Source organism: Antechinus flavipes, chromosome 6, assembly GCF_016432865.1.
Source record: "Antechinus flavipes isolate AdamAnt ecotype Samford, QLD, Australia chromosome 6, AdamAnt_v2, whole genome shotgun sequence".
Classification (NCBI taxonomy): domain Eukaryota; kingdom Metazoa; phylum Chordata; class Mammalia; order Dasyuromorphia; family Dasyuridae; genus Antechinus; species Antechinus flavipes.
This window is the reverse complement of record NC_067403.1, coordinates 192830366-192902454: the sequence shown is the minus strand read 5'-3', so window position 1 is coordinate 192902454 and position 72089 is coordinate 192830366. Positions and strand designations below refer to the sequence as shown.

Sequence of the window (72089 nt, the reverse complement as noted above, 5' to 3'; positions counted from 1 at the left end):
TTTCATTTCCTTATTTACAAATGGGGCATGGGAGACAGGAAGAATTGTGTTATATTCTCTAATTCCTTCTAGCACTAAGAGTCCAGGATTATTTGTGAATGATTCTACCAGTTAAGGCACAATTACCCATCTTTTCTGGTTAAAAAAAACATCTCTCAGAATGATAGTTTTCACTTATCTTACCTATACAAAGAAGTTAAGAAACTTTGAGAGATGGAAAATAGATAGTATCAAAAAGAAGGAAAGATGAAGAGGAATCAGAAGCCAGATCATCTCCAAGATAGATCCCACCTCCTGATTAAATGGGAACTAGCTATTAAGAGGATTGATACTCACAAAAGTGAATTTATTCTGTAATGAGATAATATTTTTAAAGTGCTTTGAACAGTGCCTGGTACATAAAATAAGCATTAATAAATGCTCCTCCCTCTCTCCCTTCCCCCTTCTTTCCTCTCTCCCTCCCTCCTTCCTTCCTTCCTTCTTTCCTCCTTCCCTCCCTCCCTCCTTTCCTTCCTTCCTTCCTTCCTTCCTTCCTTCCTTCCTTCCTTCCTTCCTTCCTTCCTTCCTTCCTTCCTTCCTTCCTTCCTTCCTTGGTATCTAGACCTCTCATATCTCTTCTCACTAAGATTCTATGATTTCACTAGAAGAAAAATAATGATTTCTTCAAGAATTAAGGCTTTCATTCTAACATTCTCATCCCATAGAAATAGGACTTTATCATGTCCTCTTTAACAACAGTGCTACTGGATTCCTGAAAGCCAAGCACATACATGGCTGGTAGGTGTTTTCAGGGGTAGCGCTGAAGGAGGCAAGGAAGGTATTAGGAGCCCTAAGTCTCAGAATGAGCTGGGGCTATATACAAATGCTAAGGATGCTGCCAAAAAAAAGCTTTAGAAATCACACTGGAAAAAGGAAGATTTAGATCCGAGAGAGTTCGAAAAAATCTTCTAATTCTCTCTCTCTCTCTCTCTCTCTCTCTCCTTTCTCTTTCTCCTTTCTCTCTCTCTTTACATTTTCATTTTACAGATGAAGGTACTAAATCCCTGAAGTGACTTGTTTTAGGTCATCTAAACACAACCCAGGATCTCTGAAACAAAATCCATTGTTCATTCCATTACACTGTTATATTTGCCTACTTTCACAGATTTATGGTTTTCTTGATGATTGATAATTTTCCTCCCAATATTTTATTTTGAGTAGTGGAGCAGTAGTTACTGAGGAGGAAGCTAGTTAATTCCTATGAATTAAACTTTTGAGAAACATTTACTTTAACTCAAAATCTCAGCAATAGATTTCCTGGAATTTATTCCACATACAGATAAACTGTTAGCACAGCAGGAAAGGCAATGCAGCTGAACCATAGGAGTGGATGAGGAACAGGTGTAGCCACAATTCAGGAGAAAGTCAGCATTTCTACCCACATAAGGGCTGTCATTAAATTCTGTATTTTTCTAGGGAAAAGAACAAAATAATTGGTGGTATTTTTAGATAGCAAAAACTCCTGGATTTGAAATCAGAGGTTTTAGGTTTGAAGCCTCCTGTCACTTATTATCTGAGTGTCCCTTCGACAAACTACTTAATTTTTGAGTCTCACCTGTAAAAGAGAGGTAGGGTGGGTCAGATTAGGGTTTTTCAACGTGGGATCAGTGAACTTGTATTTTAATAAATGGATGTCAATATATCTGTTTTCCTTTTAAATCCTATGTATTTTATTGTATGCATTTAATAGCATTATTCTGGGAAAAGGGGGTCCCCGCATGCTTTACCAGACTGCCCAAATGGTCCATGATGAAAATCAATATTAAGAGCCCCTGGAGAAGTTGATCTAAACTCCCTGCTCTAAGTCTTGGATCCTATGATCCTAATGATTATGTTGACACAGAAGAAATAACTGACTGTTGTTCTATATAAGGAACCTGAGTAGATCTTCCTTGCAAAGAATCAGTATGCAAGGCTCCTTCTTTTTTTTTTTTTCTGGGGCTTTATCATATGATCATATCATTCATCCTAAGAAGTTAGCGAGGAAGGTACGGTCAAAGCTTTAGGAACATCCCAAAATCACAAATTATTTGAACTAGAAGGAACATGAGAAATCTTCTAGTTCAGGACTTTGTCAACTTTTCCCACTTGTGATCCCTTTTTGCCTAATAAATTTTTACATAACTCTGATTATATGGACATATTAAATATATATACAAAAAATATATAATTTTGTGACCACCATATTCAGTTGTGAGATCCCTTGTGGAGGCATGAACCACAGTTTAAGAAACTTTGCTCAAGTTTAAGAAACTTTGCTCTAGTTCAATTGATTAATTTTACAAAAAAATTGGGGCTTAATAAGGGGAAAGTCCCATAGCTAATGTCAGATCAGAAATTTAAATTCTCCTCTTTTCCCTTCAAGTTCAGTGTTCTAGGAGCCATTGTACCCACTACTTCCTATTTTTGTGACATTGTGACAAAGGCCCCAACATCATTGATTGTATTGAGTCACTAGAATAGGAAGTAGTCTATGATGATTTTTCTCCCTCAGTCAGCAAATGCTGCCTATCTGAAGCTTTCTCAAAATTCCCTTTTTTCTTGGGAGAAATGTTCTGTAAAAGTCTTATCAAGCATTGTGTGGATAGATATACATCTTATCTTGCTGAAGTCTTATATGCACAAGCTATTTTCGTGCAATAATTATATAGTAAACTTTTTAGGGGCAGCTAAATGGTGCACTGAATAGAACACCAGGCCCAGTTAGAAAGATCTGAGTTTCAAATCTGGCCTCAGACACATAATGACTGTGTTACTTAACCCCTATTTACCTCAGTTCTCATCTGTAAAATGGGGCTACAAATAACATTTACCTTGCAAGGTTGTTGTAAGCATTAAATGATACTGATATAGTGTTTAGCACAGTTGCCTGGCACATAGGAAGAATCGTATACAAGTTAGCTCTTAGCTATTATTACCATTAAAGATAATCTTATAAAGGGCTTTGAAAAATTACACGTGTTAATTGTACCAGGAGTGATCTAGGGTCTGAGTAATTGAAAGTTTTTGGTACAATATATTAAAAAATTGCTATGACTTCTCCATATTTATGGATTTTATGGGATCTTATATGAGAGGCTGTTATAAGATTAAGCCTGCTGGTTTTGAGACTACTATGACAGTTTTCCCTGAAGGGAGGCTATAGTTTATAGAATCTATGCATGGAAACTGTTGTTATAAGATTAGGCCTGATGGTTTTGAGAGTACCATGACAGTTTTCCCTTAAGGGAGGCAGTAATTTATAGAATATACTAATGGAAAAAGTACTGACAATGATATTTTTCAAAGGTTGGTACAGCTGTGTTCCTCAAATAATGTTTTTCTACCACCAGAAAAACAATGTCTCACTGATATGTGGCCCCCCAAATAATATTTTGTTTTTCTCCTTGATAACCACCCCCAACAATACTTTATATTACCACCTGCTTATTATTATTATTTTTTTTGATAACATCCTCCCTCCCCCTCCCCTAGTAATATTTTGCTCTGACCCCGATGCACAATTTGGCCAGCTCCAGGAAGCCCTTCTAAAATCTTAGTATAAGAAACTCAGTCTCAGAGGAGCACTGAAGCATTCCTTTCCCTCTCTAGAGTTTTTACCTTCCTGCTGGAGTACCCCCAAAGCATTTCTCTTTGTTCTTCAATACAGCACAGCCCTCACATTAGTGTATGTGCCAAAATTGTATGTTAGAGTCCCCTTTCTTCTTTGTTTGCAATAATTTTTGTATTGAAGTAATTCCCATTGTTTTACATGTTATTCTTAGCAAGAACTCATTAGGGAATTGTTCTCTCCCCCTCCCACCCCCCCCCCCCCCCAAGTAGATGGCTGGCCATGGGCCTTAGCTAAATTGAGTATATGGGCAAGAATTTAAGTTATTGACAATTTGACCTACACTGGGAGAGTAGGGCACTGTGAACTCAGTTGTAGAAAGCAAGGATCAATAGGGAAATCCCAGGAGGGTCTCCCTTATGCCAGAGGACTATCTCAGAACAGTCACAGTATCTAGAGAGCTGGTTTTTGAGCCAGGAAATCTTAAGTTTTGGGGTCCTTCCTTTGAAACAGAGGACTCCGTGACCCTGGGCAATTCCCCTAAACAGGGTGCTGAAGCAAAGTGCAAAGAGAGTCGAGGTAGAGGGAGTTTTCTCCAGTAAGGGTTCTTTCCATCAATGAAATCACAGATCCATTCCCTGGCTTTTCCCCTATTCTAGAAATGATAACAGATCATCTTTGATATAAAGGGAGGGAAGGAACCCCCATCCATTATTCTTGCCCCAAAGCTCCTGATCTTCCAAGATTGGCTATATCTTGTCAAAGGCACCATCTGCCATCTTTCTTAGTCTTTTGGTTTTGAAATTTTGGTGAAATCTTTAAGTCCTCACTCCCCCTCATGGCACATATCTAATCTGGCCGTTTCCACCTCCTCAACATCTGTTAGTCTCTCAGACTTAAGACTTTCCCCAGTCCAGCCTACTCTCTACACTGCTACTCAAATGATTTTCCTTAAATGCAGATCTGATCATGTCATTTCCCACCCAATCAGCTCCATCAGTTCCCTATTGTCTCATTGTAAACTGCTCTGTAAAAGCTCTCAGCCAACTGGCCTGCACTTGTCCTAAACCTCATTGAACATTACTCCCTCTCCCATATCCTATGATCAAGCCCACCTGCCATTCCCTAGGTGCAAGAAATTTAGGCAAATTGGCTTGAAAATGGTCTCCCAGTGAATTGTAGGTTCAGTAGTTCTCAATTAGCTCTGAGAATAAGAGAACAAAGGGTCTAAGAGTGAGAGGGAGGCTGTGCTCTAGTCCGTGCTCTGAAGCCCTGGACAGGTCAATTCAATTCTTTGGTCCTTGTTCTTTTTGTTTGAGAAGCTCTAATCTTCTATATCACAGGTTCTAAGGTCCTTTCTACCTTTGGCTTTGATGTTTCCTCACTAAGCTGAATGATCTTGGAAAAGTAGCCTTACACAACTGGGTTTTAACATCCTAATCTCTAACTTGCGAGAGCTGTGCCCTTTTGCTTCTAAGTGCTATAATTCTATATTTTGTGCTCTATCTAGGTTGGTGTGTCACATGTTTATCTTTGCCTACTATGTTTTTTCCACTGAGGCTAAAATATTTATTTATTAAATAATTCAACTTGCATATAGGAAGTAACTGAAATACCCAGCAATGATAAAGATTTTTGAATCTGGTGATGATAGAAATTTGACCAAACTCATTTAGATACAAGAAGAGTAGCATCAGATTATTTTTTTTTCAAACTGGCTAATGGATCTGCAGCCAGAGTGATTGATGCAATTCCTAAAGCTATGACTTACCGACTTCCCTCACTTGAACATAATAGAACCAAGATTCTTTGGCCAACATTGCTGATCCAGACCCAATTTTAGATTGGTAATTTACTGGATGGAAATACTTCCTGTGAATATTTATTATTTCAACTCTATTTTATTTTAAAGAAAAAAAGAATCTTTTATAAATAAAACTGTATTGTGTGGATACATATCTCAGAATGTTTTTTATAAATGCATGAAATAAAATACAGAGGGAGTACAAAAAAGCTAAACCTATGTTTAGCAATAAAGATGTAATTTCCCCCTTCCTTCCCTTCCTTTTTCTTCTCCCCCCCCCAATATTTAAGTTCATGGTTCTCCTGAACTTTATACATAGGTCTCCATGGATCCTAGGTTAAGAAACCCTGGTCTACCATAACTTTCATTTTCTCTTGAATCCCACAAAAGAGAGATTTATTCAGGTTCACATTGGTAGCAACAGAGTGACTTTGAATCCAGCATTCAAATGTATATCCATGGACTTTGAAAACCAGTGTTCTTTCTACTCTGTCCTACTTTTCTGCTAAAAGTGAAGATGTGAGGGAATGCTCTTGGTTCAAATTCAGCAGCACTGGAGGGAGTGTGTTAGTGCAGAGAATACTGGAATGGGAATCTGGACTCTTGAATCTGTAGCCCAGCTGTCTGGCTGTTAGGTACTGTGGACAGCTCCGAGTCTGTTTTCCCAAATATAAAATGAGAATACTATTACTATGCCCCATTGCTAGTGTGAAGATCAGGGGGAGGGTTTTGGCTAATTGAGCATTTTCTTCCTTGTAGACATTGTTAATTATCCCAGATGGTCAAAGGACATCTCACAGAACCAGTTTGACTTCAGGAATTCTAAGTGAATAAGTCAATTTAAAGGGAACAAGAAACTTTCAAGCTACTCTTCTGAAAATGTATTTTGAGTCACTAAATTTACTTAGCTGGATTTTCCATGATGAACTTCTAAGGAAACATAAACAAGAATTATATAGGATGGGAATGAATAAATTGGTGAACATGCATTCACTAAGATACTGTGATGGGATAAGAATATACATGTGAGATGATTCTTACTCTCAAGGAACTTCTATTCTATCGGGGAGATACATGTTCGTGGAGAATTAATAACTTATTAATGCCAAAATAGAAAAATGTCTTTTATTCCAACCAACGGGGAGCCCAGAAACAGTCAGACCTATACTTTAGGAATATCAATTTGGCAGCTGTGTATAAATATTGGCAAGGGAAGAGACTGGCTATCGGGAGACCAATTAGGAGCCTATTTCAGAGGCTTGGGTAATGAGGGCCTGAACTAGGGTGGCTGTGGTCTGAATGGAAATAAGGGGATTGACACGAGAAATGTCAGGGAGGAAACAAGGCTTGGTAACTGATTGGGTAGTGGGATGAATGTGAAGAATTAAGGAAGATTTTGAGCAACTGGGAGAATGTGCTACTTCCCTCAGAAAGAATTTGGCTTAGTGGGAAATGACCGCTTTCTGCTTCAGAAGGAGGACCATCAGGAAGAAATTCTGCAGCCATTAAAATGTCAGCCCAGTTACTGAGTACCTATTCTGTGTCTAGCCCTGTCCTTGACAACAGAAAACAGTATGGATGATAGAGATCAGCAGTGAAACATTTGTCAAATCGGACATATCTTGTGGCTATTAATACATTTTTATTGCATCAGGGGCAGATTTGTTTTTAAACTGAATGCCATGTTTCATGCTTGATGATACTCAAAGAATTATTATTTTTTTCCTTCTGAAAAACAACAATTTGTGATTGCTCTGCTTGGTGAATATCTTGATCATAATATACACCGGTTTGTGAGAGGGTTTGTTTGGAGTCTCCTAGGGATGTGGCTGAGGGCTGAGATGCAATGCCTGAAGTCAAGATGTACCTATACATTATATGCCTGAATGTCCAGAATATTCCTGACTTTAAGCCTGAAGCAATTTTTGATTTTACAGTTTTTGCACTTTTGTTTTATGCATTTATTCATGCAGAAGACTGATATGTTGGGGGAAGAACTGAAATTAAAACTGCTATTAGGCAATATTTTTAATAAAGTAAGTACAGACCTCAGTTGTGCTCTGGGGGAGGCCGTGTATTTGGAAAAGCAACCTAGATTAGAATTTTGTCAAAGCTGTACTCAGGAGAGGCAGCCTAGGTCACGGAAAATAACTCAATTTGGAGACCAGAGAACCAGGAATCAGACGACCTAGTTTACCCCATAACTTTGAGTGTATGAGCCCCCTGGGACTCAGTTTCCTTGCCTAACAGATGATTATTACCCTTTTCCTGCCTCCTTCATAGTTGTTGAAGATCAAACGAGATCATGAAAACAAAGCACTATATAGACATAATTAAGTGTAAAGGTCTCTTCGGATCTGGATGGGCTAGAAAGAGCAAATTCCACTGAGCAGTTCGGAAGGTAGCTAATTCAAAGGCTTGAGAGCTACTTTTCAACTCGACTGCAGAGAGCCCAGCACCATTGAGCTGGCCACATTGTTCCAATGCCAAATCTACGCTTGCCAAAAAAGGACTATTTTATGGAGAATTCCCACAGGGCAAGCACTCACAACGTGGTCAGACAAAACAAGAACACTCTCAAGCTATCTTTTAGGAACTTTAGAGGGAGACCCTGGGACAGGACTGCCCTTATCAGAGAAGGTGTCGGGCTCTATGGGCAAAGCAGAATTGGATTAGCTCAGAAGAAATGTGAGCTGGGAAAAGTGAGAGAGCTCATCCCAAATGTTTGTAGGGACACTAGTGTCCGGTCTGTGGCAGTGTCCTGCGCTCGTATGGGTCTGACCAGCCATAGTTGGACACACTGAAACTCGACTTGTGATGTCATTTGGGTCCTCTTGGAGAACGAAGGTCAACAACTGGGTTTTGTAAAGCAAACGTTATTTGATCCTTATAACAATCCTGGGAGGTGGGTGCCATTATGACCCCCATTTTCCATATGAGGACACTGAGGGAGACAGAGGTTGTGACTTGACCAGGGTCACACACTTGCTAACTGTCCGAGACTAGATTTGAACTCATTACTTCCTTCTCTGGGACTAGAGCTCAACTATTTGCCTTTAATATTTTTAGGTCTTAGATATCTGGCCCTACCCAGTGCTCAGGCCAGAAGAAGAGAGGGATCTCTTTGCATCTCTCCCAATACTCTTCCCTTGTGTTTATTAATCCTGTCTTTACTTGAGCTGTCTCATGAATGCAAAAATAATGACTTGTGCTTTTATTAAGTGATGTGGTAGAGAGAGTCCTGGCCTGGAGTCAGGAAAATTTGAATCTAAATTATGACTTAGACAGTTATCAGCTGTGTGACTACACTGTCTGCCTCAAGTTTACTGTAAAATGGGGATCATAATAGCACCTATCTCCCAGAATTGTTTTGAGAATCAATCAAAAGAATATTTGAAAAGTGCTTAACATACAGTAGGTGTTTAGTAAATACTTAATTCCTTTCCCTACTCCTTGTAGTAATTTTGTACTGCAAAATTAGTACAAAAAGCATTGGATTTAGAGTAACAGGAGCTGGGTTAGAGCCATGTGATTGAAAGTAAGTTGCTTTATTTCTTTGAATCTTGGTAAAATAACATGGAAAGGCAAGATGGTTTCTGCATCCCCTACTAACGCTACATCTCATAATTCAATGAATCCTGATTTCAGATTCTATCAACTTAAGACTCATGAGAAGGGGAGACTCTTTTAGGCTCAGAGGAAGGGGAGACTTTTAGGCTCAGAGGAAAGGGAGACTCTTTTAGGCCCAGAGGAAGGGGAGACTCTTTTAGGCTCAGAGGAAGGGGAGACTCTTTTAGGCTCAGAGGAAGGGGAGACTCTTTTAGGGTCAGAGGAAGGGGAGACTCTTTTAGGGTCAGAGGAAGGGGAGACTCTTAGACTCAAAGGAAGGGGAGACTCTCTTTTAGGCTCAGAAGTTAGGCAGATAACAGAAATTAAGAGTTGTGCTAAAGAATTTGAAGATGGTATGTTATAATAGAAGTAGCACTGAACCAAAGATCTGAAGGCCTGTGTTCAAGCTGCTCTTTGACTATTCTCAGTTTCCTCAGCTGTAAAATCAGGAGTTTTATTAGCTAGCCATTAAGGTTTTTTTCCTCCCCAGCTCTAGCAGTTTCTGATTCCATTTATTTTAAGGCTTGCCTACTATGCACTGAAGATAAGGGACTTCAGCAGGATCCCTGCTATTTTGTGCTGTGCTCATTCTACTTGCTGAACAAATACAACTTAAGCTATCAGTTCTCTGTGGCCTGCAATGACTTAAACTTAAACATCTTGGGTTTAATTTTAAAGTAGAAAAATTCTGTTCTCCTACAAAAGTTTCCCGAGTCAGCTAGAGATGAGTTAAAAAATGTCCTGCCTTCCCAAATGATGAGTTTTAGGGAAGGTAAAGAAATAACATGGCATTCTAACAAAGTCACAGAATCTATTCTTTGAACAGAAACATGGCAGAGAAATTCTCCCTTTCCCTCTGCTACTCTCCCTCATAAACCAGGGTGAAATCAAGTTAAATCTCACACCTCAGAGAATATCTAGTCCAACTAGCATTTAAGAAAGAATCCCTCAAGAGCATCCAAAGTGACCATATGTGTAGCTATCTATCAGAAGACCCCCACATCCAGGGACAATGGAGGCTGTCCAATCCATTTCCCAAGTGGAGAATTCTTTCCTTATAATGAAACTTTCTCACTCTTCTAGTCCTGTCTTCTGGGGCCAAGTGAACCAAGGATAAGTTGCTTTCTACATGGCAGGCCTTCAGAAACTTGAAATTGGCTATTGTTTTCCTCTCGAGTCTTTTCTCCTTCAGGATGAGCATCCCAACATACTTCATTTGAAGGGCTCTGTGTAATATACATATATGTATATTTAGATATTACTTTATATATGTATATATACATACATACACAGATATATATGCACCCCCCATATATACATATAATGCCCTTACTATTTCCTTATCCTTCCTAAAACTCATCATTTGGGAAAGTTAGGATGTTTTTTCACCCATCTCTAGCTGACTCAAGAAACTTTTGTAGGAGATCCATATATACATATACACATGTATAAATATATACATGTATACATATAGGTAATGTGTATACACACATGCATACATTTATATTTATACATTTATTTTCCTTCTATCTGTCTGAGTTTTTCCTACTTGCAACAAATAAGTTTAATCCTTGCATTGGAAGGTATATCAAAATTGAGAAAAGATGAGGAAATGAATGATCATTATCTACTAACATAATGGTAGAGAAAGAACTACACAATCTTTCCCTTTCTCTTCTGAGTTATATGTTTTAAGATTTGAGTGACACATTGAATACAGTGCTCAGTCTGGACTCGGGAAGACTCCTTTTCACAAATTCAAATCCAGCTTTGGACATGTACTAGTGGTATAATCCTGGGCAAGTGACTTCACTGTTTGCCTCAGTTTTTTCATCTGTAAAATGAACTAGAGAAGGAAATGGCAAAGCACACAGTGTCTTTGTCAAAAAGACCTCAAATGGGCTCATGAAGAATTGGATATTTGTCCAGATCTATGAATGAACAGTTGTGGAAAACTTCTGGAACTAAATTAGATTAGTTCTAGAAGTTTTCCACAACTGTCAATTCATACATTAGATTAGATGATCTCTGAAATTCCTTCTTGCTCTGGATTTTCTAGGCCAATGGTATCAAATTTAAATAGAAAGGGAGGCCTCTAATCCCTAATAGTGATCCCTGAAAGTAGCCTATTGACTAGTTTTAAAATATTTGTTTCATTGTATTTTTATTTTCTTAAATATTTCCCAGTTTACTAACTGGAAAAACATTTTATATATTTTATTTTTATTTTATATATTTTATTTTTAATTATTTATTTAATATATAATTTAATTATATATTTTATTAAAAAAAATTTATCTGGATTTATCTGCCCAGTCTGATTCTGAGTTCATTGCATAGATGATACTGACTAAATCTGCTTGGCCCTGAGTAAGAACAAGAGTTTGGTCCACTAGGGATGTGCTGGGGTTGATGGGAGCTGAGATCATTTAGTTAAATCTAACCTATACAGCAGAATGAATACTGCCTACAACTTGAGACTCTGGTCACTACTCTTTCTCCTGTCCTCTGGCAGCCCATTCTTTTGGAAGGTAAAATGAAGGGGACTGAGGCACTCACAAGCATGGAATTCTGTTTGCCTAATTATTTGAAGATTTTATTTTTGTCTTTAACTAAATTCTGCCCCCTTATTTTCTACTTTCCCTTCCCACAAGGGAACTGAACTTTCACCAGTTTTTTTCCCCCTCAACTAATGAAATTCTATAATGATCATGGAGAGTAAGGAGATTTTTATTTTTATTTCATTAAATAATCCCTCTACCCTCCCATCACCACCTGCCAAGGGACCGGAAATGGGCTTCTACCTAATCTCTTTCATCTCTTTGAGCTTCATTAGTTTCTAATTCATTTTCTTTCTATTTTAATTAAACAGTGAACTTTGGCTCATTAATGAAAATTAAAATGTTGATTGGGAAATTAACAATCAACAACTACTGTAATATAATTGTAGAGAAAAGGCTACCTGACTCTTTTTCCACTTTCTTTGAATGTCATCTTTGTTTCTTGTGAAAAAGGAACTTAAGGGCTCCTATGTATTTGGAAACAGCAGGTACCAGAATTAATAGGAAGTCATCATGTGCAAGGTCCCGAGTACAAGAACTTCCTTAGCAGAAAAAATAGTAGAGCAACAGATAAGCACTAGGAGAAAAGGAAGGAACACAAGAAGAATTAAACAGTTGGAAACCAGGGAGAATAAGATTTAATCCCTGATCAAATGAAGAGCCCTGGATTCCATGCCCTAACTAGTAAATTCATTATCCCATAAAGGGCAGTAGAAAAAGCACTGGGCATTGGATTGAGTTTAAGTCTCTTGAAAACTAGCTCTGTTTCGGCTCTAGAAAAGTGAGTTCCCCCTTTCCGGGCCTCAGTTTCCTCATCTATAAAATGTGAATATTTGTTTCTTACTTCAGACTTATTGTGAACAGAATATTTTGTCAGCTTTAAAACACTATATAAATAAGAACAATTATTAGTTTAGCTCTCTTGAAACCTGCACTGCAGTCAATTGCCTGTTGAATACCTTGAATGTTGGGTTAAATTTTTTTTATTTTTGTCATGAATTCTCTTCGCAATTTGAAGTCTTTTTAGAAATGAAGTTTTTAAATGTATAAAAGAAAATACTTATATGTTTATAAATGTGATTATATTTCAATATGATTAATTTGTTTTGTAGTTATGTAATTTTTTAAAAGTGCAGGGGCCCTCTCAGATTTATTTGTAGACATCAGGTTAACATAAATCAATTTTCATGAATCAGACTGGAAGAATATCAACTACTGAATCATACCTGTATAGTTACAACATAATGGCTCTATTTAAAAATCCATACTTTATAAGGGAAAGTGCTCTCTAGAACATCAGTCCAGTGATCAGTCCCTTAATCTATTCTCCCAGTCACTTCTGTATATTTTTGATAAACTTTTAAATAGAACATGAAGCAATATGAAGCCCAGCTGCCAATGTACACACGTCCTTCTTTTTGCTCAATAATGAGAAAAGATATGGAAAGAACGGATAAAGTTCTTGGTCAGGGAAATATTGATTCAATGGGCACAGTCTTTGGAGAGGACAAATCGGGTAAAAGAATAACCTGATTCGTTTCTATGGCTTTATAGTAGCTGAAATGGAAGAAATTGGTTCTCTGGATTTGTATGATTATGATATGGAATCTCCTTTTATATTGAGCTTTATTTTCAAGGCAGCCATTATGTACAGAAAGGGCACTCATTGTAGTCTCTTTAATTTCACTATCAGCCTGCCTTTGAGTCCATTCTCCTGAATATTCTTGTCAAAGACTTGGATGAAGATATATATTTATATATATATAATGGTTATCAAATTTACAGACTGATTTAGAAAAATAGTTGATAATATTCATTCCAGCTTTGACATTCCATGCTTATATATGATGGACATCAACTTCAAGGAAATCATGGATCCCAAATGATTTCCTAATCTCCATATATGTAGCTCCATTTTTTCCTTAATTAAATTAGTTACATACATATAAAATTTATGTATTTATAACTACAGACATATAGTTACATATATTAAATATGTTATATATTAATTATAGTTTTCTTTGCAGCCTCAGGTTTTGTGGCCCCATTCATCTTATGGGATGCTCTGTTTTCTCCCTGCTGCAGATGCTACTCTTGGTTCTGGTGTTGCTTAAATGCTTTTTCTCTACCTTCCCATCCTTTTAGGCATCTCGGTGCCTTTAAGGTGAGTGCCATCCACAGGTCTGGGCTTGAATTTTTTCTTCTCAGAAAGGCATGTAATTATAAAGATGTTGGAGTTGGAAGACCTGGGTTTGAACTCCTCCTGCACTCTGTAAGTACTCATGGGACCTCAGGAGAGTCCCTAATACTTTGGGGTTCAAGTTTCCTTATCTAACCAATGAGGGAGTTCTTTGCAGCTTCAAACCCCGTGATTCCAAGGTTTCCACTAACACCTCTAAGTGGATGACTCCCATACTTGTCTCTAGATTTCTCTTAACTCACAGATCCACATTTCCAACATCTAAAGGGTGGCTCCATACACACAGAATGGCATCCTCCCCAACAATAGCTTGTCTTTTTGCCTTCTGACTTCACTATTCTTATCTATAACACATTATCTCCAAAGCTTCTTAAACTGTGGTTTGAGACCCCATCAGGGGCCATGTAACTGAATATGGGGGTCACAAAATTATGATTATCAATGTTTGATTTGTCCATCTTTGCCAACTTTTGCTCTACTGTAACTCCAATACCACCATCCCAACATAGACCCTTATTTCAATGACATTTTTATTCTTAATCTTTACTTAGAATTGCTTTGAGAAAGTTAGGTGGTGCATATATATCCATTGCTGGATGCTGAGCCTAAAGTTGAGTTCAAATCTGGATTCAAGACATTTACTGGTTTGTGACTCAGGGCAAAACATCTCACTTTAGTCAACCCTGAGCTTCCTCAACTATAAAAAATAATACTTATTTTCCAGGCATTCTGGAGAAATCAAATAAAAAAATGTGTAAATTGGCATGTAATAGGTGTTTAATAGATGCTTGTTTCCTTCCTTTTTTATCTCTTTCCTGCAACCCATCTTCCATAATATTCCTAGAATTATCTTTCCTATCTATTGTAATAAAAAACCTCATTCCCATTATTTGTCAATTTCAAAGTTTGTTTGGCATTCAACGCTCCCAACAATTTGGTGCCTTCCAATATTCACAACCTTCTCACAATACTCAATGTACCATTCTGGCCAAAAGAAACTCTAGAACACCTGTCATGTCTTTATACCTTTGCTCAGTGTTTCTTATACTTGGAATATTCCTCCTTTAAAAGCCCATTTCTTCACAAAATCTTCTTGGATCATTATAATCTTCCTGTCTGTAACTAAAAGGAGACGCGTCTCTCTTGTAACTCTCAGATCTGGCTTCTGGTATCCTGTGCCTTTATTAAGATGTGATCCTAGATCTCACATAGGGATTTTCAGAAACTGGAGAACCTTCAGAGGATGATCAGGATATAAAGAGAACTTGAAACTGTGTGTGAAGATGGGTTGGGGAATCTGGACACCCTGAGCCTGGACAAGCAATGACTTGGGAAAGAATATCTTAGTTTCTAATGATCAGAGCTCTATCATATTGAAGAGATAAGACTTATTCTACTTGCCTCAACCAGCAGAACTAAGACAAGTGGATACAAATTTCTGGGAGACGGATTTAGCTCAATAGAAGGAAGTTCTAACTAGAGCACTGACCCCAAATGGAATGGACTGAGTTCTTTTTAAGTAGTGCTCCTCAAGGAAAGACTAATCAATAGGGATATCATAGAATGGCTCTTCCAAGTTGAAGACTGGTATAGATCAAAGCTTCTTAAACTGTGGATTGTGATCCCACATGGGGTCATATAACAATGTAGAGGTTACATAATTATGATTTATCATCAGCAATTTAATCTGTGTACTTATTTTATACCTCTATACTTGGGCGAAAAGATCTTGTGAGTGGAAAAAGTTTAAGAAGCCATAGGTGATCCTGGAGGGTTCTTTCCAGGTCTGGGATCCTATAATTCAAATATGTGATAGAGAAAATTGATGTGATAGTGAAGAAAAAAAAAATCCTAGATCTTTAATTTGGCTAAAATAGAGTGAATTTTAAATTTGATTTTAAAAGTCAAGTTGAAAATGCAATGAAAGAAGTTGGTCATCATCAATAGTGGTCATGAGGACCCTGTTGATAAAAGTTCTCTCGAATGCAAAGCTCAGTTATTTGGCCTTCTCCCACGCACAAGCTTTATGAGAATCCTTTTATTTGGTCTTGGATCATCTGCATTCTGAAATTATTGGCACTTGGATCAATGCTACTCAAAATAATGAGCACGCAGATCTTAAGTCTCAAGCCTTTTTCATAATCTGGGAGAGATATGGAATTGTTTTCACTTCCTTTTAACTAGAAGCTTAAGTCTGTGTGTTGTCAAGAGAATGTCTTCCAGGGAATTTTCTGAAAATCCTGGTAGATAAGTCCTCTCTTGACTAGGGAATTTTATATTTTTCTCTTTCCTATGCAGACAATGTGCTTTTGTTATGTCAGTCCCATAAATTATTTATGGCAGTGATGAAGAAAAACAGAAGTCAGAGTTTCTACTGAAAATACTTATAGTTACTTTGTGGAACACACTAGGTTTCCATTTCTGATCTCGACCAAGAGATGCTCTTGTGGCCTGTTAATGACAAGAGTCACCATGGTATATTGCAAAGAACATTGCCTTTGGAGCTGAAAGGAATCTGATTTTGAAGCCTAATTCTGACACTTGGATCAATTAATCAACATTAACAGCTTGTGCTACATACTGGGGATACAAAAAGAGGCAAATACCAGTTCCTGCCCTCAAGGAGCTTATGATCTAACGGTGGATCATAACAAGATCCTCAATATTTCTGAACCTATTTAAAATGGAGGAGATGGTAACTGTAGTCCTTGGAAAAAGTTCCTATGAAGCTCAAATAAGATCATGTATATGAAGTGCTTTTTAAAGCTTAAAGCAATATATTCACGTTTTCCTTGTCCACTGCATCTCTAATATCTCTCATCCGTTCTTTTTTTATTCCACAGCTTTATAAGTCCCACTTCAGAGGCCTATTGTGTTGTGAGATTAGGCTCTGCAAACAGCAATTATTCAATCAATGTTTGTATACATACTTATGTGGATGTATTTTAAAGCTTAAATACAGCAAGTTGAGTCATTGATACAGAAAGATAAAGTGATGGTTGAGGATTTCCTTCTCCCTATACAGATTCTATAAAGTTAGGTGATAGGAGGTGTGGGGGGCTGAAGGGGAATACAGAACTAGACAATGACGTGCAAGGAAGGGAGAGTTTCCAGAGAGAAAGACAAAGCATTCACATATTTTGTATTTTTCAGTTTAATTCATTACAGTGATAAGATGGATCACAGTATTTAATGCTGCAAATGATTGTTTTTTTTTAAAAAACAAAACAAAAGTCTGGTTTCATAATTAGGAATAATCTGAAAATTCAAATACTTCAGTAGTTTTTAATTGTTCCTAGTGATTTCTTTATAAAAAACTTCTATTGACGTATCATATACTGTGGATGGATGCAAACTGATCTCCAGTTGCATTTTTCTGTATATGCGATGTGAAAAGAACTGTCTTATAGGGAAAAAAAAAAATAGGACATCAATATGTGCTCGAAGGAAGACATCTTTGTCAATCAAAGCCCCAGACCTTGAGTACAGAATCAAGATCACTAATGAGCTATTTAAATGCCTGGTTCCCCTTAACATTTACATCTTTCAGCTGAATGATTAGATAAACGGCAACTGCAAATGACTCCCTCCATGAGGACACTTTGACCTGTCTTCAGAGGTACCATTATGGATGTTTTCTACATTAAAAAGCACAGCGTTTTAACGAATTCTTTTTAGGATGAAAACCTACAGGAATAAACGTACTGATGATGCTCAATGCAGACACAGCGAATGCTCTGCTGAAGACGTCCAGAATACCTTCAGAGTTCGTTGTGTTGAAGACCTCTTGAGATTCTAGTAGACAAGTCTTGTAAGTGCTTCTTTACCTGAAGATGGAAAATATTTTTTACCAGCTGGGCAGAGAATTATAAAATCAATGAACCAGTGCTAGATAGCCTGACAGAAACCAAAATGAAAACGTAGGAACTCTAGCACTGATCTTGATTTCCAATTACCCATTCAGCCTGGCTTGCTGTCAATATCATAAAAACAACTTAATAGGAACCAGGAAAAATACCTGTTGAATAATAAAAAGCAACAAAAAAGAAGCTGTGATGTGGAAAGGGAAGTGGTCCTAGATTCAGAAATGGGAATTCAAGTCCTTGACCTTGACTTAGAGTGGCAAGTGACTTTTCTGAGTCCCACTTTCCTATGGAAAAAGGGAAGTAATATTTACCCCTCCTTCCTCATAAGGTCATTATGAGGAGAAGCTTTTATATATTCCTGCCTTTATGGAAATGTGAGGTATTCTAATTTGGATCACAGGACACTGTTATTTTATAAGCCAGAGAATGGAATGGAAATGACCAAATGCTTTCCCTAAAGCCATCCTGTGGTAGTAACTCCTTTGCTTTTACAAAGAAGGAAAAAAGCCTTGGGAATTCGTGCCATGCCCCAGGCTTTCCATCTGAGGTTTAGGGGTACTTGGCTGGCTCTTTCCTGGGGCTCCAAAAAGGACTGGAAATAGTTCAGACATTTCTCCTTGCAGATGGACAATTTCTTTCATTTAAAAGAATTATCCCATTAAAATGGGTAGATTGTCTCTACAGTAGAGATATGATGAATATGTATGACTGAAATCTTCAGTCTCCATGCAGGCCCAGAAAAAAAAAAGTTACTTGACATAGCTGAAATGAAGTTTGGCTGCCTTACTGCTCCCTTTGTATTCTTCCACTAACATTCATTAACTTTCACCTTCACAACAGAACTGCCAAACCCAAGGGATAAATAACAATAATCTTGAGTCTCGTTATTAATAACAGTAAATCTCCTTACATAAAAACATTTTGTGGTAACTATTATGGATTCATCTTATTACAATCCTTCAAGGGTCCATGATTTAATCAATGTAGTTCCATTACCACAGCAACTCACCTTTCCTCCAAACTGTCTTAGTGAATTTCTGTGGCCAAAAATGTTATCATCTAATGGTTCAAGTCTCCACTCTTGGCTAAGGAGGTCCTTACTATCTATTGTCCACCTGCCCTCAAAGCCTTTATACTCAGGGGGAAGGTCCAGAGTGACCACACATGTTATTATTACATAAAGATACTTTATTTATCCAGGGATTCCCAAACTGATGGGCAATTTCTTAGTTTCCAATTCTTTACCACTACAAAAAATCAGCTATCTAAATATTTTTGTATGTAAGATTTATTATTTTTTTTATTTCTCTGCTCTTTCTGAGGCAGTTGGTGGCACAGTGGACTCTAAATTGGATTTGAACTTAGGTCTAATTAGTCTCAGACACTTACTGGCTGTGTGACTTGGGACAAGTCAATTAACCTTTTTGGGACTTGGCTTCCTCACTTATAAATGAGGATAATAGTAACTAACCTGAAGGCTACTGGGAGGATCAGATAAGATAACATTTGGAAGAAGTGCTTATCAATGTGTCTGACACACAATAGGCACCATATAAATGCTGGGTTATAAACCTAATAGTGATATCTCTGGGTCAAAGTAACACTGGGCTATAGTTCTGAATTGCTTTAAAGAATGCCCATGTCAAAAGATAAAGTTATATGTTGGAGGGGCTGTGGGAAAACTGGGACCCTAATGCATTGTTGGAGTTGTGAAATGATCCAACTATCGTTGAGAACAATCTGGAACTATACCCAAAGGGCTATCAAACAAGTGTGCATACCCTTTGATGCAGCAGTGCCATTATTGGGGCGATATCCCAAGGAAATCACAAAGGAGGGAAAAGGATAGATGTCCATCTATTAAGGAATGATTGAACATAATGGAATAGTGTTGTTCTATTAAAAAATGACAAACAAGCTGATTATAGAAAGGTCTGGAAAGATTTACATGAACTGATATTGAGTGAAGTGAACAGAACCATAAGAACATTGTACACAGTAAGAGTAAGAATGTGAGATGATCTACTACGAAAGACTTGGTTATTCCCAGTGATTCAGTGATCCAAAGCAATTCCAATAGACATTGGACAGAAAAGGCCTTTTGCATCCACAAAAATAATTATGGAGATTGAATGTAAATCAACACAAGCTACGTTCACTTCTTCAGTTTTTTCTCTCTTCCAACTATGATTCATAAGCAATGTGTATTAAAAGTGAATAATTTTTTTTTAAAAAATGCTCATGCTCACTAACAGTACCATGCTGCTGACTTCCCCATGGCCTTCCAACACTGCCTGTCTGATGGGTGGTGGTAGAGCCTCAGGGTTACTTTAAAGTGCATCTCATTACTAATGATTTGGAACATTGCTTTATTTAGCTATTGACTGCTTAGCATTTTCAAAGTACGGTTCAGGGCCTCTGAGACCCACAAGGAGAAAATCAATCTCATGATGATACTAGGATGTTTTAATTTTTGATAGAGAAAATGACAACCCATGTAAATAATTCTTTGGGGGGGGGATTCCTCAATTTTTAAGTATAAAGGCCAGAAAATTTGAGAACTCCTGGCATAGATCACTCCTCTAATAATGATGAATGCAGCAGTTTACATGGTGCTTTCCTCACAAAAGCTCTGTGAAGCTGATAGTTCAAGCAGGATTACCCCCAATTTACAGGTGAGTAGAGGGGGCTCCAGAAGGTTAGGTGAGTTGCCCATGTCTGGGCATTCAGCTCACTCTTCCATGGCTGCCTCTCAAGTATTTTGGGGCACAATGGGGAAAAGGGACCTGCATTAATTGTGGTCCAGATAGCTCTCTGTTGGACATTAGATAATGGGGCAATTCCTTCAGGACCAGGAAAGCTACTTATGATACAACAATAGACGGAATCCTTCTTACTAGGCTGTCATTTGTGAAGGGACTGATGCTCCAGTGTTTGCTGTTGTGAGAAGCCTTTATGGCTCAGCAGTCTTATAGTAGAACATTAGTGGAGAACATCGAGCTGAGGACAGTGGAAAAGTTATCCAGTTAAGGGCAGGTACTCAGTGGTGATTTAGTGAAAAGAAAACCATGTAGGGAGTGGTAAAACCTGATTTAAACACTTCCCTCTCTTCCCCCCTGCTTATCCCTACGTTTCCTAATCTATAAATAATACTCATAAGATCCTTACTCTCCACTTCACCAGAAGGTTTCAAGAAAAACATTATCAATTTTAAATTGAAATGTGATGTATTATTATTTAAGGCCATGTTATCTATTAAGCCTATTTTTGTTTTGCTCAAAATTTTTCCCAACATCTTAAAAAAATTCTACTACTACCAGATTCCTTAGATAAGGATTTATAGAGAACTCTCCCACAATGTCCATAGCATTCTGTGGCCAAATCATTTTGGGAAGTGCTGGACTAGATTATCTCAGATTCCTCTAAGCTTGAAGGTGGTTCTGTAATCATCTAATTAATCTACTCTAACCCCAAATAACCTAAATTACATGCTCTTGTTCCCTTAGGTTGAATTCTCCGTCTGATTGCTAATATTCTTATGTCCAGTTTAAAATGGTCTCCCCATGTAGGTGCACATGACAGTAATCCCATTTTCTGCCTTCAGTAGATCTGGCCACCCCTCCAACTTCATTTCATTCTGTTTCTCTATTTCTTTAGGTTAGTCTAGACATTTCCAGGATGAGCTCCCATCTCTCTCTCTCTCTCTTTTTATATATATATATATATATATATATGTATGCCTGCAACAATAGCTACAGCACAATATTATTACACAGTTCTTATATGAAGCGGCTTGTCTTCCCCTTGGAGAATACCTGGCCAAAGGCCCCTGTTTCTTGATGTTGAACCCAGATCTACTTACAGTAAACTCTAGGGAAATAGAATCTTGCTGGCTTCACTCACCACAGTCCTGGAAATAACTGAGGGTCAGGGAAGAAATTAAAATGCTAAAGTAGCTCCAAAGTCATTCGATTAGATTCTCATACACACATGCACATCAAATGCTTCTCTGAAGAATTAAGTCCATCACCAATTAAGCACCACTGCACAACACATTACTATAGTATGCTAATAACCCTTAATGGACATCAAGACATTAGGAGATAGACAATCACTGTCTTAGAACAGGAAAGTCAGGTCAGGGGCAATCCTAATAAAGAGATGACTTCTATGCTGCATTTACAAGTAAAATTACCAGCCCTACTCAAACTCTACTTGTGACTCGTGCCAAATGGTGATGGTAGGGGAGCCGGACTGGACACGTGGCTTTTGTACTTGGAAGCTGTGTGACCAAAGCTAAGTCACTTCCCCTTTTTTTCAAACTCCAGTTTCCTCCAGGAAGAGAACTACCATGACTCTGCATGGGGATTGTGCTTGCACAATCTACGCCACAGACCTGTCATGACAAAGTACAGTGACCATTATGAATGAGTTGCGGGGGAACCATCAGCTAAAGATTTGCTGCCTGAGGACTGACCCAGAGGCAGTGGGGGAGGCCAGCCACGGGAACAAAACCAGAAATCTCTAAAGAACTAAAAGATCTCCAAAGTGACCCCTTCCACTTCCATCTGTGATGTTATTAAATGATTAAAAACCTACAGCAAGTAGGCACATTAGCGATACAAACCTTGTAGCCCAATTCTTTAGTCTTTTCTTCGAGCATGGCATATTTCTCTTTATTCCGGCTCAGGTGCTCTTTATCGCCAGTTCCCTCTACATGCTTTAGTTTTTGATGAGAAATTTCCAACTGCTTCTGATAATGATGATGCTTTTCAATTTTGGCTTCAAAATGTTTAAGCTCCTCCTACAACATAGTTAATAGGAATAAATGACTTTCCTTATGTTCTTGATGCTAACTTGAGTCCCTGAAAAATGTTCAAAATAAACTTTTAAGAATTTTCATAAGTAATTATATGCAAAGGCTTTGCACATAAGAACTAGACACTTCGGGGGAAGGACTAACATTTTTGAATACTCAAGACACATCCCTCAAACAGCCAATGAATCTCTGCCACTATTATCTGTGTGACCTAAGCTTATCATTAATCTCTCTGGGTCTAAGAGTCCTTCCTTTTCTGTAAATGGAGAGAATTAGACTAGATAAGCTTTTAGTTCTAAATTCACATTACAATGGTAAAGAAAAACAAGCACTAATGCCAAAGCACATGGAAGGTACTCCCTCAAAAGTACATACATATGTCCAATACTTATGATATCATTTGTGGGGGGAATTCTCTTGCCAATGACAACTATAAGTCTAATCTTTTTCTAATATGGTAAACCCTTGGTTAACCATCACCAGACTAACAGTAACCTCAAGGAACCAGTCCTGAGGAAAATCTGGAAAAGTGAAGGTAGAAATCAGGGTGAGCCAAGCTATAGAAAGGCACCCCAAATATAAAGGTGCCACGGTAGGCTGAGTATCTGATCATGTTGGTCAATTAAGGTATTACTGTCAGGACCTGAGTTTTTTATATTAGTGAATTGACTTAATGTTCTTAACTAACATTTTGATTCCACAGGGGATGTGCTAGCATGAAAGAATTTATCAAGGTAAAGAGGAAAGACCCCTGCAGTGGGAGTGGGGACAACTGGGTTCACATCCCAACTTGGCCACTGATGAGCAAACCATTTTCCCTCTGTGGACCTCAGTTTTCTCATTTGTAAAACAAGAGTGTTGTATCAGATGGTCTCTAAGGCCTTTCCTTAATAGACTATGAATCTAGGAAAATGTAGAGGGTTTACAGAAATGAAAGGAGACCAAAAAAAACAAACTCATAGTTGCAGAATGAAAGTAGAAGGGAAAAAGCAGGGGACAAGGAAAAAAATATGGGACTGAGTATGTCAGCTGTGTTACTTCTGAAAAAAAGAAGGTAACTTATTTTGCAAAGATACAAGACATTAAAAAAACAATGGTCAGACTACATCTAGAGTGATGTATTCAGTTTGGGAGGTTTCATTTTAGATTCAATATGAGAAACTTTCTAACAGTTACAGCTGTGACGGGATGGATTGAGAAGGCTAACTGAGAATCTATAATACTATGGAAGAATTATTTTGATCCTTTCTTACCCGGAACGAATCCAGTTCCTTCTGAGTAAAGTTTGCTGTTTTAGCCATGTCCCACAAATCAATTACTCTTGGTTCTTCAAACTCTAAAATAAAATTCAAAAATTGTAAAGAAACTATGGCAGGTGCTAACATGTGACTTTAACATTTTCAAAAAAGAAATTGAAATGCATGATCCAGAACACAGGAATTGACCCTAACCCAATCAAATTTTTTTTTTGATGTAAATCAGTAATGAATGAGGCTTAAATCGCTTTCCCTTTATGGGTCTCAGTTTCCCATCAGTAAAATAAAAGGCCAAGGTCTCTCCCAGCCCTAGGATGGTATGAGTCAAAATCTCATATGTCGTTTAAGTGAACCTTAATCTGATATTTAAGTGATAATTACATAAAATCCACTATGCTGAAAAATGACCAAGTTCAGCCTTTAAGAAACAAAATCCCAAAGTAAAGATGTGATCAGTGGATAGAATGTGTTAGGGACCAGTGTGAAGAAGAAACCCATCTGAGTGGCTCGGGAAAAATTTCAGAGAGGAGGTAGCAATGTTGCCTCACTTTAAGGATGAGCAAGATTTCATCAGGTAGAGAGATGTGGAGGGAGTATATTCTGAGTGAGAGAACAGCTACTAGACCCATGGGGGGTGGGTGAGGAGGAAGAATATAAATAAGCCTGTCAACTTCCTGGGAGGGCCTTAAGAGCTGAGCAACGCTCCATGATGTGGCCACAGCTATGGATCAGAACCACTGTTCTGGTGGTCCTGCGCTGGAGAATCCATTATGTTTTAGTTGAAGTAAAAAAGGAAGGGGGTAACAAACATGATCTTTGACAAAGCGAAAACAAAGACATCTAAATGAAACAGATAATCAAGAAAATAACATTTTGCTAATTTGACAATAAATATAAACATATATACACACCAAATGTCATAGCATCCAAATTCTTGAAGAAAAAGTTAAATGAGTTACAAGAAGAAATAGACAGCAAAACTATAACTATCTGGGACTCCAACTTTTTCTTCTCAGAACTAGATAAATCTGAATCATAAAATAAATAAGAAGAGATGAATAGAATCTTAGAAAACTTAGATATTATAGACCTCTAGAGAAAAGTGAATGGAATCACAGATTAAAAATTAATTAGAAATTAATCTTAAAGAATAAGTGGATCAAAGAAAAAAAATCACAGAACCAATTTCATTAAAGAGAATGACAAGAGTGAGACAACATATTAAACTTTGTGAGATGCAACCAAGATATAACAAAAGTTATATCCCTAATTGTGTCCACCAATAAAAAAGAGAAAGCATAGACCTAATTGGGGATGCACCTAAAAAGATTAGAAAAAGAATAAATCTAAAATCCTCAAATAACAAAATGAAAATCTAGGAAAAGGTAAAATTAATAAAACTGAAAGTATAAAAAATTCAACTAATAAAAGTAGGAGCTGATTTTGTGAGAAAACCTCTTAACAAAAACAGATTAAACCACTGGTTAATTTCACACACAAAAAAAGAAAATCAAATTATCAGTATTAGAAATGAAAAGGGTGAAGGTATTACCAATGAAGATGTAGTTAAATTATTTGGATCTATTATGCATAATTATATGCCAATAAAACCAACAATTTAAGTAAAATAGATTAATATTTCCAAAACTATAAATTGTCCAGACTAATAAAAGAGGAGTCATTATAAATAATCCTATCTCAGAAAAAGAAATTGAACAGACCCTAAAGGATCTCTCTAAGAAAAAAATCCTCAGGACCAGATAAATTCACAAATGAACTTTACCACATTTAAGAAATAATTAAAATACCATATCAACTACTAAAAAAACAGGTAAGGAGTCTACCAATTTTTTTTTTTTTTGGACACAAATATGGTTGTGATATCTAAACCAAAGAGAGAAAGAAAATGATAGGCTGATTTCCCTAATGAATACTGCTATGCAAAAATTTTAAATAAAATACTTGCAAGGAGATTCCAGCAATTATACAGGAATGCAGGATTGGCTAAAAATTAGTAAAACTATGAGCATAATTGACCTTATCAATAACAAAAACAATAAAAACCATATGATTATATGAAGAGATGTTGAAAAATCTTTTGCTAAAAATACAACACCCATTCTCACAAAAACACTGAAAAGCACAGTACCAAATGAAATCTTTCCAATAAGTTTGGCAAGGACTTCCATTATCACCATTTATAGTCAATATTTTATTAAAATATTCTAACTATAGCAATAAGAAACTGCTATATGACATGTATCTGGAGTGAGAAATACATATGATATAATAAGTTATAAAACACTATTTAAGAATAAGAATAGGCAATGGGAAAACAAAATTATCAGTCTTTGCAGATGATACGATGATATGCTTTTTGTTGTGTTAATAAGTTGTATCAGACTTTTCATAACCCCCTCTTATTTTCTTGGCAAAATATTAGCGTGATTAACCATTTCCTTCTCCAGCTTATTTTTTTAGATAAGGAAACTCTGATGAACACAGTTAAGTGACTTATGCAGGGTCCCACATTTATTAAGTATCTGAGACCAGATCTGATTCAGGAAGAAGAGTCTTCCTGACTCCAGGCCAGGTAATCTATCCATTGTTAACTGCCTAAATGTATTATTTAGAAAACCCTAGACAATCAACTAAAAAACTAGTCAAAGTAATTAACAATTTTAGCAAAGGTGAAGATTACAAAATAAACCCATATAAACTGTCAGCATTCTACATGCTACTAGCAAAACACAGCAGGAAGAGACAGATAAATTCCATTCAAAATAATTGAAGAGAATATAAAGTACTTAGGGCCTACCTGCCAAGACAAGCTCAGGGACACGTATGAACACAATTACAAAATATTTTACACAAATAAAGATAGAAGTAAGCAACTAAAGAAATATCTATTGCTCTTGTGTAGGCCAAGCCAATATAATAAAAATGACAATTCTACCTAAATTAATTTTCTTATTCATAACTGTACCAATCAAACTACCAAACACATATTTTATAGAGCTAGGAAAAAAAAAATTCAACAGAGAGACCAAAAGGTCAAGGACATCAAGGAATCAATGAAAAACAAAACAAAACAAAACATGTGAAGGCAGACAGCCCAGCAGTACTAGATTTCAAGCCATATTACATAATGATCATCATCGAAGGAATCTGGTACTGGTTAAGAAATACAGTGGTGGGTCAGTGGAAGAGATTAGGAACACAATACAGAGTAATAAATGACCATAGTCACCTAGCATTTGATAAATGTAAAGAGTCAAGCTCATGGGGAAAAAAAAAAAAAACTTGCCATATGATAAACAACAGAGACAATGATGTGATTCAACCATCCTAGAGAACAATTTGGAATTATGTTCAAAGGTCTATAAAACTGTACCTCTTGTTTGATTCAGCAATACCACTATAAGGACCCAAAGAGATCAAAGGAAAGGGAAAAGGACCTATATTTATAAAGATGTTTAGAGCAACCTTTTCTATGGGGGCAAATAAATGGAAATTAACGAAATAAATTCAGTAAGAGCAGCCCGGTAACAGGGATCATTTGTGAAAGACTTAGCCACTCTATGATAACTAGCACTATTTCATACTTTTAATAAATTGTTACTGAGTGACTGAGTGATATACAAGTGCAGAAAAGTTGGGATCTACATTGGTTGAGAGAGAACCATAATGATAAAATCAAAGATCCTTGATTCACTTCCTTAGTACTTTGTTAAATATTTTACATAATTTTCTTTTCTTACCCTCAGGATAGTCCTATATGGTATATTATTAAGGAAACTAGAGCTACAAGAAGTTGACTTGCAGAAGATCACAAAGCTAGTAAATATGAGAGGCAGAATTCAACCCAGGTCTCCTAAGTCGTGCTTCCCACTACATCTCACAAAATGCATTCCACCTAAAGCAAAAATTTTCTCAATCCATAAAGAAAATCTTGTTGCATCGACAATTCATCATTCAAAATTCATTAGGCAGCTTCTGTAAGCCCATTACCGAACCAGGCACACTGAGGTATAAATAATAAAAGGCATAACCCTTGCTCTGGGAGAGATTAAAATCTAGGCAGACAGTGCATATCTAGAAACAGCTCTAAAAACACCATGAAACAATTTATGACAAATCTAAGTGACGTGGGAGCTCTGAGAGAGCCAAGCTAATGAGGTTATATTTAAAATGGGGAAAAACGCTTCAGCTATGCTCTGTACCCTCGGCCTCTAGCCTGGTGCCCCAAATAGAAGGCACTGCACAGTGGCTTGGTAGTTGGTGAAGATAACTGTGAATCAGTATTATACTGATCATTTTAACCTTGTCTGACTCAGTACTTGTAGATGTCATCGCCGTCAGTTTTTGAGCTGAAACCCCAAGGAAGCTCACCGCTGTCTGCATCGTAACCCTGGTGACTGACTTTCCGTAAGCGGTCGAAGCCCTGGTTGATGCTCCGGAGTTTGTCTTTCAGCTCCGTGTGCCTGCTGTGGAGGACGTCTTCTTTGATGGGGTTCCCATCCAACGGGCTGATGACATTTTTGTGGCTCTCTGTTGAAAAAACAGTAAAACAACAACTGACTTGGTACCTTCTCAACGAGGGCTTTGTGAGGGGAACAGGAGGGGAATGCGCCCGCGCCCCTCCCTCCCACAGCAGCCAAAGCTCAACAGGTGCTGAGTCTCTAACAGTCATTAATGTCAGAGAGGTAGGAGTCAGACTTTGATCTTCCGAGTCCTGAGCTTTACCTTTTATGCCATGCTAGAAAATCAAAACAAAAATGAAATAGAATGTTCTCCCAGAACTTTTCTCATTTTACAGAAAAGTTAAAACCTATTTCCCAATCCACTGTTCAATTGCCCCACACATAGTGGAACTTCACATTTACTCTGTAACAATCCTTTTCGTGATGGCTAAAATAAAACCATCTTTCCTAAAGGATGTTAATTTCTCCTTTGACAATTTTTAAAAACAAGCTTGTTTTGTTTCATATTCTCCACATAATGGCTTAAGAGTAGGATATCCACCTTAAAATAAACTGTGATGAAAACTACACTTTCACAGAAACAAATGTCTGCAATGCTACGTATAACCTGATGGTTAACTTTTATTTCAAACTGCCCCCAAATTCCTGCTTCATCCCTGCTCATCAAGCTAACCTTCTGTCACTTTGCCAGTGTCTACAATCTGCTCCATTTGGCAGTTTGTGAGAATGGAGGAACACAGATCTGTCACTTTGGATAGGTCATGTGTCTAATAATAGAGTCTGGTAACATATAAAATCATGCTGGTCTAAATAGCTGAAAAAAATCTGCAATTTTCCACTTTGGTGAAGGAGACGTACGACCTGTTAAAGATTACTAATTACTAACTCTAACTCTAACGTATCAAAAAAAAACAAAAAACAAACAAAAAAACCCCCCACCATCTAATCTGAGGGAAAGAAAAGCAGACTAGGAGTTAGGAGGCCTGAATTCCAGTTCTAGCTATATTGATTCAATTCAGCAAACACTAAAAACCCATAATGGGTAAGGTGTTTTATTCAGCAAGATACAAAGCTGGAGATGAGGCCATCCTTGTTCTCAAGGAATTTGTAATCTATGAGGGGAGTTAGGGCGTGTGCACACACAACATAAAGCAGAGTGTGATACAGGCAAGGGAGACAAAGAAAACTGGAAAAGGAAGCTGCAATTTCTGTGCATTTCATGGAGGAGATCCATTGAGTAGGGCTCGCTCTGAGGAAGGGTGGGCAGGCTGAAGTCTCAGGAAACAAGGATTGGCTGCAATGTCCACAGCAAGAAAGAGAGCTGAGGGAAGGAAAGCTTGGTTCAAACCAGGCTGTGGAGGCCCTAACATGCCAGGCTAAGGGCTTTGTATCCTGTCTCACAGGCAATAAGGAAACAGTACAGAGGAATATTCATGGTCAGACCATACATAAGGAGAATGAATTCACTGAGAGAAGAGTGGATTAGGAAGGGAGAGATGCTCCAGGCAGGAAGGCTACCTGGGAACTATTACAATATTCCGGGAAAGAGGTAATGAGGACCTGGACTGAGGACCTGGTGGTGTGGAGAGGAGGGCAAGGACAATAATCAGAATAAACATTTAAAGTTTGCAAAGCCCTTTACATGGATCTACTCATCTAACTCTTAAAACAACCTTGTGTACTGTTATCTTCATTTTACAAATGAGCAAATGGAGACACACTGAGAGATTAGATTAGATTTGAAGGCAGGATTCTCAGCTCCAAGTTCATTTCTCTTTCTGTTCCATCATTTTGCCCTCATCCAGGTGTGAGGGAGCCAATGGAGGAGCCACCAAGGGGATGTGGCCCTGGAGGTGGGGAGAGTGGTAGGCAAGGGAGCCCGAGGTCCTTGGTGATATGATACCAGCTACTTTGGGAAAGTTAAGTGGATGGAAGGAAGAATATCCAGGCAGAGAGGCTGGTCAACAAGGTTCCAAGCTAAAAAAAGGTCAAGAGGATGGAAGCCAAGACGAGATCTGGGGCCATGAAGAGAGACTTCTTAGCGTTGGGAGACCAAATGCTGAGGTGGCAGCAGCACTGGTGTGGACAGCCTTTCCAAAGGTTAAGAGGAAAAGACAAATGGACTCTAAGTGCAGGACTTCAAAGGATAGGCAAAAATCCAACAGGTCAAGAGAAAGGAGATCCCAGACAGAGAGAGACCAAAACATCAGAGAGGGGCAGCTTGGCTGAGGGGCACAGAGCGTGGCAGCTCACCACAGGTGGCCAATTGGCCCGGTGCCGTGAATGCCAAGCAAAAGCTTTGATCCTATTCAGGAGGCGGGGGGGGAGCCACTAAAGATTTTGCAGAGTTAAATGAACTTTTTTTTTTTTTTTTTAAAGAAAGGGGAGAGACAAGTGTATTTATAGGCAGACAGAAAGGAGCAAGGAGGAAGACTGAAGATATGGATGACCGATGGAGTGTCCAAAGGAGCAAGGCACCAGAGGAATGGGATCAGGGTCACCATGAAAGGGGCCAGCCTCAGTAAGCAAGACCTTATTTTATCCATGAGGCCAGATACACAAAGCAGTGCTGTAGCTTGAAGGAGGAGAGAGGAAGTCAGGTGAGTGAATGTACATAAGTGGAATATGATTCCTACAGATGGGGAAACTGAGCCTTAAAAAAGCAAAATGATTTGCACAGGCAGAGAGCCAGTATGGTTGTGTTCTCCCCTTCATTCTCTTATACCCCGCCTCCTCCCCCCAATATACCTTTCATGTGGATAATGGACTCTCTGCTGCAAAGCCCTTCCTCAATATCTTCCCTACTGCCATGGCCCCTGACAGTCTGGCACTATCTGACCTTTCCAAGCTTTTCCTGATTCTTCCCACATATGCTCTATACTCTTTCCCCCTGCCAATATCTGCAATGTCCTCCTCCTCTACCTGTTGAATCTATCATTTAAATGTTCCCTCCTCAAGAAGCCCTTCTGATCCCCCCCCCCCCCAATCTCCATATGACTCCTGCATAGGAAACATTTTGTTTTGTACCTAATGGATTTATCATGTATTACAATAAACTTTTTATAGGTCAAAAATCTCCTTGTAAGGAAATAAGCTCCTCTAACTGAATGCAAACTCGAATTTAGCACTTAAGTTCTTCACAGTGTGGTGAGTGCCAGCCATCTTTGCAGACATATTTACCTTTTTCTTTTCCATGCCCTCTACATTTCAAGCAAAAGGATTTCCCTGCTGTCCCCTCAACCTCAGCCTTCCATGGCATCTGCACCTTATATGGTCTTTACCTTAACTCACAGCTCAATTCTCCTATCCCCTCCTGATCTCCTCCGTTGTTAGGAGCAGCTTCTTCTTCCAACTATCTTCTTCTATCCCACTGCCTTGTACATGACAGGAATTAGATAAATGCTGGCTGAATTTAACTGGATCACTTATATGTAAAAATATACTCCCATGTAGACCGTACATTCCTTGAGGGCAGTGACTTTGTTGTTGTTGCCCGAGTACCCCCGCAGCAACTAGCAAAGCCCGTCCCAAGGACTTAGTTATTCTCTCTGGCTGGATGATTTCTAGATTGCTCTAACCAGCCCTGGTTTCTCTGCTGAGAGCCAGCTGCCCTGTGGACATGTCAGAGTGGAGGTCCTGGAAACATTTCAACTAAAACAAAACTCAAGTCCTTTCCCTCCAGCCCTCCCTGCTCCTCCGCAGAGCCCAACACCACCTCACAGGCACCCAGGCCTGGGGCTGGATGTCCTTGGTCTGTCCCCAGCCATGCTCTTTACATGGCTTGATCATGAAAATGTGAGCTTCCTGAGGGTAGGGTCAATTTTTGCCTGACTTCGTACCCTCAGCATTTAACACACTTTCAAAAATGCCTGCTGACTGGTTAGCAAATGAATGAATGACTGAGGACAAAGACCATGTTTTATCTAAAATCTTCTAGTTCCCTCAAATAGTTCCTTATATACTGTGGGTGCTTAAATAAACATTTATCGAAATCCATGATATCCTGGATTCAAGTACATATAATTGTGATGATTGCATTAGCACTCTGGATACCTTAGAATCAGTCAGAGTCAGGATAAGCAAAAGTCCTTAGTCTTTATTCTTGGTCTTTAGGGGTAGGATTGAATTGGATGGAAGTAGAATCTTCCTTCTTCACCTCCCGCCCAGAGAATGACCCTGGCTAGTCTTACTCCACCCCCTAGTCCCTCCTACAATTCTCTGTATACACCAATTATCGAGCCAGCACAGGATAGTGGGAAGGGCCATTCCCCAAGCATATGCCCATAGAGTATTGTCCAATCGGTAATTAGCCTTAAGTGCTTGAACTGACTTCAGTGCAACAACTCAAGAGTTTCAGCCCTCTACATATAATAATTTAAAAAAAAAAAAAAAAAACAGCCACCAAAATATGTCCATGGTGGAAACCCCACACAATTACTTATACCATATTTTCTTTCTATAGTCAGCAAAGGTTCAGGCATTAAAATGTCAGGCTTACTGTAATACTTAAGAAGTTAATAGAACACTGTTTGGAAAACAAAGATGTTTTTTGTTTATGAATATTTCAGCATTATCAGGAGTACCTTCTGTTCTGCTCACAGTTTCTAAAAGGACGTTATATTCATGGACTTTTTCTTTATGATGTTTAAATTCCCGCCACAGTTTATCTAACTCCTCACTGGAAAATTTCCCAGAGGTTTTAGCCTGAGGAGAAAAAGGAAAACAGAGAAATTCAAGTTACAAGATTAAATTTTGTTCACATAAGCAATAATATTTACATTTATATAGTTCTTTTCTCAGAACTACCCAGTACTTAGGACTAAGAAATGGAAGGAAAAATAGAGATCATATAATTTTAATCTGTATAATTAGTGATCTAGAGTATTCTTTCATATGGTTATTAGTTTGAGTTTCTTCTTTTGAAAATGTTTCTATCTTTTGGTGATAATTTTTAGTGTTATGTATTTGTGTCAGTTCCCTCAGTATCTTTATCTTCTTCTACATCAGACTTTTATTACATATTTGCTGTGAAGATTTTCCATTAATCTGCTTTTCTAACTTCTAGGGACATTGATTTTCTTCATGCAAAAAAAAAAAAAAAAAAAAAAAAAGTCTTTTCACTTTATGTAACCATACTTTACTTGATTCCCTGAACATCTTCTTGCTGCATTGCTGTCTTTCTGAAACATTTTTCTTCACAAAGCCATCATTTCTGAACTCATTTAAAAAACAGGAGGAAAGGTAGAAATTGCATACAATAAACTTCCTTAATGCAGGGTCTGTACCCAGTAGATCAAAAATTAAAGACGCAGTGGGGAAAGTAGAAAGGATACTATATTTGCAAGCATAGGATTTGGGTTCAAATCCTGATTCTGCTAATGACTAAGTCATATGATCCTGGGAAAATTACAAGATGTTGCCTCAATAACTTCCTGATTCTTTAACTCAGAGACTTCACTGCATCAGTATCCAAACCACACACTTGCTGTTTCATCTTAAGATGTTTCCTAGAAACTTATATGTAAATGTGAGGAATTGTATCATAAATAATAAAAATGATGTACACCCCCAAATATATAGTTTATATTAGTAATTCTAATGACAAAGAACATGGGGCAGGCCCCATGTCATAACAACTATGCGTATGTGTGTGTCATTAAAATGTGAGCTCCCTGAGGGTAGAGTCAATTTTTGCCTGACTTTGTACCTTCAGGTTAATGTGATAATATTAAAGTACCTCTGCACATGATTAATCTTCAAAAGAGGAGTTGATATGATACATCTAAGACAAATCCAGCTCTTAAGCCAGGAAGGCTAAAATGCTATCTGCCATACCCCCTCCTGGAGAAGAAAGATGGAGCAGAATACTCATAGCAAATAAATAAATAATTATAAATAAATGATTCACCATTCTCATTTAAGAAACATCTGAATTTTCTGTAACTGTTTTTCATTATGCTTTTAGATAGAGGATGTATTCCTCAATTTTATTGTGGAATAATGAGGGAAACAAGGCAATGTAAATAAACTGGAAACTATGTGTTTTTTCCCCACACAAGAAATACCTTTCTTGATCTGGTATTTAGAGCTGAAAGGCCCTTAGAGAAGGTCATGTTCCTTCTTTGCTCAATATGAACAAGAGGAAAGGTGCACATAAACAACACTAACTACCTCATTTTATAGATGAGAGAACTGAGTCCAAGGAGGTGAGGTGGCCCAGAATAAGCACTTCATAAATGCTTGGAGGTTACATGACAGTACGTGGTACAAGTACAAACAAAACTAAACTTTACCTTATTCCATAATTTTTCTAGTCTTGGATCATCCAGCACATCATTTTCTGTGCCATCATTGATGTAATTGGTATTTATCAGCTGAGCATCCTTCTTCCCATCTAGTCCATATTTAGCCAAAATGACTAAAGAAGAGAATTTTTATTGATTAAATAATATTTTGCATACATTAAAAAAAATCTTAAAAGAGATTTAAAACTAGCTCATTTGCAAGAGTCCTGTGTCTTAGCAAATAGTGACAAGACCAGCAGGTCCCCCTGCCATAGTTTACAAAGCATTGTACTTAAAACATTGAGATGTGAAGAGTGAATCAAGTGGATCAATCCTCGCCCCCAACTTATAGAGGGAAACTGAGGCTCCCAGAGGTACAGTGATCTGTCCAGGGCCAGACAATGGCATGTTTGGGTTAAACAGGAACAAAGCTAGAAAACTGAGACACAAGATAGCTAGGGGTAGACAGGGAGAGCTGAGCTATTTTGGACAAAACACTAGATTTGGAGGCCGGTGTCATCACTGCTGAATGCTGCCACATGTCCCTGAACAGGTCACATTGGCTCAGTGAGCCTGTCTTTTTGTCCATAAAACAAGGCTTCAGAGACAGCTGATGTTAGTTAACAAGAGCTGCCATTTACACTGGACTTGAAGGACCGTAGGATGCGGTCTATCTCCTCTCTTGTAGGAGGCGATGTTCACCACTGTGGGAGGGGCTACAACGATCCTTTTGGTATAGATGGGGAAATGTGTGTCTCAGAGAGGGTCACCCAGCTTGTTAAGAGTTTGAGCCTGGGTTCCAACTCTAGATCTGGCCCTCTGTCCACTGTGTCATCCATTGTCTATCTAACAAGGTAAACTCCTTCATTTTACAGATAAAGAAACAGTCCCAAAAAGGTTTGCTCTCTCCTGCAAGCCACCTCATCTAGCTCCAGACTTTTTACACGTAGGTTCCTTCCCATACTCTGTGTTTCTTACTCTTTACTGCATCCACCATTCTGTCTCTGGTGGTTATTTTTAATATAATATATAAAGTATTATTATATAGTGTACATATATAATATAAAGTATGTTTTTATATAGTATAAAAGTATATATTATAAAGTATAGACTAAATTAATATTTAAAAAATAAATATTTTCAAATACATGTAAAGATAGTTTTCATTTTAATTTTTATAAGATTTTGTGTTGCAAAATTTTCTCCCTCGCTCCCTTACCACTCTCCTCCCTAAGACAGAAAGAAATGTGATATAGTTTAATATATGCAATCCTTCTAAACAAATTTCCACATTTGTCATGTTATGCAAAAAAAAAAAAAAAAAATCAGACCAAAAAAGGGGAAAAAAAAATCACAAGAAAGAAAAACAAAAAAAGATGAAAATACTATGTTGTGATCCACAGTCTCCATAGCTCTCTCTTTGAATGCGGATGACATTTTCCGTCACAAGTCTAATGTAATTGCCTTGGATCATCTCATTGTTGTTGAAAAGAGCCAAGTCCATCACAACTGATCATTGTGTTACTGTTACTTATTCTTGCTGTTACTGTGTACAATGAACAACACACTTCACTCAGCATCAGTTCACGTAAATCTCTCCAGGCCTTTCTGAAATCAGCCTGCTGATCATTTCTTATAGAATCATGACTTAGCCAGCCATTCCCCAGCTGATGAGTAGCCACTCAGTTTCCAGTTCCTGATCCTTTTCCCTCTTACATGATCTCTTTGGGATATAAACCTAGTAGATCAAAGGATATGCACAGTTTGATAGCCTTTTGGGCCCAATTCCAAGTTGCTCTCCAGAATGATTGGATCATTCACAATTCCACCGACAATGTATCAGTGTTCCACTTTTCCTATAGCCCCTCCAACATTTGTCATTATCTTTTTTTGTCATCTTAGCCAATCTGAGAGATGTGAAGTGGTACCTCTGAGTTGTCTTAATTTGCATTTCTCTAATCAATAGTAATTTAGAGTAATTTTTCCATGACTAAAAATGGTTTCAATTTCTTCATCTAAAAATTATCTTTTCATATCCTTTGACCATTTATCAACTGAGGCATGCCTTATATTCTTAGAAATTTGAGTCAGTCTTTTATATGTTTTAGAAATGATGGCCCTGGTGTTTTTCTATCAGCTGTCTTGTCTACAATCAAGGCTGACCCCCCCCCCCAACCCCCACATCTTAGCTTTAGCTTCCTTTCAGGGTCAGATAATTATCTCCCACCCCCACTGGGGCCAGGCCCTGCCCTTATCAAATCAGTATGTTTCTTTCATAGATGACCCTGTGCTGAGAAAGAAGATGGAATCTTAGAGGATAGAAAAGCAGGCTCTGAGGGCAAGATGCCCTAGGCTCCCATAATGGCTGGGTGCCCCATGGCAGTTAGAACTCTTGTAACATATGGCCATGTTCTCTATTGATAGAGGAAATGTCCTCTGGAGGGCAGGGCTTACTTCCCCTTTGTCTTTGTATCCTCAGGACTGAAAGCAGTTCTGAGCACACAGTAGTACTTTAATATTCTCTTGGTGATTGATTCTATCATTACTCCCAGTTCTTTTCAGACTTTACACAGGCTAAGTCTAATACTTTTCCACACTAAGAAAACTTGCCAAATCAACCCATAAATGTTTATTAGATGCTTCCTAGATTCAGAGAACTATGTTTAAGTTCTGGGAGAGATACTGAAGATAAAAAAATTAGCTTGCAGTCTGGTAGGGGCTAAGATACAAACATAGGCCACTCTAATACATGTTACTAGGCAAATACATTAAAGATGTGCAAAATATTAAGTGGGGCCCAAGGAGAAGATTGTTAACAATCAGAGTGATCAGGAAAAGCTTCACAGAGGAGGCAGCATTTAAGTGTGGATAGGAGATGTCTGTGGGCATTTAAAGATACCTGATTTCTACCTTGCTTGCTTTCCAAAATGGGATTTATATATGTATAAAATTATAAAGCTTAAAAAAATCAAAAGATGAGATAAATAGCTGCCAAATTGTTAATTACTGTGGGGAAAGGAGGGAAGAGAAGAGAGCTGAATCTACAGCTGAGCTTCCTGAAGGCTCAGGGAACTTGTCTGATTAGTCAGTTCTCATGTGCCTCACAAAAGGAAGCAGACCCATTCAGGTGGATAAGCTTTCAGAATACACGCTGAATTCTAGGAGAAAGGCATTACTTGGGCCATTACATGAGCCGCAACTCTGCCTATTCCAATTCTTCTCTTCCTTCAAGGCCCAGCCCGGATATAGATCCTTACATTTCCAATTCTCCCAGCTCTGAGAGATTGCCTTCCACTGCCTTCCACAACCTCACTTCCTTCTCTGCTTGGAACCTTTCAGGGACTTGTGACATACTAGCTCAGCCATTTGTATTTCAACTCCCCTAGAAGATGATGGAAACCTTGAGGATAGGAGCTGTGTTGTTTTTCATCTTCACAGGTCTAACAAGTAAGCACTACATGCACAGCAGGTATTAATAAAGGTTGAATTGACTACAAGATGTTGGCTAACATAAGCTAGTTTGCAAATGATATAGAAACATTTGTCAGATGTGCATTTTAAAATATTAAAATAAAATACACTAAAAATTAAATTAAAATCCATTTTAAAATGTACCATTATCAGAGCTTAAGGCTGTTAGAACACTGAAATTAGATGCTCAGAATTCAGTGGGCATGTGGCACATTCCCATGATCTAATTTAACAGAGAACATAGAGGAACGTACAGTTAATATGTCCATTAGGCTACTTTCCAAACTCAGTGTCCCCAGTGAGCTTTTGACAAGGGCTGGATTGTAGTCAATTAATGGTTGAATTAGCTGAGGGGTATCCAAAGAGCTGACATCCTGAGTTGTTGATTACAGAAAAATCCATGTGCTTCTCCTACCAGACATACGGGAGGGAATCAGGAAGGGCAGACATCCTATTGGGAACCTGACTTGTACTCTTTTGCACAGATGATGGTTTGGAAAGGTGCAGACCTGCCTGTGTTTAAGAAATATTTGTCTAAAAGAAGTCTTACAAATTCATTATATGTACTGTTATTTCTGTATCAAACTTAGCAGTATCTAAAAAATCCAAAGAAGGTAGAGGGCATGGGCAAAGACATGCCCAAGAACAAATGGGAATTTGTCCATGAGCTCATTATGTGGCTAGCAACTAGTGCTCTCTGGTAGGCAGGTATCCAATAAATGTTCTGAGAAAACCTGAATTGACTTGACTGGCCCCCGAGGGGAAGCAGGGGTATAGAGGTTTGGGGGAGGACAGTACTGTGCAAAGAACAGCAGGTCACTGTAGTTTAAAGGAATCAAAAGGTGGAAACAAAAGGGGGCAACAGAAGGTCAAAGGAGAAGCGGTGGGCAGATTGCCTTGGTTTTGTAAAATGGCCTCAAATAGCTTAATTTCTTAGGATTAAAAGTTTAAACAGAAACCTGGTGACTAATTTTCCATACTATGCTGCTGCTGCTACTGTTTAATTCTAAGACATCACTAGATTCATCCATCTCTCTTTTTTACATACACACAAATGGACAACTCTATAGGTCTAACTCTTTGTCATAAACTGGATAAGAGGTTCATCTGATTTCCCCTTTGTGGACCCTGGATCTCTTCTGAGAGTCACTGCAATGTTTCAGATCTCAATGGAACCAGCACAACATCTGCTACAAATGTGTGGAGAATGTGACCATCCAATAAACAGAGTGTGTTTATTTGTTGCCACCCTAAATGGCAAACATTCCAAAAGTCAATCAGCTAACAAGCATCTCTTAAACATCAACTATACAAGCTCCGAGATATGATATTCACACCGCTCCTGAGAGTGACAAGTGTGTCTGGGACCCAGGTCTGTTGACCCAAGGCTAGCACTCTTTCTACTACAAAGCATCACAAACAATAAACCCTTGCTGTCCTTACTCTTTTACTTCACTTTCACTTTCCAATCAACTGAGTTTAGTAATGGTACTTTCTTTTTCTCTTTAAGTATCCTTTTGCAAGGTAAGCCTCAGGTTACAATATTATCTAATGCATTTGGGCTGTAGAAGATGTTTATTATTACAGTATTGAAGAATTTAGAATTGTAAGGGATGCCAGAGATGGTCTGATCCTTGCTCCTCCTTTTATGGATATAGAAGCTGAGGTATGGCCAGTGTCCCACGGTCATAGCCAGCAAGTGACAAACTCAGATTCGATGCTGGGCCTTCCAGTGCCATGATTTCCACAACATGATGCTGCTCTGGATCACTCTCAATACCCTCATTATCTTCAATTCCCCCTCTAATCTGACCATAGATAAAACTTGGACTCACTGGCTGCCAGGGGTGAGTGGCGAGCAAGCCCTCTGCCAGCTCACTCCTCCTGAGCAGTGGTTCTCCAGAACATAAAGATTTTCAAATGGATAAAGGGGAAGCAAAACAGCTATTTCCTGCCCACCAGAAACATCCTGCTTTGCTTATAATTAGAGTGACTTGTTTTCAGTTTTGTTCATTTAATCTGTTGGCTCCCTTGTCCTTATTTCTACTTGGGCTGTTTTGTGGGCCTCCTTTATTGAGTATTTGAGCATGGTGGAAAAACAAGCTCAATAAAGCTGAATCTATTTCAAAACTACTGACAATAGGGAGTGTGGTAGACAATACAAATAATTAGGCATTTAATCAAAGTAAAATTGAGATTTTAATACCAGTAGACAAATACAGCTTCAGAGCCATTAGCTAGCTGTTACCAGAAGCATTAGCTAAGCTGGACGGCAGTAAATGGAATATTAGAAGGCTCTACCTTGTGTCCCCTGGAATAGATGAGACAAGAGAGGCATCCAAGGAGTGCAGGTCCCAAACACCACCTTCCATCACTCCCCAATATGTGTGTTCTACATTCCATCCAGACTGGCCTGTCACTGGAACATATTTACTCTTAGAGAAGGGTGGCACAAGGACACTGCACACAAATACATAGGATGTCTGAGAAGTCAAGACAGTGCTACAATGACTGAAGAAGGAATGAAGCTTCCTTGGGGAGGCACAGATGGTCTGGAAAATTTTCATTTGGTATTGGCCCTACCCCAGCACTTGCTCTGTATGTCTCTAATGCACTTATTATGTATCATCTATCTGTTGTGCTCCACTAGACTGTTAGCCTTACAGAATTCTGCCTACAGCTGACTCTTAACAGATGTTTACAGAATCAAATTTGTTGAACTGTATCAAAATAAACTCCTTTGAGAAGCCGCACTTTCTTAGTAGGCCAGCACATAGAACCTTGTAAAGTATCACGATACTATTAATGAAGAAAATGAACACAGAACTTTTTCTATCTGAAGAAAATGTCATTTTTAATGCATCTCCTTGGGAAATTAACCAGATGGAGTTTTCCATCTTCTAAAGGAAGCTTAAAAACTTTTTGTTAGTCAAAGGGCAGAAAATAGTTGGATATGTAAATGGTGTCAAAGAATAGGCTGTTATTTGCCTTGAAAATGGCTTAACCCCAATAATGAGCTCTTGGTTAGGGAGAGAGGATACTTCATGAAGATTACAAAGAAAAAGGATGGCTAGAGATTTGATCAAGATGAGTTTAAATTAGAAATGAAGGGCAAAAATGCCCAGAAAAGATTAAATATAATGTAGAAAACAATAGATGTGTCCAATAATTAACAGGATAAAAGAACTTTGAAGATCTGGATATTATACAAAATCAATCTGAGATTTTAAAATAAGACAAAAATGATTTTATAGGTCTTATCAAAATTTTATAGAAATATCTTGTGGCAATGGAAAAGTATGCTATATATCATTGGTTTCTAATCTCTTTTCTATGTCACAGACAATTCCTCTTCTTCCTCTGAGAATCTGTTGAAGTCTATGAAAATATTATCCTAAGAATATTTTAAAATGTGCAATTATAATGAACTAATTATGCTAAAATACAGTTTATCAAAAAATAAAAACAAAAAATTTCAGATCTCAGGTTAAGAATGTTTGGCTACTGAGAAAAGGTTTTCCAAAGGCACTTAATATAATTTCATTGTTTTCTTGTGTATGAGGCACAGAAGCTGGATGACAGTAGAGGGAAGCCAGGGAGTAGAAAACACAGTGGACATGCAGGAAGCAGACCTCAGTGTGAATCTTAGTTCTTATACTTTGGGGCTCTCTAAGCGTGGACAATCATTTTACTTCTGAACACCAGTTTCCTTCTCTACAAGGTGAAGATTAAACTTGTACTATCTTCCTCCAAGACTCTTGGGAATAAAGTAGTTTATAAGCCATAAAAGCCTTATTATGAACCTCAGTAATCACTGCTACAGTTGAGTGGATGTCTTGCTGTGTGACCAATCCCAAAGTGCTGATGAGCATTTGGCATTAACTTGGAAGGGGATCTCTGGCAGCATAGTATAAAGCTCCCCTTGGCCCTGTTCTGTTACTTCTCTAACTTGAATTCATAGATAACGTGCTTATCTACTGTTCACAAATAATAAGTAAACAAAGGATCAGGATCTTATAAAATCCTTATTCAAGATGGATGCGTTTAATGATCAAATTTTATAAATGTGATGTCCTGAACTCATGTTAAAAAGCAAATGTGCAGTAGAAGATGGAGGGGAATCATAGCCTAACATTCTCTGATTCATAATCATCATCAATTTTAAGGTTTTATAAACGATGACTTCATGGTTCTGCACAATACTCCTGAGGTGGGCACTGCATCCCAGCCAAAGCTGTAGGTAGATGTGCCCCCACAGGGGAGGGAAGGACAGTTTTTCTTTTTGGTCATGTTCCCTTTACAGCTTCTTCTATGAGGAGACGTTTCTTTACAAGAGTGCCCCCTAAGAGTTCAAAAAGCCAGTCCTCTGACACTCCCTCGGCCCCCCCCCCCCAATTACAATAAGGAGATGTTGGGTCATCTCACAAAGTCTGACGCACATCTGTGGGCAAGGGGCCAGACTGCAAAATGAGCTCCACTGCAAGTGCCAAGGACAGAAAGGCAGGGGGCTCCCCTTATTGCCTAGGTGACCTTTAATATAAATTCACCTAAAATAGAGAGCACTCTAAAATAATATTCATGAAATAAATAAAATCTGCTTATACAAACATGCATTAACTTTAAAACATGCTAACTTGAAAAGAAACTCAAGGTAACACAATATGGCCAAGAAAGGGGTGGTAACATGGTTTGCTATGTAGCCTATGTAAGCCGCTTACAAATCATTTTCTTTTTAACCCCACTTAACAAAAGTAAAAACAGAATCGCAGAAAGTGAGTTTTGGAATAGCTACCTGAGATAATCTAGTTCAGCCTCCTGCTCCATGCAGGGATCCTCTCTATAGCATCCCAGATGGCCTGCCTGCTGAAATACCTCCAATGACAGGAATTTCAGTACCTGATAAGCCAACCCAGATAAGCCAAATCCAGATGTAAGTTAAATATATATTTATATAAGTACACACACACACACACACACACACACACACACACACACACACACACACACACATTCCAAGAGATAATATCTTTTTTATAAATTAGCTGAAACCTGACTTTTGAACTTTTACCTACTGGGCCTAAACAACTTGTGCTTGTAACTGTTTAACAAAAGGCTGTTTAAAAAAAAAAAAAAAGAAAAAGAAAAAAAAAGACCTATATAGCACATTTTAAAATTTAATTGTGTTATTAACATTTTCAAATCTAGACAACAAAAAATGCAATAAATCAAACTCCAATTTGTAACTGTTTGAAGATTTCTAGAGTGTAAATGAAAATCAGCTCTTATAAAGAGGTTCAAGTTGGCTCTGGCCCACTCATCTTCCTTCTCACCCAAAGAATAACTATACCCTCATTTCTGAATGATAGTATTTTTTGAAAATGACCAAACCTTCTCTTCTCTGAATTAATCATTTATATATGATTGGATCCAATCATTCTGGAGAACAATTCGGAACTATTCCCAAAGAGCTGTCAAACTGTGCATACCTTTTGAGCAGTGTCTCTACTGAGCCTGTATCCCAAAGAGAGCAAAAAAAAAAAAAAAAAAAAAAGGGACCCACATGTACAAAAATGTCTCTAGCTCTTTTTGTAGTGGCAAAGATCTGGAAATTGAGTGGATGCCGATCAAGTGGGGATTGGCTGAACAAGTTATGGTATATGAAAGCTATGAAATATTATTGTTCTATAAGAAATGATCATTGAATTCAGAGAGGCCTGGAGAGACTTATATGAACTGATGCTGAGTGAAGTAAGTTATACACAGCAACAACAAGATTATGTGATGATAAGATTTCTCCAGAGAGAGAACTATGGAGAAAGAATGTGGATTTCCTTCTTTTGGTATTTTTGCTTATAATCGGATTTTTCTTGTACAATGTGACAAATATGGAAATATGTTTTAAAAGAGTGCACATATTTAACCAATATCAGATTGCTTACTTTCTTGGAAAAGAGGGGAGATAAAGGAGGGAGGGAGAAAAATTTGAAACAAAAAAGTTTTGCAAAACATAATGTTGAAACTATACATGTAAACTGGAAAAATAAAACATTATTAAAAATAATTTAGCCTTAAATTGTTCTCCTATGACAAAATGCCCACAGCCCTGATTATCTTGCTCATCCCCTTCGAGTACAGGCTATCAATATTCTTTGGACACTGTGGTGCTCAGAAGTAAACACAACAGAAGTAAACATCTGACTAGGATGGAGAACAAGGAAATATTACTTCCTGTGGCCTGAACACTCTCTTTGTGGGAAGGTAGTCTAAAATGGTATCACTAGTATTTTTTGAATTATAAATAACAATCCAGCAAGATGTATGTTCCTTATAAGAAACCCCTTTATACCATTGAAATTGCGGATCAGCTTTGCTTCTTTTTCTCCATCATCATCTAATCCTTCAGCCTTCATTTTTTTCCAGTTGAGTTCATCCTTTTCTTGCATCTTCAGATCAACATTGAGTTCTGACATTTTTATAGGAGAAAAATGAAGCTGAGAAATGAGAACACAGAAAGATTTGATAAGCAGCTGTAGTTTAACCAATATATTTGGTGCATAATATATTTGGCACTATTGCTAAACTATGCTAGCTTGGGAGAAAATTGATAGTGGATGAAATTTTATAACAGCTATTGAAAGATTAGAAGAAAAATATGAATTTACTGTCACAGACAATGCAATTCAAAAGTACCTAGACATTGTAGTGATTGAAACCAAACAAATATGTAATAGAAAATAAAATCAGGATATTAGAAAGGGTACAAGGTGAACAACTCTCCTCACATCCTAAACTAATAGTGTCAGAAGTTTACCCTCCACAGAGGATCTTGAAGCTCTCCCTAAAGTGATGGCTCTGTGTTTATACTCAGAAGTATGAGTGCCATATGGACAGTTTCTCTCCTACACATTGTATAATTCTGTTGACTACAGAAGAGAATTTAAATTGTTAATTGTCTCCACCACTATTAACTCATTACACATATGCTGATCTGGTTGCTGTATCAGGCATGTAGGAGGCAGGCTCTTTCTTGAATTTGATTCTAGAAATGGTGAAGAGGGAACAGTTCATGATCAGTGAATTAACTAGCATTTATTAAGCTTCTTCTATAGATCCAGTCTAACTGTGCTAAGCCCCAGAGATGCTGAGGATAAAAGACAGTTCCTGTTCTCAATGACAACCTGTAAACTATTATGTGCAGGCAGGGGATCTTCTCCAGGAAATGGAACCGAGATAAAAGGCTGGGATCCTCAGATTGGTTTTGTGTGCCCTTCAAAGGGCAGTGTGCTTCCTGCTCTGGGATAAGTCAACCAGCACACAGATGAGGATGAATTCCACTCCTTTCCATGACTCCTTCACAGCAGGAGGTCCTACAAGACAAGCAGCCCTTTTACCATTGGTATGGTTTCTCATACCTCACAGGCGCTTCCATGTGCTCCCAGAATGCATTGCAGGTGTGGCTTAGACATGATGTACTGAACCGTAACAAGAGTCACTCCTTCTCTGAGGTGACACTTGGCTTTGTACATCCACGGAAACTGTAAGCATGTGCTCAATGGATGAATGAGGGCCCAAGTGCGGAAGCCAGCCTAAGTCCAGAAGAGTTCAGCCTCTGGAGCCAAGGCCTGGCATTCAAATGCTGGCTTTGCTCTCTCTCACCCCTGAGGTCTTGGCCAAGTCACTGGCCTTGAGGTCTCAATTCCTCATCTCTAAGATGAGGGTCTTGTATTGCATGATCTCTGAGACAACTCCAAGTTCTAAATCTAGGGTTCCATGATAGTTCTTTTCATTCTGGGGAAGGGAGTCATTACTTCCTCTCCTCAAAACTCCTAATCTAGTCTTAAAAACCATATACTCTTTTGTGTTTATGCTCTGTTGTTCTCTAAAGTCATTCAAAGATCAATCATTATTATGGTCTCTAACTGAAATACAATAAAACCAAAATTAGGGGCAAGAGCAACTAGACTTCAAATTCCAGGTCTGCTATTTATTTGTTACACAAATCCCTCTTCTAGGCAAGCAAATCCCTCTCTTATTAACACATTATTAGTATATATAATATATTATTATATTATTATTATCACAAATGATAAAGGTGAAAATCAGGGCAATGAGGGTACAAAATGCTATGTAAAAAGGGCTGGATTGGAGTTGAAGATGATTTGGAGTTCAAATCTTAGATCTTCCCCTTATTTCTGTGAGACCCTCTGTAAGGCCTGTTTCCTGATCTGTAAAGAAGGGAGGATGGATAAGATGGGCTTCAAGGCCCTTTCTTCTCTAAATCTAAGATTCTTTAATCTTTTTGGGCCTCAATTTCTATAAAAACGTAAGGTTGGGATCTTTGAGTTTTAAATCCCAAGAGTCTATGAGAAGAGCAAAGTAAAGAAATGCTATATTTCATTCAATCACTGCTACAAGACCCGAAGACAGTATAAACCCATCAAATACTAAAATATAAGCTTATTAGTGGGCCTTATATTTATATTAATCACACAGAGTTTACAGGAAATAATCTAGTTGCAGCTTTCAAGGATCTTCTCCATTGCTGGAGACCATGGAGCCTCCTCGTCCAAAGGCTGCATGAATGAGATCAATGTGGCATCATTGGAACAGGCTGTTATTGTCTCCCTCTCCTTTGACAGTTAGACTACAGATGGAATACTGGAAGCACTAGGGAGCTTGATGGTCCTTGGAAGAAGCTCATTTAGCACAGCCACTGGTCAGTCCATCTCAGCTCTTTTTTGCTCATATCTCATATCAAGGCAAATGCTAATTCTCAGTGCAGCAATTTCTGCAAATGCTGAGCAGCACAGCTATATATAAAGCCCAAGATAACAATGTGACATTATGTTTGTGCACATGAATACATTTTGGTGATTGCCAATCTAATCCTAAATCTGTGTTCTAAATAAACCCAAGCAGATAGAGAAAACATTTTTGTTTTGTTTTTAATCAAGAACTAAGATTTATCTTGGTTCCCTTTTGTCTGGAGTAACCAAGACTTCCTGCCTCTATTAACAATTTTCCTTGGATTTACCCACTTTGATCTTCCACATCCTGCTCCATCTGCAGAGGGACGTCTGCAAACGCCTCTGCAGAAGTAGGGAAAGCTGATACCTGACTGAATCAATGAATAAATATTTATTATCTACAATGCAGAAAGCACAGCTATGCACTATGAGGAATAAAAAGTAGCATAAGACAATTTCCTGTTCTTATGGTATTTAAAATCTAGCTGGAGAGATAAAATATATACAGCTGAAAAACACTAACACGATGAGGCAATAAATGACAACAAAGATGCATATCCTGCTGTTAAAAGTAACTGAGTCAGGCATCCTTTCCTGTGCTGATGACAAGGTTTCATTGCCAGACTTGAGGCAATCTTAAGAAGCCATTAGATCTCTTGGCCAGTTATTGTGAATAGCATCTAGCCCAGCCAACCTTGGTCAGCACTCCCCAACATTTAAATATTCAAGCTGAAATGATCCCAGTTGAAAGGCCAATTCATGTTGCTGACTATAGCCACATTTTAGTGTTCTCCTTCCCTCCTGAGAAATGGTGGGATTCAGTCCTTAGACAACTCACATGTTATAGGGGGAGAAACTTTACCCCTAGAAAGTTACACTCAAGCTCTAGAAAGAAAGGAGCTGGAGGATAAAATTGGCTCTTACCCTTTCTTACTCACTTCTTACCTCCTCCCACATACTTTGAGGCCTCAAATAAGTCACAGAAATGTTTTAAAGTTCAACCCAATGTTATTCCTTTCACAAACCTTTTCCCCTGCTCTCCCAGGTCCTTAACCATGTTTCTTTCTCACATGAGTTCTCAGTGTGTGCACTGTATTGTTCTAGTGCACATGCCACATGCTGTAGGGCCCGAGGGGAGGTGCCTGGGCTTCTGCCTTAGCCTTCTATATTCCTAAGGCTCAAAAGGACCATGTCTTCACAAAAAAATCTCATATACTCCCCAGTACTGCCCTGGGACTGCTTTAGGGGTGATGAATAAAGATTGATTGTTGACTTAAAGAAAATCTAATTATGTTTATATGGCTTTTTAGGATTATGGAACACTCACATCCATTTTTTAAATTTAATACTCAGGAACTCTGTGAGGGAGGCAGTGCAGGTTTTACTTCCATTTTATAGATAGGAGAACTGAGACAGAGAGAAAGTAACTAAGTGGAGGTTACTGAGGTAGTAAGGGTTGACGTTAGGTTTTAAACATTTGCCTCCAAATCTTGTAATCCTAAATTGTGCCAAACGGCTGTTTCATGACAAGTGCTAGGAGAGGAGTTCAGTGGGGAAAGAGATCACTTGTAGGCAGGCCCTTCAGGAGTGGTTTTGCTGGAGGAGGAAGCAGCTGGGTTGGACCTCAAAGGCATAGGATTTGTATAACACAGGGGCAAGCTAGGGAGGAAAATGCAACACAAGCTTGGGAAATGGGGAGTGGATCAAGTTGAATTCCACATAGCTGCCAAGTATGAAACCTATCTGATTACATCCTATAACGATTTTATAATTTGACTTTAGCCTATTTTCAGTCTGATTTGCAAAAATCTTGTTCCCTGATTGATAAGCAGATTTGTAATACTGAAGCCCAGTTTATTTCAATTTCCTGTTCTCATCCCGATTGCCCTAAGACTGGATTAAAAATACTGTTTAAAAAATTTTTTTTTATGATTAGTGTCTCTGTAATCAAATCATATCTTACCTGAGGTATTTTGTTTTATGAGTCATGGCCATGAGAAATGCAACCTGCAGTTCATCACACAGAATGTGAAGAAAAAGTGGTCAATGGCCATGGAGTTGGCAAACATTTACAAAAGCCATGCCCTGAGCTAGGGGTTAAGCCTTTAACATTACAGACTATCCCCTCAAGCTTCAAAGGCTTACTGTAGGAGCAACAGAGGTAGCAAAGGAATTTCAGTCTGGGTTTTTTCCTGACAGGCAATTGATGTTAGGGGCACCATAAAGGGAATAGGGGATAACTTGACTCTCCCTTTGGAACATAAGCATCTTTCTTTTGAACATTCTGGAGTTGGAAGAGACCGTGGCTGCAAAGTAATTCAATCAATAGACCAAAGAATGCCGTCTATGACATTTCCATAAATGGTCATGAGGCAATGAATGAGGCAAGATGATTCCACCCTGACTAGCGGTGCCTTTTTGCTTTAAATGCACATCAAGCCAAATTTGCCTCTTTGATAAGTGCTACTCTGGCCTCCCAGAGTCAAAAAGAACAAGACTGATCTCTAAAGATCAAGACTGACTCTCAAATGTGTAAACACAACTCTCGCAGCATCTCCACTTCTTCAGTCCCTTCTCCAGTCTTAGTTCTGTCTAGATCTTTGCCTCCCTTCCAACCAATGACTGCTCCATAGGTAGAATTACAGGACCAAGTCTCAATTCCATGATTTTACTATCAGTTAAATGGCGTGCTCTCTACTGCTGAAGTATCCAACCCAGAAGCCCTGTGAGACTTCCTAGAAAATTCTCCCTGCTCCTTCTTGAGCTTGTACTTCAGCTGCCCTGCTTTCCCGGCTGGGCTAACATGATCTCTTTTTTCTATCTTATTTCCTGCTGCTACGGTACTTCTAGCATTCTGTACTACAGCCATATTGCAATTGAATTGACTCAGGCTTATTTTTATTATTTGACCATTCTGCTTTGATTTTTCAACTGTGAGATGGAAATATAATGACATCCCTAGCAAATGAACAATTTCTGGGTAGCATCCTGGTCACTCTGCTCTGGACAGGCCCCCGGCCTTCCAGAGGCTGTGACCCTTGGGAGGGGAAGACATCAAACAGACTGATCTGAGCAAGGCACAGGGCAGGGGTGCTCTCATCTCCTGTTCCCGGAGGCTCTACTTCTCTGATTGTGGCACCCTTTACAGAAAGGGTGACTTTAAGAGACTTTAAGAGCCTTGCGCCATCCCAGTCTAATCTTTTCATTTTATGCATTGAGCCTCAGAAAATCCCCAAGTATATGTCCAGGGTCAAGAAATGAAACTTCTGGCTTCCTGGAGCCTCAGACAGTGGTTCTTTCATTACAGCATGCTACCACTCATTTCTTAGATTTAAAAAAAGGATAAACTTAACACTGCTTTTAAAAATCCTACTTTTGTTGTTTACCTCTCAGAAACTGTCATCTTTAACTTACCATAGTTCTCGGACAAAGACATTATTACAATAATTGCATTTTATCACTAAGAGCATAATGCAAAAGAAAAGTACACAAATGGTTAAAATTTAACTGTAGAGTAGTCATCTACTTTTTGTTACTTCTTATTAATTAGAAGTTAAAATGTTAGAAGTTAAAAGAGCTAGTTAATATAAATCAGATATGTAAAAAAGACTCTGTCAAACATTAAATATAAAGTAAAAGATCTATAACTTTTAGAATCAAATAGTAAGAGAAAAAAAAATGAACTTTTCCCTCCCCTTCCCTCACTTCAAATGATTTGTCAATAATTCTCTTTATCTCTCTGGGTCTCAGTTTCATCAAATTCAATCTGGAGATATCGCTAAAGTCTCTTTAAAGTTAAAGATGTTATAATACTCTAAGTGTTATCAGTATAATCCTGTAAAAACTTCAAAACACAATTTAAATCCATGGGAGGAGGGGAATAACTCCCTTATGAACCACAGATTCTGGATGAAAAATATATTTTCTTTACGATAGGATGAAGATGATGATGATGATGATGATTTAGAATTTATGTAACACTTTATGGCTTGCAAAATATTCTCATTTAATTCTCAAAACAATCCTAGGAGGTAGGTGCTATTATTATTCCCATTTTATAGATCAGGAAACTGAGGAAGAGCCAGATTTAAATGATTTGCCCCAGTTGTACTTAAGTAAAGATGAATGGTAAGCATCGCAGCTGCTGTTTGATTTGGCTTTGGCATCACAGTGAGTACTGCCTTAGCATCTACTTCACACTCCTAGAGGCACACAGCATTGTTGAATTCTAGAGTGGGAAGAGCATCAGAAATGGTACATGGCAATCTGCCATATACAAGTGACATTTATGGTCACTCTTTGGAGGTGAGTGGAAAGGCTTGGGCTGATGGAGGGTGCTGAGGTTTAGTCCAAGCCCCACCTTGCTGTGTGACCTGAGGCAAGTACCTGAATCTCTCTGGATCTCACACATCATCCTCCTCAGAATTGGCACTTTGAGGAAGGGATGACCTCTAAGTTTTTTCCAGCTCTTTTTATAATTATAAATTAATAATGAAAATTACAAGAATGGAAAAGTGTTTTTTCCTGGGTAACTCAAGAATTGTTTACAATTCATCAAAAAAAGACGTCCAGTGCTCTGGACTGTGCCTTCTCATGAAGGCCCTAAAATTCCTCTTAGTTCTGAAGATGAAGCTATAAGATGCCACCTCTTCCACGAAGCCTTCCTGGATTCTCAGGTCTCTCCAACCTCAGTTTTCTAATACCCTTATCTAGGGCAGATAGGGCAATCCAGGCAAAGTTGCTGTACTCTGAGGCAACAACTTCTCCCCTCACCCAAGTGGAGACAGCCCAAGAATCTGAAATCCAGAGCTCTGAGAACAGCAATGGAGAGGGGCCCTCCCAGCAGCGTCTGTAGGGGCTGCAGCCCAACTCCCACTAAAGGCTTAGCAATGGGCACAGGATCCCAAAGCAGAAATGAATATGGTTTTATGAGAAGAAACAACATATGAGAAGATAGATTTCCATGAGCTTTGCTGCATTCAAAGGATTCTGGGAACTTTCCAGCTATGTTGCAGTTAAAAATTCTGAAATATGTTCTTTCACCCCATTAAAACAGGAGCTCCCTGAGAGCAGGGACAGATTCTGCTTTTTTGTTTGAACCCAGCCTTCATCATGGTAGCAAATGCTTAACAAATGCTTTTTCATTTATTCAGAAAGTAGCAAATTAGTTATCTCTGTTTGTGTCCCATTCTTTTACGAAGGTATAAACTTGAAGCCGGAAACTTTTCATGTCGCTAAAAACTTTTTGAATCTTCCCCTTTACTGAGCTCAGCACAGGAGGGAAGAATAGTAAATAACTGCTAAAGGCTGCACCAGATCCTCTTGAGGCTCTATGATCTTCTTAATTTGAGTAATTGGCCATAGCTGCTTGTGAGTCAGTCTTCAAGTTCAATACTCAAGTTTTGTCTCTAATTTTTTGACTCAGGCTTATTTTTATTATTTGACCATTCTGCTTCAATTTTTCAACTGTGAGATGGAAATATAATGACATTCCTAGCAAATGAACAACTAAATCAACATATGATTGAGTCAACAAATTATGATATCAGAAATGCTTAATAAAGAGCATTCTGAAATCAATCTTAACTGCTTTAGGGAGAGCTTTATGCTCAGCAAAAGAAAACATACTCTTCACATTTTTTATGTGGAGAGATTTCAAGTATGCCTTCCAATGTCATGTTGTCCTTTTAATATTTTTAAAATTAGCTACATTAAAAAATAAGGAACTATCAATGAGTCTTTGTGTTTCCTGAGCTCCCAGTTGTGTAGACAAAGGGCATTCCTTAAGTCTAGAAGCATTCTTACCTTAGGCTGCCAGACATCTCAATATTAAAGGAGAGAAAGATCACTACTGAAATTACTGCAAAACTTACTGTTAAACATTTAAGGAGAATAAATAAATCAAAGGCAAAACTACAAATACACAAATGTCAAAGATGTTAAAGGAATTGTTCTGACTTGGTTTTACTTCTTGAAGAAATGGGATGGCCAAGTGGCAGGGATGCTGGACTGGATGGGGAAAACCAAGATTTTCATCTCAAGTTGCTATACCAACAGCGTGACTTTAATCAAATAATTCCTATCTCTGATCATCACTGCTTTTCCCTTTGTGAAATGGAGTCTATCTCACAGAGTTTTGTAAACCATAAGGCACTACAAAAATCTGACAAATCATCATGACTATTCTTCCCGACACTGCTGAAACCACCAGCTCTAAGGCCCAATGATGATGAGGCTTGCAGCACATATGTCTGGCAAAAACTACTAATTTAAATGGTTTGAAATCCCTTTGTACCAGGACAAGAATCTACTTCCCAAAATTCCACAAAGGTAGTAGAAAGGAAGGAAGGAAAAGATCTAAGTGTCAAATCCAGGAATTCCTGCAGGCCCCCAATGCTTAAACTATGTGTATTATTATGGTAAGAGGCAAGATTCATGTAAATCGCTTCCTTTTTACATGAGATTATCCTGGTTTTATTAAGTACAGTTTCCTCCACTAGACTACAAACTCAAGATGACCATGTCATCTCTTTTCATGCCTATCGACATTGCTGAGCAGAGGGCTAAATACACAGACGTGCTTCTTGTTCAGTCATTAGCTCATTTGGGTCTAAATCTTTGTGAGTCCATGCATCCCAGCACACCAGGCCCTTCTATCCTCCTCTGAACAAACTCATACTCATTGTTTCCATAACTCTATTTATCCATCTCATTTTCTGCTGTTCCCTTTTCCTTCTGCTTTCAATCTTTTCCAACATCAGGGTCTTTTCTACGAATCTTGTATCTTTTCATTATGTGCTCAAAGTATCTAACATTCAATCTTTATCTGTTGAATAATCCTCCTCACTTGTACATAACAGGTATTCAGTACATGTGGCGGCTGCTAACTTCTTTCAATTTAACTCCTCTGGAAGTAGGGACCTCAGCTCCATGCTGCAATGTTTTTTTTACCAACGCAACCTCATAAACTCAAATAGGAAAAATACAGTGGAATGTGCAAAGGACTTGAAAAACTTGCTGAATGAATGCGAGAATGAACCAATAAATTAATATCGTTAATACTTTCAACGTGTCCAAGACTAAGCTAAATGCTGTGATCTTCTTCTGCCCCTACAGACTGTGGTACTTTAAGTGCCATTTTCTCCTAAAGCTTTGCATCTTTTAGTGTCTCCCTCTCAAGTTACCTCATGTGGAGCTATTTTATAATCTTTTGTATATATTCTTTTTAAATTGATTCTTTGTGTCTTTTAAGTAATCTCCCTGCCTCCCTCTGGAATCTGAACTCCTCCATATACTGGCTGTATTTGTATCTTCAGAGACTATATCACAGAACCCTGCAAATAGCAGGATATCTATAGATACTTGTTGATTAACTGATTAATGGATGGATTTAGAAGCATCTGTGGATAAATGAGAAGTCTTCACCTGAACCTTGGGTTGATAAGCTTTTTCTGAATTTAAAAAGAAGCTGTCCTAAGAAGACAGATACAATGTTGACCATTAGCCATAAAACAAAGGCTTTTCGGCTTGATGGGTCCTACTGGATTCAAGCAGAGATTCAAGAACCCAGTTAGGACCATTTTAGTCTGCTCTGCCCAACACTATTTAGGGCCTGTGATGACATCAAAGATTAGCTGGTGGCACCATGTGCCATATACGCTCATCTAAGTCATGTTACCGGATGATAAAGTGGAGAAATCAATGTGGTCTTGACTCCATCGAAGTGATGGGATTTAAATGGGCCTAAAGAAGAGGGAAGTTGGATAAATGAGCAAGAGCCACAAAACTAGGTTTGATACCGCGCTTTAAAGTGTGCAAAGTGATTTACCTCCATTACCTCACTTGAGCACAGCACTCCCTGTAATTCTGGGAGCCTGCATGCACATTCAGGGAATAGGAATCAGGAAAACCATGCTGATTGCAGCTGCCTGGCTTTCGTTTTCTCAGCTAGAACATGAAAGGGTCTGAATGGAGGATGTCTAAAGTCCTTTCCTGCTCTTGCATTCTCTGATTTCTTTCCTAGTAGTAAGAGATGACTGTAAAAAACCTTGAATCTCTGCCTGGAGAGCTGGGATTGAGGTAATCATTATCTCCACGCAGCTAAGAGAAGTCACCTTATTAGCCCCAAACCTGGCTTGCTTATTCACAGCCGACAAGTAAATTAAGTTCAGGCCAGGGAGACCCAGGGGGTTAAGCACAAGGTCCCAAAGGTGGGATTCTACTTTCTTTCTCCAGGTTTCCCTCTCACTGGCACAGTCTTCTCCTTCAAGCATTGCCTCTACAAGACCTTATCTACCTTTTAAGGACCATTCAGAAGCTATCCCTGTTGTTCACACTGCCTCCTCTGACATCCTAAGCCTAAACACAGAATCCCACAGAGCTTTATTATGAATTGTCTTATCTTTTCTCTCTCCCCCACAACACTTGGCACATTGCTGGATACATGATAAAGCTCAGTAGAAAGGGGTCCAAAAAGCCCTGGGCTTTGTCCAGCGCCAGTTCTGCAGCTCCCCTGCCAACTGTACGTGACCTTCAGAAATCACTTCAAGGGGTCCTTCTCCTTGCTACAAAACAGTTGCTCACTACCCAACATAAAAGGGTTATAAAAATGAGTTCAACATTAGTAATTTAAGTGTTTTTATGTCTCTTATTGCATCAGTTCCTAAGGTTTCTTTATGGTTAAGATTCTTCTCCTGACATCAAAACACAACAGTTTTGCCTTCTCTGGATCTTACTCTTCTCATAGATAAAAGGACAATTATAATCTTTGCCAATGCCAGGCTCAAAAGAGCTTGTGCCAAACATCAAGACAGGGAACAATGAAGGAAGGGCAGATTGAGGGAGGCAGTGGTCAGAACAATGGAGAGCTGTTATTGTCTGAATGGAATGGGGGACCCTGGGAGGGCCTCCCTTTTAACTCAAAAGGAAACTGTTGAGCCAGGTAAGGTAATACCTTTAGAGTTCCTTTCACCTCTAAGATACTGTGGTTTTCCACATTTAATTAATGATATCTTGGTCCCACATCAATACAAGTTCAAACTTCCAATCTTTCCTCTGTTGCTTTAAGTCTCCTATTTACAGTAAAGTCCTTTATTGACTCTCCCCTGTGCTGTTCCTATTCTTCAAAGCATCCAGAGCTCTTTCAGCGAGAAGGCCTAAATCTGGGAGCAGCTCTGCCAGCAACAGGTCGCATGATCCAAGGAGAGACATCTCTGCCCAAGGCCTCAATTCACAAATCTCTAAAATAAGACCAGAGGGCCCTCCCCCTCTGACATTCTGGAATTCTTTTGTGTTAAGGTGGGATGTGGTCCTGAACTGCACTAACAGAAAGCCACAATCTATGAAAACACAAGAAAAGCACAAAACAAGGGCCAGAAAAGCAGATCAAGGGAGGGAGTAGGAAGGCTTTCCTGTTGAAGTGGGGAGGGTAGGAGATACAAGAATGGCAGCAGCAATAACAGATGAAGGGGCCAGGTCGATAAGACTGCACTGTATAGGGGAAGTAAGGGAGGGGAAGGTGTCAGAGACAACTTCAAGATTTAGGATGGCACTTGTGCAGAGAGAACACTAAGGTCGGCAGCTTTATGGGAAAAGATGGTAAGCTAGGCTTGGGGAAGGGTGAGGTCCTGCCAGAGGAGGTGAAAATGCACTTCAGGGGCTCAGGATGATCAGGACTAGAGAGGGATTAACTTAACACTCAAGAGGGAACAGACGCAGTAAAGTGAAGAGGACCTAAGGCAAACCTCTGGGAAAAGCCAACATTAAAGGGCTGGGAAGAGACCCCAACCATCAAGGAATCAGAAAAGTAGCCAATGAAAGAGGAAGGGGGCAAACTTGATGGAATGTGATGTTTCTGAAGGGAAGATTACATACAAAGTGTCATAAACTGAAGAGATGAATGGGGAATAAGAAAATAGCCCCTGCATGTGATAGGTTATATCCTGGAATTTAGATGGGGAGCAAACTGACTAAGAGAGGGGCCAAATCTCACCTGTGGATAGTCATAGAAATACACAGCTGGCAAGCTTCAGAATTCCCAGGTTAAGAAAAAATATTGCAAGCAACAAGAAAAAAAAATCTATTTAAATACTGTGGTGTTGAAGTCAGGGATTCCACAAAACCTAGTAAATTCTACAGTAAAAGATCACAGCTTTTGAAACTTTATATTTTGAAGAACAAAGAAATTGAGGTTGCATCCAGGAATACCTTACTCAGCAAAAATGAGTATAATTCTTAAAGAAAACCAAGTGGATATTTGATGAGCTGAAAGACTTTCAGGTTTATGACAAAAAGACCAGAACTCAATGAAAAGTTTGATATAAAAGATCCAGAATAAAAGGAAAACACTAAAAACTTATGTAAGGGACCTAATCCTTAATCCATTCCTCAAACTATTTACTTCTTATAAAAACATCAATATTCTTAAAAATGTCATCTCTAGTAGAGCAATTTAAGAGTGGAGCTGAGTTGTGTATGATGGGTTACTGTATTTCTTAATCTAAAGATACAAATAAAGTTTTAATAAAAAAAAAAAATACATGAGCTGGCTAGTGATGAGGGTTTAATTCCTGGCTCTTCCCAGGCCTTCTCCTCATATCAACACTCAGCACAGTATCTGGTACACAGTAGGCACTTAATAAATGTTAGGGATTCACTGGTTGACGCCTACACTATACACCTGGGAATCAAGACTTAAAAAGTTTTCTCTTATCTGAGATCATTTCCACTTCTGCAAAATTTGAGAGTCGGGCTGGATGACCATTAAGGTTCCAGTTCAACTCTAAATCCTTTTGAACCTTGGACTAGAGTATGAGTCCGTCCTTCTGACCGTGGACTAGTAATTTTTCTTCTCCCAGCCTCAACTTCTTACCCTGTAAAATGGGCGACTAGAACTCGAAGTCCTTCTCTGTTCTTGCCTGGGATACTCCGGGAAAACCACGCTCCCCTACCTCACTCCAGAGCCTCAGTTTCTTTGTCTCCAAGATCTGCTCCAGCTCTGGATCCTAGGAGCCCTGGCTAGGGTTCAAGTCGAAGCTGTGCCCCCGCGCCGTGGGATCCTGGGCTAGTCCCTTGCCCGTTCTGTGCCCCGGGATGTTACGGCCGGTGCCCGTGCCGCTTTGCATGGAGCCTGCACACAGCAGGCGCTCAGTAAGTGCCCACACACCGACGGACTCACCCGCTTCGCCTTCTCCCAGAGCTGGTTCAGCTTCTCCATCCGGAACTCGGTCCCGGGCTCGCGTTTCGGGGGGGTGCCGGGCTCATTCTTCTCCCTCGAGTACTTGCCCCCATGCGCCCAGCTTCTCGAGGGCGCCCACAGCAACCCCAGAACCAAGACCAGTAGCAGCCGCAGGGGTAACTTCGCACCCAAGGCCGGTCCCCTACCACTGTGTGCTGCCGCCATCTTCCTTCCCTCCAATTCCACGCTCTGCTCCAGGAACCGCCCAGGCATGACAGCGGGGCCGCCCGTGCACGCTCAGCCTTCTGGGACTAGTAGTTTAACCAATCTCATCAAGCGAGAGGAAGGCCTTATGGGAACTACAAAACCCAAAATGCCGAGCGAAATAGAAGCCTCCACTTCCACGATTTGGGTTGGTTGCTTAGGCGACTGAACTATCCGCTAGCTAGGGGCGGGACGCTAAGGCTGGAGTAGCTATGGTAACCACCATGGGGGTGGAGCTACAAATAGGTCCTTGACCATTCACTGTGGGAAAAAGTTTGTTGTTGTTATTTATGCTTGTTTTATAGGAGAATTTAAGGATGAACCACGCCTCTAGCCCATTCTTCTAAACTCTCACTTCATCTTATTGATAAAAGTGGCCTCTAGAGGGCATATTGATCTGCCCCTCCATATGGGCAGAATGGAAATTTAAAAACTCACGTCTTTAATTCTAAAGTTTTCAAAGTACTTTCTTTTCAATAATATTGTGAACTCATATTAACATTATTAGCTGAGTTTTCTCGGAGAGCAGAGCGCTTTTTTCATATTTAAACCTGTGTGCAAGTTTATGCATGAACAGGAAAGGAGGTGGATCTAGTCAGAGGTCAGAAGTCAGAGGGTAGGATGTCCGATGGTCAGTATCCTTGAGACACCAATAGAACAAGACAGGAGGCTTCCATTATGTTGAGTGTATTCTTTCTCTCTCTCTCTCTCTCTCTCTCTCTCTTTTTCTTTCTCCTTTATGGAGAATTTATAAATGGCAAAATGATAGAGATTTGGAAGCCATGGATGTGTTGTAAGCTATAATGGACAATTGATGCATTGAATGATATTGGTTTATCCCATTTTCATCTTTATAGATATTATCCCATTTGAATCTCACATAAGTCTAAGAGGTGTAGTTAACCATCATACTTGCTGTATAGATGAGGCAAAAGTGAAACAATCTGTTCCAAATTGTAAAGACATTAAAAAAAAATCACATCCTTTAATATTTCACTGATCTCATGGGAAAAATCACTAAGTATTAGGTGATTCTAGGTTTTCCAAAATTTCAATTTGCATTAGAAAAATAAAATTTTGTAATCGGCAACAACTATGGTCAGTTGTTTTCCTTGAAGGAATGGCTTTACTTCTTTCATTTAAAAAAAATGTCTGCTAAATATGACTCTAAATATCCATACTTTACCAATTGCTCTTTTAAGTTAAAAAATGATATTCCATGAATAAAAGAGGATAGTTTAACTCTCAACCCAACAGTTTGAGCTTTTCTTTGAAATAATTGGTAGGTACAGTATGTACCACAAGTGTTTTATGAATACTTATGATTTTGTCACACAATATTAAAGAGATAAGTTCTCAAGGTTGAGATATTATAAAACTAATGTTTTAATTGCTTCATCAAGGAAATTCTTAAGTTTAAACTGATATTTTAACATTTATTTGCTTTCCCCCTTCCATCCTTCATCCCTTTCTCCTTTCCTCCCTCCCTGCCTCTTCTCTTCTCTTCTCTTCTCTTCTCTTCTCTTCTCTTCTCTTCTCTTCTCTTCTCTTCTCTTCTCTTCTCTTCTCTTTTCCTTCCTTCCTTCCTTCCTTCCTTCCTTCCTTCCTTCCTTCCTTCCTTCCTTTCTTCCTTTTCCTTCTTTCCTCCTCCTCCTTTTCCTCCTCCTCCTTTTCCTTTTCCTCCTTTTCCTCCTCCTCCTATTCCTCCTCCTATTCCTCCTCTTCGTCCTCCTCCTCCTCCTCCTCTTTCTCCTTCTCCTTCTCCTCCTCCTCTTCTTATTCCTCCTCCTCCTTCTTCTTTTCCTCCTCCTCCTCCTCTTCTTGTTCTTTTTCCTTCTTTTTTCTTCTTCCTTTCTCCTCTTCTTCTCTTTCCCTCTCCCCCTCTTCCCCCTTGTCCTTTTTTCTCTCCCTTTCTCTTCCCCTCCCCCATCCTTCCCCACCACTGTCCCCTTTGTGGCAGTGAAGAATATGATGATGACTAGTACAATTCAATGTTACTACCTTTATTCATGTTAAGACACCAATAGTATTAACCATCATGACTTTTGTATCATCAGTGCTAATGTCAACAGGGTTATTTCTTGATAAATCAAGGGAAATTCAAAAAAGTTACTCAGTACTTTGAATATTTTAGTACCACTTATGTTTATTACCAAGCATTTGCATAAAAGTTCTTATTTGATGATTACTTGGTAGTAGTAATATCTGAGTAATACAAGCCAAATAATTCTAGTCACATCTTCATATTCATCCATTTGTAAAACAAAAATACAAGTATTCTGCAGATAAAGTATTATGATTTGTTTTCGCTGCTAAATCTTTAATTTACAGATTGTATAGCCTCTAGAAAACTTCGCTTTTATATTCCTGTGAACAAGAATGAAAAAGGCCAATTATGTCTTTATATTATTAGGAAAATAATTTTGACTTTGCAGACCCACTGAAAGGCTCTCCCTGGGGCTCCTCATACTATAAGAACTGCTATTCCTGGTTGTCAAAATCTTTTTGAATCCTAACTTTATTATTTAATTTGTTGGCTATCCTTGCCAGTATTTTGCCATATGAAGATTTAATAAAAATGACAATTATGTCTTTATCTGATTCACTAATTCAAAATGTTAATTAGTTACAGGGCCAGAGTCCTCTTTCTTTATTGAATTTGAAGCATTAATAAGTATCTTTTATGTGTGAGAATTCAACTGATTCTGAATATATCTATTATGATCTAGGCATTATTTTCCAACTTTGTATGTAAGAATAGCATGAAAAATTTTGTCAAATGCTTTACTGAGATTCTATAAACCAAAACTATAGAATTACCCTGGTCTACTGATCTAGTTAACCTGTCACAGGAGGAAAGAAGCTAGTCTAGCATAATCAATTTTTGATGAAGCTATGATGGTTCTTTGTAGATACTAATGAATAAAATTTTTAATGAATAAATTCTGTAGTTTCCCCCCAAGATTTTAAGTCAAATTCCCAGGTTTATAATTTGCAGTATTTAGGGAAACTTCTTTTAGGTTGGGTATGACTTGAACCTGTTTTTGATCTGATTTGCAGCAACTATTGAAAAGGGAAATATTTAAGATATGAGAGAGAGAACAGAGAGATGATTATTACAGCAAATGAAGAGCGAACACAGAAAGGAATGAGATCAAGGGTACAAGTAGAGGTAATATTTAGCTTTAGTAAGAAGGAAAGTTGCCTCTTCAGCTAAAAAGGTAAGAAAATGGGTCTGGAGGTGAAAGGACTCATGACAATATGGCCCCATTCTACTCAGTAAAGTTAGAGGCAAACCCTTGCCTCTACTAGGAGTTAGGGAAGATGGATTGGAGTTGGGAACTTGAAGAGATTTAGAATGGATATTGTAGGGAAGGTGGGAGAATAAATAAGAAATGAATAAAAAGACAAAAAGGACCTAAGTGCCTTTAGTTAGCATAATTAATTGAATGAAGTCATCATGTTTTCAGGATTTCTTTCAGCAACATTCTCTAGCTCTGGAACAGGTAGAGAGATATGGAAAATAAATGGTAGGAATTACTCAGAGGAGAGAATTATCTGGGTTGCAGATGAGTCCAAAATTTGCTTTCTTGTAATATCTACTCATTGATTCTTGTTCTGCACGCAATCTCATCTCTTTTGAACATGAACTACTATCTTTAAGGACTACTTTGAACAATAAAGACTCAACAAAATAACAGAGGAGGCCTAGTTTGCTTTCCACACTACAAGTGGCTCTATAACATGCAGAAGCAACTGTGACATAAACTGGAATGATTAATCCCCATCAGGACGCTTAGGGTTTGGTCCCAACTCAAAAACTAATTCATGGTGGCAGAAATATAGGCAAGTAGATTGGCTTCATTTAGGCTAGATAGCTAAACTCTTTTCTAGCTTTAATAATTTTCTGATTGGTTTCCATAGATGAACGCCTGTGTAATATGAATTCATAGGCCAGGAAAGCATCATATTCAAAAAGTCTGTGGCCACCTTGCTTGAACTTCCATAATTAATATTTTATTCCTTGTGCTTATAACTTTAACCATTCCTAATTTTCTCTTTCCTACCCAGGAATCCTTTGCTTCTATTTATCTCCTATGTTTCAATCTAGTTAATACTCAACTCTGAGTAATTCCTACCATTTAGCTTATGTGATTAAGAGAGAAATATTAAGAAAGTCTACAGCATCTAACTGATCAGATGGCATGTAGAATATTGTATTCAGTTCTGGCTACACTGTAGCTGACATTGATAAACTACAGTGTATATGAAAAATGCCAAATTCAGCTTGATATCAGGAAAAGCTTCCTAACAGTTGGAGCTGTCCAAAAGGTTAATGTCCTGTCTCTAAAGGTGTAGATCTCTTCTTGGAGGCCTTCAAGCAGAGCCTGGATGATCACTTGTTGGATATGATTTAAAAGAGATTCCTTTCAATGATAATTTTAACCAAATAATCAACTGAGATATCTTCTACCTTTAATATTCTAAATCTAGAGTAGTGTAATCAGCAAGTTAAGGGCACTGAAGATGATGTAAAGATAGGATCAAAGAATTGGGAATAAATAGCCTGCAGAAGAGAAGAGTTTGGGAGGGACATGATAATTGTGTTCACGTATTTAAAAGGCTTTCATCTATAAGAATAATTAATTTCTTTTAGCATAACTTAGCACAGTGCCCAATGTTTTTATTGTTCAGTTGTTTCAGTCATGTGGGACTTTTCATTACTCCATATGGAGTTTTCTTGGCTAAGATATTAGAGTGGTTTGCAATTTCTTTCTCCAGCTCATTTAACAGATGAGGAAACTGAGGTAAACAGGGTTAAGTGACTTGCCCAGGGTGACATAGCTAGGAAATGTCTGAGGCTGAATTTGAATTTAGGTCTTCCTGACTCTAGTCCTAGAGTTCTACCCACTGCTCTGTGTGACTGCCTATAGATTCATTTTGCTTGGTTTCAAAGGAGAGAACTAGGACCAATTAGAGAGAGAGGGAAGAGAATAAGAATTTAAATAGTGGCTACTATGTATCATATACTGTGTTTTTGGTTTTCATGAATTTAGAGCTCAAGAGGGAACTCTGATACATGCATCAAATAATTACAATGCAAAATAATACATAGACATTATGTCTATACATTGGAGAATATTTTGTTGGCTGGGGTGAATGAGTAGAAATGTATAATAATTAATTTAAAGATGCTACTTTAGGGAACCTACAGAACCCTGAATAACTTTGAGACTATTTGTTTTGTTAAGACAACTCTGAAGTATCACTTCACACCTCTCAGATTGGCTAAAATTTCAAGAAAAGATAAAGATAAATGTTGGAGGGGATGTGGAAAAACTGGAACACTAATGCATTGTTGGTGGAGCTGTGAACTGATTCCAACCATTCTGGAGAACAATTTGAAAATATGCTTAAAGGTGTGTGAAACTGTGTATAGCCTATTTTGTTGAGGAAGAGAAACCACTACCAGGCCTTTCTCCTTTTAGGAAAAACAAAGACATTTTTACCTCAGTTATTTCTGTCTCTGGTTGAATTATTCAAGTGATGGTTCTGTGGAGGAGATCAAGAGTTGTAACAGTAGCAATAGAGACAGGAGAGAAAATATGAGAAACAAGAAGTGAGTAATATGAAGGATTTGTTTGAATGTGACCAGAAGTAGGTAGAATGAGCAAAATTTCTGGTATCTGTGCAATGTTTGAGTTAGATAAGGATCCTGTCATGCCCCCTCCCCCCCTCCCTGGCCATTTCCAGTTCCATCCATCCCTGACTAATATCTTGTTTCCAAGCAGCAACTCTGCTATTCTGCTTATTTTCAAGGTGGTCTCAAGTTGCAAGTAGGCAGTAGCTATCATGAAAAAGTGGAAAACTAAGTACTTTGTGAAGCCTGAGTTAATGACAAATGTAATAACAACTTTCATTTATTTACCTCTGGGAAAGGGGAGGATTTTCATGTTCAGGATTTAATTGGTTTGAAATTTTTCATTCCTCTCCTTCTGTTCCCCTTTCTATTTTCTGTTAAGAGCACTTCAGAGAGCAAGTTTACAAGACAAACTTTAGTCTTTTCAATCTGACCCTTGGAAAAATGAGTATCTTATTGTTGGCAGGCTAAAAAAAATGACCACAACTTTCTTTCTGGCCGACCAGTTTTCAAAAAATGAATTCCTGGCTTATTCATGGAATGGTGGGTTAAAGACCCAAAAGAATCATTGTATTTTTTAAAATAGCCTTTTATTTTTTTGAAAACATGCAAAAATAGTTTTCAAAATTCACCTTTGCAAAAGCTTGTGTGCCAAATTTTTCTCCCTCCCTCTCTCCACCCTCTTCTGTAGAGAGCAAGAAATTAAATATAGACTAAACATATGCAATTCTTCTAAACACATTTCCATATTTGTCATGCTGCATAAGAAAAATCAGATCAAAAGGTGAAAGAAAAAAAAGCCAAGCAAACAAACAAACAAACAACAACAACAACAACAAAGTGCTGCTAGAATTTTTGTACATGTGGGTACTGTTCTTTCTTTAATAATCTCTTTGGGATATAGATCCTATAGAAACACTGCTGGATCAAAGGCTATGCACAGTTTTACAACCTTTTTGGTATAGTTCCAAATTGCTCTCCAGAATGGTTGGATCAATTCACAGATGCATCAACAATGCACCATTGGAACCATTTGGAACCAACAATGGAACAAATAGCGTTCCAGCTTTTCCATTTCCCCTCCAACATTTATCATCATCTTTTCTTGTCATTTTAGCCAATCTGAGAGTTGAAGTGGTACCTCAGAGTTGTTTTAATTTGCATTTCTCTAATCAATCGTGATTTAGATATTTTTTCATATGACTAGAAATGGTTTTAATTTCTTCACCTAACAATTGTCTCTTCATTCCTTTTACCATTTATTAATTGGAGAATGGCTTATAGCTTACAAATTTGAGTTAATTCTCTATATATTTTGGTTTTCATGAATTTAGAGCTCAAGAGGGAACTCTGATACATGCAATGTATCTTTATCAGAAACAATGGATGTAAAAATTTCCCCCTAGCTTTCTCTTTCCCTTCTAACCTTTCCTACATTGGTTTTGTTTGTACAAAACCTTTTTAATTTAATATAATGAACATTATCCCTTTTGCATTTCATAATTTCCTTTAGTTCTTTTTTGATTATATATTCTTCCTTCTTCATAGATCTGAGATAGACCATCCCTTATTCTCCTCATTTGCTAATAGCATCACCCTTTATGTCTAAATCATGAATATATTTTTATCTTATCTAGGTATAAGGTATTAGATGTTGGTCAATGCCTAGTTTCTGCTGTATTATTTTCCAGTGTAACAAAAATTTTTTGTCAAACAGTGAGTTCTTATCTCAGAAGCTGGAATCTTTGGGTATATCAAACACTAGATTACTATAGTCATTACCTACAGGGTCTTGCGAACCTAACTTATTCCACTGATCAATTATTCTATTTCTTGGCTAATTCCAAATGGTTTTGATGATCACTGCTTTATAATATAGTTTTAGGTGTAATACAACTAGGTCACCATCCTTTGAATTTTTTTTTTTTAATTAATTCCCTTGGAATTCTTGACCTTTTGTTTTTCTGGTTGAATTTTTTTTTTCTAGTTCTATAATGTTATTTCCTGGCAGTTTGATTGGTATGGCACAGACTAAGTAGATTAGAATCATTGTGTTCTTATATGGTTGGGATTGTTTTGGAAACTTAGGTGGGGCAGTCATATGGCATAACAGCTAGAGCGGGAGGACCTGAGTTCAAATTTGAACTTACACACTTAACACTGGCTATATGACCCTGGGCAATTCACTTACCTCCAATTGCCTTGCAAAAATAAGATAAAATATTGGTCAGTGGAAACAACCTAGGCCTTTGAAGAAGACTGGATGCAAATATTATCAGGTACCTTCTAAAAAACATAAAAATTGAGAACATGCAGCAAATAAAACAAATTCTTGGCTCATGTGCACTTAGCAGAAAGTGCTGTGATTTAGGATACCATAGGATACTTCTTTGCTGTTCCCCGATCTTGGAATTCTATCTCCTGTCTCTCTTTGCTTTGGCTGTCTCCAATCGACTAGAATGACCTCCTTCCTCATCTCTGCCTCTTAAAATCTCTAGCTTCCTTCATCAATCAACCAATCAATAAACATTTATTAAGCAACTTCTATGTCTTATTCCAACCTTCTCATTTTACAGATGAGGGAAGGAGCGCAGAGAGGTTATGATATACCCATTTATGGTATGGCTCCTTCCAGCTCTGCCATTGTTTTGTGTTCTAAGGTGGCTTTTAGCTTTAATATTCCCCAGACTTTGTTCTGTGGAGCCTTCTAGCCCTGACATTTTCTATCATTATCCTCTCTCTCTCTCTCTCTCTCTCTCTCTCTCTCTCTCTCTCTCTCTCACCATCTCCCTTTCAAAAGGGGCGATTAACTTGTCCCTTATACACTCCTACTTAGTAATTCATATGTGAAAACTCCCACCATCTGAAACTTGGCAGGGAACAGCAATTATTTAAAATACATTAAAAATACCATTTAACTTTTTATTAGAGTTCAGCCTCCTCCACTTTTCAACTCCTCCCATTTCACTCCCTGTTCTCCCCCCCCCCCCCCCCCAAGAGATACAATTTTGGATACTTTTTTGGGTACGAATCTTGCTTTGAAAACCAGAGGTATAATTTAAATCAAGTTTTTAATACTAGTCTATTTGATGTAGGACTTATAAAACTGGTTATAAACAGGTGGTAGCATAAGGAGAAACCTAAGATTACTGCTCAATTTCTTTCATAAAGTATTATACAGAGTTCTTAGACTCAAATAGACTTCTCATTCTCAGCCACATTCTCAACCAAGTAATTGATCTTGGGAAGAAACAACTTAAATATATATAGATCTATACATCTATATCTATGTATCAGTTAGGTACTTATGAGATTAGTGGAAAATTAATAAACTGATATAGTCAACAACACTGTTGTTGGAGCTTGATGATCTAAGTTTGGTCTTCCTGTTCAGCCTCTTTTCCTTGTACCCATATCAGAGCATCTTTCAGTCAAAGTTATTCCTCTTGTTAAAGCTATTTTATGATCTTAATATATGCAAAGTAGACATTTTGTTGAAAAATGCCTTTAAAATTACATTTTGCTCTGCTGATTCAAATGTTTTAAATAGTCTACAAAGTCTAAAAAGCTTGAATTCTCTGTACCTTTTAGTCAGTTACATAGTTCTAAAGATGTTGTCTATTTTAGAATGTAATTTGTGAAAGTCTGCCTGTTTTTTTCCTTTTTTTCTAGTGGATGCTCTTTATAAACATACATACAAACACACACACACACTATATATATGTACACACACACACATATATATGTATTTTTTGTGAAGAAAAGAAAGTGGCCATGCGGGTTAGTTATTAATATCATTTTAAATGTCTTTTTAGCAATAATATCTGTCACTTTTCTTATTTAATCTTTTTATCAGCTATCTTTATCTCTCAATATCTTAATTGTCACCTTTAGCATAAACCTCTCCCATGAATAAATAGCCAGTTTCAGTAACTCTTTTACATCTTCTTTAATTGTATTTTTATTTCATCATTTAGCACAATAGGACTTTTGTCAAATTAGAAGCTAAATGTAATATAGAAATCCTAACAGATCTTTTTCATTTTTCAGTGTTGTGTTGTCCACCTTTGAGGCATATCCTTAAATATTCTAAAAATGTCTTGGCTTAATTAGGTTTCTTCAGATTTCATTAAAAACTTTTCTCCAATTTCTCACTGTTTTATTAAGGTGATATTATTTATAATATTCTATAATCTTCTCTGCTGACATTTGGTTGGAGGAATGAATTTTGTTGTTTTCAAATTTGTTTTCTTTGTTGTATCATTTGGTATACACTGGTCAATCTTCTGTAGGAAATGAATGGTCATGAATTGGTCCATTATCTTATAATTTTCCATTTTTTCAGCTCTAATAGCTTATTTTAATGTTAGGATGATGTTGTTTTAATTTTCTGTGATAGCTCATTTTTATTGATTATTTTCATTTGACTTTGATTTTGATCTTTGTTCTAATAATACAGTGGACTGACTGTACTGAGAAAATTACTCATAAATGACTCCTACATTGGTAACTAGTTGCTTCCTACATGTTAAGATATAGTCAGTTTAATTTTTTTTATGATGCTACTTGATACTTGTCATATCTTATATCTCCTGACTTGCTTAGAAAGTATTCCTAATATGTAGGCATGAAAATTATGGACCTAGAAGATTTTGTCTTTTGTTTCTTGAATTCAAATCATATTTCTCAACATTTTCACCTTCTTTCTTTTACCCAACATTTTCATTGATGTATTATTGATCTAGTATTAAAATCTTTGTTGATCATATTTCAGATGTCTTAAGTTCCTCAGAATAGAATTTCTGAACTTCCTCAGCTCCTGCAACAGATGTTAGCCATAAGCTGTAATTATTTTCATTGCTTTTTTCATATTTATCATTGAGATGTATTCCCATGAAAGAGTGTTTGATATTTACACAAAAGTATTTATAGCTGATCTATTTATATAATCAAAAGATTTAAAACAACCTCTGCCTAAAAATTGGACAGTGGATGAACAAATTAATGATGGCATGACATAATGGATAGAGAACTGGTTTCAGAGATATAAAGACCTAGATTTCAAACTTGTCTCTGACATATATTTGTGTGATCCTATATAATTTACTTAACCTTTCAGTATTCCAAATGACTCTATAATTATAATAATTTACTTTAGTGGAGGTACTTTCCTCACCTTGAAGACCCCTAAGTCAATAAAACCATAAATACAGACAAAAAATATAGTTGAACATTGTGGTGTCACAAAAAGTAAAGACTATTAAAAGACCTACATAAGATAAAATAATATGAACCTAAAGCTTTATATATAGTGACTACAATTATTTTAGAAGGAAAGTAGAAAGAAGAAGGAAAATAAGGCCAAAGTTAACTAAACTTTGAACAGGTCTGGAAGGAGACTCTGAAGAAAGACGTTTTCTTTGTTATTTTGTTAATTGTTTCTGTCTAATCAAAGGCTAAGCATTTGGAGTTAAGAATGTGTTTCTTCTTTGGTATATTTCTGTTGACAATCATAATTTATAATGCATTTTGAAAAATCAATATTTGGTGTTTTCTTTGGGTGTACTATAGAAGTAACTCTGTCTCCCCTCTCCCCCCTTATCATTTGTTTATTAGAGAAGATGAGCCATCCATCCATCTAGTTACAATTCTCTTGAACCTTCTGGTTTCATTTATAAGCAAGAATATCAATAATGAAAAAGGTTTGGTAACAGGTATTCCTTTATCTTTTTTTGTTTCTTCAGGCCTTAGCATAATTCCTAGTTTTTACAAGGTGAGTAATAAATGTTTGGTCGGTGACCAATTCATATATTCTGATCATAGGACAAAGAACTCACATTTAGAGTGCCAACAGTTGAGTAGGCTTTTATAGATGTATTAAAAACTATGAATCTCATACCTCCTTTTCCACACACTGATTGCAGAAGTGGAAGGAGACAATATAGGTTTGGGGGTGTGATTCAATAGAAGCATTAGGTCACTAGTCAGAGTAAGTAGTGGACTTGCAATCAGGAGACCTTGGTCTCCTGTACAATGTGGTACTATGCCTTTTAGACTTTAGTCTGCCAGAAACAATTTTTAAAATTAATTTGATGTTACTCTAAATCCAATAACTTCTAGCCTATAGAGAGAAATGTCCAAACGGATACATAGTTTACTCTTTTCTCCATGTCATAGAATGTCTCCCTCCTCAAAGACAATTTGACATTTTTTGGGAATCTTGAGTAAAGAAAAAGTCACAGCAAGTTAAAAACAATTTTAAGTTAGCATTCTGGCATGTTCTTCTATGGAAATTCCTGGGACTTCCCTTGATCATTCCACTTAAAGATACTCAAGGAACTTTTTCACTGGAAATAAATGGAAAAGGGAACACAATTCATAGGTGAGTTATAGAGTCATTTTTTTCAGGGAATGGGGAAAGCAATGGATATCTTAACTATCCAAGAAATTTATGTTGTTGTTGTTGTTTTGTTTTACACTTAGTTATAATGCGAAATTCATTTTTCTGAGACATTAGGTTTTTGTTCTTGGCTATCTACATGCCTTCCTAAGGGGAAACATTTGGAGAATATTTTAGTTTAGAGATACATTTATTTCTTATTTTCAGTTGAACAAAAAAGAATTTTTTAAAAAATATGCTTGCACATAGCTGTGTAAATGTGAGAAAGTTTCTTCATCTCACTGGCATTTAATTTCTTCATCAATAAAATGGACACAAGAATTCCTTCCCCATAAGACTCAAAGAGAATCAAATTAATGACAGAATGTTGTTAAATAATGGGATATTGTTTGAAATTGTGATGTTATACTTGACTCCATATTTTCAGTCACATCGTAGTCAAAACAATCAGTTGCCAAATTTTGTAATTTGTTTTCACTTCTCTTGTATGTGTTCCCTTCTCTCTATTCACATAGCTTTTATTCCAGCTCAAGATTTTATTTTTACTCTAGTTCATCACCTCTTGCTTGGACCATTGCAATAGACTTCTAATTGGACTCCTTGCTTGAAGGCTCTCTCCATTCGAACTGATTCTTCACTCAGCTGCCAGAATGACTTTCCGGAAGCATGGTCTGGCCATGTCATTGGCAATTATGTTTGTTTCTTTTTTGTTTTTTCTTTGGTATATTTCTATTAACAATCATAATTTATAATGTATTTAAAAAAATTTTCCCCACTCAGTAAATGCCAGTGGCTTCCTATGACCTTAAGGATCAACTATAAAAGCCTTTATTTGAGATTGAAATTTTCACAACTTGGTCTTTTCTTGCTTTTCTAATTTTCTTATATATTACCCATTCCCATATGTTGGCTTATTTATTATTCCTCATATATGTCATTTCTCAGCTCTGACCCTCATACATAGTATGTATGCTCTGTTTCTTAGAATCTCTGGTTTTCTAATAAGCTTAAATGCCATCTTCTGCAGGTCTTTCTGGGTTTTCCCTTTTCTAAAGTTTACCTTTTACTCTGTATGCAACTTCTATGTGTCTAATTATTGACATGTCCTCTTTCCATTGGAGATTCTTTGAAGGAAGGAATTGCTTTTACCTTTCTTTGTATCCCTAGAACCTAGCACAGTGCCTGCCTTGTGGTAAGCTCTCAATAAACATATGTTGATTGGTTGATTGAAAGAACCTCAGAAGTCAGCTGATCCATCCTTTACCTGTATGGATATTCTGAGCATCATTCCCAGTAAGTGGTCATCCATTCTCCTTTTATAGTCATTTAGGGATAGAGAGATCACCACATCCAGTGATAGCCTATTCAATTGTTAGCTGTAATTGTTCAGAAAAATCTTCCTTTTATGAAGCTGAAATCTATCTCCCTGCAACTTCCCCCTATTGAACTATGCTTTACCTAAATATGTCTCACTCTTTGTACTCAGCACAGTGGTCCATGTATAATAAGTGCTTAATATTTATTGAACTATGAATTGTTTCCAATTCTACTTTGGGGTGATAACTAGAGGTCTAATTCTTTTCCAAAGCAGCCCTTTAGATATTTGGATACAATGAACACCCAGGTCAAACCCAAGTCTTTTTCTTTTTCTTCTTCATATTTAACTGTTTCTCTTGCTTTAAATAGTCCTCATATATCACAGTTTCCAGGCCCTATATCATCCATCTTCCAGTTTGAAATACTCCCAAAGTAACCATTTTTGTATTGCTAAAGCACTAAATAAATGTACTCTAGAAGGAGGCATTGGTTTTAGATTCCCACGACCTGAGTTATCTCTGACACATGGTCACTAAATGACCTTTTTTGGACAAGTCACTTACCTTCCCTGGTGAACTAGAAAACCTTTGAGATCCTTTCT

General features: G+C 37.9%; 1 protein-coding gene across 1 annotated transcript; it reads right to left on the bottom strand.

Moving 5' to 3' along the window:
* Positions 1 to 16899: 16899 nt before the first annotated feature.
* LRPAP1 (LDL receptor related protein associated protein 1) lies at positions 16900 to 58154 on the bottom strand. Its single transcript, XM_051964993.1, has 8 exons — positions 57867 to 58154; positions 44290 to 44434; positions 34482 to 34606; positions 32772 to 32892; positions 28097 to 28255; positions 23702 to 23784; positions 22257 to 22433; positions 16900 to 17590 (listed from the first exon to the last, which is right to left on the bottom strand). The coding sequence occupies exons 1-8, from the start codon at positions 58137 to 58139 to the stop codon at positions 17525 to 17527; spliced, it is 1149 nt and encodes a 382-aa protein (XP_051820953.1). The 5' UTR covers positions 58140 to 58154; the 3' UTR covers positions 16900 to 17524.
* Positions 58155 to 72089: the final 13935 nt, after the last annotated feature.

Coding starts and splice junctions, on each gene's coding strand:
- LRPAP1 (XM_051964993.1), bottom strand. CDS start 58,139: ATGCCTGGGCGGTTCCTGGAGCAGAGCGTGGAATTGGAGGGAAGGAAG. Junction 28,256..32,771: donor AACTGTGAGCAGAACAGAAG/GTACTCCTGATA, acceptor TTTTTTCAACAG/AGAGCCACAAAAATGTCATC. Junction 17,591..22,256: donor CTAAAGAATTGGGCTACAAG/GTTTGTATCGCT, acceptor TTCCATCTTCAG/GTAAAGAAGCACTTACAAGA.